Genomic DNA, 58,296 nt, shown 5'->3' on the forward strand with positions numbered 1-58,296 from the left:
ATATCCTGGATTACCTGAGTGGGCCCAATTTTAATTACAAGGGTCTTTATAAAAGGGATGCAGCAGGTTCAGAGTTCATAGAAGAGAAACGATATTATGATGCAGGTTTGAAAATGGAGAAGTGGGGCTGTTAGCCAAGGAATTTGGGTGGGTTATAGAAGCCGTAAAAGGTATGGAACAGAATCCCTAGAGCTTCCAGAAGGAACACAACCCTGTGGACTCATTTTGGACTTCTGACCTCCAGAACTTCATCCTTGATCCTTAGATTATTTTCCATACTGAGGATTTTATTGTTTCCTTATGAGTTTTATTTTTTTTTCCTGTATTAAGGACATTGACTATTCTTTAATCACATGTGTTTCCAATATCTTCTTCAAATTGTCTATCTTATAATTTGGTTTTAATTTTTTATTATGTGGCATTTTTTTGCATAAAATATAGTAGTGAATATTATGGAATGTATGTCAGAAATTCCTGGACTTGAGTTTCTACTATATAATTTTGGACAAGTTGCTTCACCTCTGTGAGCATTAATTTTCCTACCTGTAATTTGGAGAATAAAAATATCTATATTAAAACAATCCTTGTAATGATCAAACAAAGTAAACATGTAAAGAATTGTCACCATATTTCATATCTAGTATGTATACAACACATATGAAAAGTTTTTCTGCTTCTTTTCTTTTGTGGTATCTTTCTTTACTATTTTGTGAGAAAGGCCCAGATGTAGGAGACTGGGCATTTTATCTTGAATCCATTCAAGGTCTTATGTTGTCATGAACTTGCTTTTTAAAGTTTATATCAAATTATTCCCACCACTAAATATAGCCATTTTCTCATGCCTCAGATGTTAGAGTGGAACTCTAGAATGGCCACTCTCATTTGTTCCTATCTAAGGTGACTTTGATGACTTGATTCAGTCAGCTGAAAGACTGATGACTGAGGGATTCTCTCTCTTTTACTCCTAAAGTGGTGGATGGGGGAAGAGAACAGAAGGCATTTCTCATCATTCTCTCAATAGAGTCTGCAGAAGATCATCTCCATTTTGATCTGAGTAATGGCAGGTGATGAAATCACAATAAATTCCAGGCTCATCTAACAACTGGCTTAAAGGTGAGTTGTCTATAAAAGTGAACCCTAATCCAAGCTTTTTGCAAAATAGAACTTTGTAGAAGTCAAACATCTGTTAAAAGAACATAGAATTCTAGGCAATATGTATCCAGGAACAATTTGTATAACCTGCCAGTGCTTTTTGTTCTTATGATTTTTCCAATCCAATCATAAGATTCTGCGATAGAATAGCAGTTTGCTTTTGGAGGTGGCAGGGCTGGGTAGAAATAAGCAGAAATGTCTTTTTAAAATACTCCACCTGTGTTGGATTTTCTTCTTCTTTTTGATTTTGTATCAGCATCTGTTTGGCAGGGTTTGGAAAGAGATTTCTTTTTAAGTGGTAAAGAACTTCAGTCCAAAAATGTTTTGCTCTCTTTATCAGCAGAATTCTGAAGTCATCATTCCAGAAAATGGCTAGTTGGTTTGTAAGGTAGCAAGGCATTTTGTTCAAAGATCTAAATATCAGCCTCATTTGACCAATGACTTTAGGGATGCTGCTTATCCTCTATTGGTGTCAATCTTCTCATAAAAAGAGGTTTATAAATGGGTTCCTTTATTTCTGTTGTCCCTTTGACTTCAACTCTATACCAAGTCATCCATTTAGGATCATCATTGAATATGTAAATCCAAAGGTTGTGGTATAGGAGAGAATGGAAAGCATGATTATTCTTCAATAACACAGTGCAAGGTATGCTGTAAGTGTACATGAGAGCCACTCTAGGTATTTGTACATTCTTATTTCACCTGGAACATCTTGTCAATCATTTACTTAGAATGTATCTGTTAATCTACCCTCCTGAAATCTGTGTCATTGCATTTGACTGACTGTCATTAACTGAGAACCCCAAGTCACCTACCATTTTCTCCCTTTCCCTGTACCCTGACGAGAACTGCAAAAGCTGCTTTTCCTTCTTATGTCACCTTCCCCTCCCCCACCACCTGCAGAAGTGCTACTTTCAACAGGACCATCTCTGGTCTTGCACAGTTTTAAACTCTCCTTCTTTTGAAGTTTTGAGGTCAGAATTCTTGTGCCTCAAGTGTCAGGCATATTTTCTGTACCCTTTTCCACCCAGAATGGATCCTTCTCTGCAGATGATGTTATCTGATTTCTCCCACCACTTGAATACCATCGTGTTCTTCTTTTTGTCACACAGTCTTCATCTATTTGTTCTGGCCTGGTCTCTAGATCTTGCACTGCTGGATTCAATGAGTATTTACTAGCATTTATAAAAATAGGAGTCAGTAGTATTTCTGTTTCCTTATTATGCTAACAGTATGGTTAATGATAGATCTTACTTGTGCTTTGTGTTGATATGCATGGTTGGGTGGATGTGTGGGAAATTTGGATTTTGGTATCTGCTGTTAGTATGGTTTTACTGATGAAAATAAAACTCAACCATGCTTTTGTTGCTTTTAAACTAGAATGTTTCACCGTGCCATTTTTACAAATCTTACAGTGATCCTTATCTGAACTGTATTACTACAACCTGATGGATAGATCAGAGATGTATTTCCTGTAAATTCACATATTTATAACTAGAAAAATAAATCAATCTTTAAGATGAAGGCATTCCCTTCTCCCTTAGCCCCTATAAGCATCTTCAGTGGAATAACTTATAGCTCTCTCAAAGTTTCCTGAAAATATTTATGGTTCTAAGATCCTCTAACCAATAAATACCCTGAGATCAAGGCAAGAGGGCTCTTTAGGCCCTGCATTTTAGAGGGTCTCACAGAACCACTTCTACCCCGACTAAACCTATTAAAGAACACACAGGCATCTTTGTCAGTTGGGATCTAGCACTTAGTGCTGGCCCAGTAAGACAAGTAGTAGCTCTAAACGTGTGATAAACATTGTTTAGGCCTCTGAGAAGAGCTTCTCCTTGTTTCTTGCTGTGTCCTTAAAGCCAAAGAACTGTTGCCAGATAACATGAAGCTTTGTGGATTGTACTCTTGCTGACCTCTGAAATGGACACTGCTTCATAGTGCGGGATGATATGGGCAGCCAAAGGGCTTAATTTAAACAAAAGGCAAATTCAATAACTTTTCAGTCTTTCAATCAGTGAATATGAGTGCAATAGATCTTTATGAAGCAAAGTAAGTTTTCCCAGTGCTGCCAACGTCCATTTTCTTGCCTCTCATTGTTTTCTAATTTTTAGTTCCAGAGTACTCACAAATTGGTGCAGGAATTTAAAGCTAGCTACAGTTTACAATTTTAAACAATCCTTATGAAGGTCTATTTGTCAACTTCAGGGATTAGAATATAACAACCAAGTTCCTTTTATTCTTTTGATTAGATCTTATAAATGGTAGGAGTAGGTCTGATTATAACCTCTCTTCAGAACTTATTCTAGAGGTTTTTCATTCTGTTACCCCCAAAAAAATTTGCATCAAAAACTTTTCTGCTCTATCATAAGCTGTTTCTTCTTATATTTAAGAATATAAGTGCATATTCTTATATAAACATAGATATGTGTGTGTGTGTGTGTGTGTGTGTGTGTAGTGAGCATTATTAGATATTCGTACCTTGTAAGTCTTTCTTGCAAAGGTAAGTTTGGGAATTGTGTTGGCATTCCCACATTTTTGTGATTAAATTTCTCAAGTCTTATCTTCCTGCCACATGCAAAGGTATTTCCCTGTTTCTGAGAGAGAAATGTGAATTTCCCGATGCTCTTATTAGAATATAATTGAACAGTAATATATCTGGGAAGCTGACTTAAAAGAAATACATTTGAAATACATTTTCAAAGGTTGATTAAGTACTCATTTCCCTGTGTTTGATCTAAAGTATAATTGTATTTGGCTTGTGCATTTTTAAGCAACTGTGTGAAGGGCAAGTCAACATAACACTTGGAAGTTTCTAGTTCAGTCCCCTAAGGACTCTCTCATGCACGCTGGAGGCTTAGTTGCTCATGTATAAAATATAAAGCTACTGATTCCAACCTACTACCTACCTCATAGACGTGCTGTAATGTTTTAATGAAAATCACTTTGAGCGCTTTAGGGGGATGGGAAAGAGATGCTCTCTATAAACAGAGAATTATTACCAAAATGTTCTTTTGATTAGGTCTTTGGAGCTCCTCTTGAAAGTCTCAGGCTACCTAATGGATGGGGATTTATAGATAGCCATTTATAAAAGCACATCCAAGCACACTCAAATATTAAACAAACACAGATGCGCAAATGAGATTATGAAATTTCCCAACAACAGTACAGCCTGTACCTGTGAATTGATGGGAGGGTCTGATTTTCCATAATTCTAACTATTCTCACCCTCTACCATACATTTGAGACATAAACTGCCTGAGCTGGCCAGCACTGAAATGGCAATCCTTCAATAAAACTCTGAAAAGTTCTCCAAGTGCAAAGCAAAATTAGGAACAGATTGCCTAAAACTGGATCTACACTGACCTTTAGAGTTTTTAGAGGTTTTAAAATCTCATACTACTTGCAGCTGCGAGGTCGGGAGGTCCCTGCTGGTTTGCTGACGTTGGGCTTCATTGTCCCTACTCCTTCTTTTACCCACTAGAATTCCCTCAATAAAATGGTTTGACCTTAAAAAAACAAAAACAAAACTCATACTAGATTGCAACAGATACCGAGTAATATTCTGAAGGACACACAAATAATCATTCATATGCCAAATATATATTTTTTATGATTTTCCATAGATTTTTGGCTCTCTTATAGCAAAATTTGAGTTTTGGGGGCATCTGAGAGTTGCCTAGGGTTTTCTTTAGATATGGGCAGAAAGTCCTTGACCGATAACTCCACAAGAGAGAACCACAGGGCACTGACCAAAGGCCTTAGCTTTTAGACTCTCATTACTTCCTCGTTCATTGATGGACACAAATGAGAAGAAACTCTAATGATGACAATGAAACATTTTTATTTGGATTATCCACACTGGTGTTCTCCTCTTCAGATTCACTAAATCGTTGCTCAACTCTTTGCTTGATTCCTACTCATACAGGCCATCTTCTGTTACCATTTGGCAAAGCTTTCCTGCCCTAAATGTTCGCATCTTGCACAATGGAAATGGTACCCATAAGGTCTCAATCAAATTGTCATGTGAATTATTTTACATTTCATGAGGAAGATAAAAATAAACTAGATTGGGATTGGAAAATCCATTTCATATTATCAACCTTAAGCAGTCTTCATCTGTAGTCATTCCAGCATGGTTTCATCTACTTTCTAACTTATCGTTGAATCCTCTCCTTGATGGTGACTCAGGCCACTCTTCTCTTGCCCAATTCTTGTTACAACTTGGGAGGTTGTTGTGGTTGGTTTGTTTCTAATATCTTGCCCAATCTTTCCACTTTTAGTTCCAGACTATTGCTTTTAACCACTTTCAACTGTTCTGTTCTTTACAGAATGAAACAATGTACTATATACAATCTAGCCCAAGTATATTTTCAGTCTAATTCCAGGATGGCCGCATCATGCCCATGCACTACAAACATTGCAAATGGGAGATTAGGAGCTCCTATAGCCACATCTTAATTATTTTACAATTTCTGTCCTACTAGGGATCAGTTCTAAGGAACTCATGATTATGATTGCATTAATTTCTAATAATTGTCCTGTGATGTAGGTAACATTAAAGTCTTATTTTATAGATGAAGAAACTGAGACCAAGAGAGTTTATACTAACTGCCCAAGGTCATCCAATTAGTAATTAAAGGTGCTAGTAACAACCCAGGTCTAACTGACTCCAAAACCAAATCTCCCTTTTATACAGCTGGCCTTCACAATAATCTGCCTTAAATGCAGCTTTACACATGTTTTCCTTTACCCATCTCTCAAATATTCACACTTCCACTATCAATTCCCATTTTACATTCAAAACATTGTGTTAAATGTTCTCATTGCATTCTTCCATAGTCACGTTCCATTTTGTTTCAGAGAAGTGATCACCTGGGCTCTATGTACACCATGTCTGCCTCCATTCTTTTGCTGGGAAAGTGCACACATTGGACTTTCCCAGCAAAGGTGCTGGGAAAGGTGCTATGGCCACATGTAGCCTCTTCCTTAGGTGCAGAGCAACGAAAATAGAACTCAAAAATTCAACATCTGCAGAAGCCTTCAGAAGTTCATTAAAACAAACATGTTTTTTTCTGGGTTCTAAGAAAAATGTTTTAATTGTCTGGTTCAAATAAAGAATGCTTTTCAGTATAGCCAGAGTGCCTCTTACATGGAACACTGTTATTTTCTAAAGCATTTTTAGAAGTTATATGATTACCCTTTATTCCTAGCTTGATGGTTCTTTATTAAAATGCATTTTGTGTATTTGATTTAGTTGTGAGCCGTTGCTCACTTGGTCAGAACTATCCTGTGTGTGGCAAATATGGGCTGGAAAGAGCTGTATAAAGTATTTCATCTTGCTCAAATTGTACTGTAATTCTTCATTTGGTATCCTGCTCCCTATGCAGATATAATGATAGAAACAAATATAGCAATGATTATAATTTTTCCAAGTAAAATTTCATGTTGGTTTCAATCATGCAGTGTAGCTGAGTGTGAGGCAAAGGTGTATTTCTTAGATTTATTTGTATTCTGAAAATCATTTACTTTAATGAAAATCAGTGTATCCTTTGAATAGTTCAGTCATCCATATGAGCCTGGTTTTCATTCAGATAGCCTCTTATTTAACTTTGAATCAGCTGGTACCAAACTAAGACCAACACAAGATAAAGCTGAGAAAGTGATCAAGATCTCCAAAATAACGTTCCTAACACCGTATTTCAGATTTCTCTTTTTCTTAATTCTTGACATTTTCTTTCTCAGATGTACTGCTCTCTTTAGTGAGCAGCTTCATAACTCTTTGGGAAATACCTAAGAATTCACAAATTTCCCAAATATCCTTCTTTATTGTCTTAATTTAAAAAAATCTAACAGAGGTGTGTGCCCAATGTGTTTCATTGTTGTAGTTCTACGCTCTAATTAATTAATTTCTTCCAAATAATTGAGCATCACTGAGCTTTAAAACCCAGCAGATGAAGCTGTAGATCTCCAATCTTTCTAAGTGTATAATCTGATTTCTTTTCATTAGAAGATGTGACTTTTCTAATATTGCTAGTTTTATATTTTTGCTTTGGGTAAGAGACCCAGATTTCAGGTAAAACTTGTAGTAGATTACCCAAATTGACTTAGAGACAGAGGGATGCAGCAAAAGATAGAGACTACCAACGCAAATTAAAATCCAACTTATATAAGCTTATAATTAAATAGATTACATTAAAAGCAAGGTAAGAAATATTTAAAAATTATCACTTCCTAATTATTTTACTATTATCTATTCTCTGCAAATTATTTATACCTATTGTGTCTGTGTGGGGGAAATGAGATATAATGGACTTGTACTACCTATCTCTTCCCACCTCTGTGTTCAGTGAAGTTGCTTTGGTAGTCAAACTTTTCCATGGTGGGAGTATTTACAATAATGAAATTTGTCTACGCTCTATAGCCACCTGTTAAGTGTTTACCAGCACAACTTTGGGTAGGACCATGAATATCAAAGGATAGACAAAAGGAAGAACCAAACCTTCTAGGTGTTAGTGGAAAATGTTTGACTAGATCCTGGAATTGGACTGAGGAGTAGGGACAAAGAAGGTTGGAGAGGTTCTTCACAGACCCAGAGCTTTCTAGAAAAGAGAATATCTCATCCAACCACCCGATTTCACAGGAGAGAAAATACTGAAGTCCAATATTATGATAATTTTTCCAAGACCATGCAGGAAATAAATGGCTGCCAGGGCTTGAATTACCAGAGACTCTTTCAACTATACCACACAGCAATTTTCTTGTTTTACCCATTTCCGAAAAACAGCCTCATTCTGCACTTTGTCCGTGGCATGTATGGAGTAAATGTCTCTTAAGTGACCCACAAGGAATGCCTTTATTGCTAATATAAAAAAAAGAGCATGCTTATTTAAGAAAATTGCTGCATTGTGGGCTAAATAACATTTCTCTCTATATAAACATGCTACTGCCTTCTCTCCAAATGGATGACAAATATTTTCAGTTTTAGGTAGGCAGACTTGCATGAAAAAATAGACAAATCTTCATTGTGTAATGAATTATTCCAAATGCATTTCAGCAATGCCAAGGGACCATTGGTGGCACCTCTGGGGATTCTTGTATATGGATGAAGGGGATGTGGGGAAGAGGGCTGGTGGGTGGGGTATCTCCCTCTCATTTATCCCTGCTCCAAAGAATCAGCTCCTGTGCTCCATATTGGAGTTCTGCATAGCATTTCATTAAAAAAAGAAAAGGATTCCTATTAAACTAATGGAGATTTAGAAAGTGTTAGATTAGTGGGAACATGGTTATCTTTAAAATCAGGCAGTCCTGGAGTTAAATTATTAGCATGACATTGACAAGCTGATTAACCTCTTTTCATCTCAATTTTCTCATCCTGAGCCATATATGTAATAATACACACATAGCAGATTTTTTGTAAGGGTTAAATGAAACTAATAGGTTGGATTTTTGCACTCTAACACATGAGAGATCCATGAATACCATAGAAGCCTTAAGGTTTTAACCTAGTTTTCAAAGTTAACTTACAAACCAGCTCAACTTCCTTGTCCTTTTCAGTTTTAGAAGATAGTGTTTAGGAGTATGTTAATTTTTAGAATAAACTAATAGAAAGGCTCAAACCCAAACAGAGAAAATAATGGTAAAATAGCAAGAATGACAATTTGTCTTTCAAAATCTATTATCATCCTTCTCATTCATGCTTCATTATAATCCAGCTGAACAAAAAAAACAAACACTGCTCTCTCCATTTTATCTCATTTTCCCTTTAGCTAATTTCCTCACTTACAAAGCTGGGCCAACTAATAATCCTATATCCAGGGCTACTCTATTTCCCTGACTAATCTTGACTGAAGAAGTTTTAAAACAAAGGTCAGTGCAAATTGCATCCACCCCAACATAAACTATGAGGTTTAGTTTTTCACATTTTCTGTTTTAGAATTTCCTCCAAGTTATACTTCTCTATACAATTAAAAGGGCTTCTGTGCCTGATATATCACCAGGATTTCCTATGCACTGGACTATCCTCCTTCATCTTAAAACCCTGGTATAGATCTTTTGCCACAAATGGTACTTGAAATTATGATTTTGGATTTCATCATTTTCCCACCAAGTTGCTTTCATTCTGTCCTGGTGCATCTCTATCCATCATCTTCCTTCCCTCAGCCCCACATATCTATCCAGCTTTAAGATTCCCTCCCTATCCTCTTCTAGGCCATTACTCAGCTGTGCCTCACTGTAACATACCAAATGTGTTAATCGTGTATTCAACTTGGCAGCAGGGACAGAACAGAACACACAATCCATTTTCCCTATCCTTGACCTAAGGAAAGGTAATTGTTAATAAAATTGGCAGCAGTAAGGACAACATGATTTGTTCCCATATTAATTTAAGAATTGTGAGATGCCAGTATATAACAGGTATCCTTCTTTAATGATGAACGATGTGGAAAAATTTAATAACTGAGGGTTAAGGCGTGACTCTAAGAATGATTCTAGATGAAATTCAGGAGCTTATTTGTAGACCTTGAGATTCACTACTGAGGGAGAGGGAATGAAGCTTATTAGAAAAATATTGTTTTAGGCAAGATGAGATAAAAAACGTACAGGTTAGCTGAGGCAGTAGCATGCAAGGGATGTAATAGTGAATATGATATGAGCAGAGAATGAGGCAGGCTTATGAAGAATTTTTAAAGGGTGGAAACTTGAACTTTTCAAGATGGGAAGGGATTTGTAGAGACATGTGGTTAGAACTGAAGCTTGGAATCAACACTGGCAAAGAATCTCCTCATGGCATGTTGGGAATGATGGATGAAAGAGTGAGTGAGATGAAAGGAAGGGAAATTGAGTCATAGTCCTCCTTTCCAAATATTCACTCCTGAGCGGAACTGAGCAAACAGCAAAGTTTGAAAAGAACTCATGACTGGATATACTCAATGAGAGTGAAACCCTTTCTTCCAGTTCCTCTTTGAATATATAAACAACATGCAAATTCAAATAAAAAAATTCTTCCTGGGTCATATTGAGAAACTCTCTGTTTTCTCTGTTGACATGACTCACTGTAGGACTATTCTTAGAAGAATGCAATTTGTAGGGATGGGCAGACCTGTTGGGGGAAAAGCAGAAACCCCTCTGGAATGTTTACCCATTGCTGGGACCATAGATTTTTTTTTCCTACAAAGGTATCTGTTTCTTTTAAAAGACTCCCTAATAGGTTTGAAAGGAAAAAGGTCAGATGTCATAGCATTACTGAGGCAAGGCATATAGGATAGCTTATGTTGTAATAGTCATTAAAGAAGTAATCAACTATGCTTAATGAGTCAAAAACCACTTTTCTTAACTCAAGTCTTAGCCAAGAGAGAGCAGAGAGACAGGCAAACTTGGGGAGGAGTTGGATAACAGATGGTCTTACTTGAGAAGTGTTACTACTGGAGAAAGGAAAGATTGAGCAGTTTATAATTTGTTTTAGCTAGATGGTAGAGAAGAAAGAGATGGGAAAGTAGGGGGTGGTCATAGCTCAAACCAAATCTTAGAATCAAAGTTCTATGCTTAGAATAAAGTATTTTCCCTGGTACAAAGTGTCTGTTTGGGTGGCTTAAATGTACAAATTTGGGGATACTGCCTCAAAAAATGAGCTTTCTCTCCAAAACCTAAAATCCACAAAGGAAATTTTGGATGAAATATATGAGAAAAACATAAAGTTAATTCTCTATAAATTTATAGACACTATTAAGGAATTGGTGCCCTTTTCTTTGTCCTTTCCTTCCTTTGTTTTATTGTCTTTTTATATATTTTTTGCTTTTTGTTAAATGGTCTAGGCTTTGAACCATTTCATCCTGAGATTTTTCTTTTATTTTGCATGGGCAGGCACTGGGAATCAAACCCAGGTCTCTGGCATGGCAGGCGAGAATTCTGCCTGCTGAGCCACTATGGCCCGCCCCATCCTGAGATATTTTATGAATAGTTGTGTTAATAAGAGAGAAAAATATTCAGCAAAGCCCTTTGGCAACCCAACTTGTCTATATTCTTTCCTTGGTAGAAGAATCTGAAGTAATAGCAGCTATATGAATAGACAAAAAAATTAATGCAATGAAAGTAATGGCATGTATGTGTGTGTGTGTGTGTGTGTGTGTGTGTGTAAGATAGATAGATAGATAGATAGATAGATAGATAGATAGATAGAGAGAGAGAGAGAGAGAGAGAGAGAGAGAGAGATTGAGAAAGAGATACTGAGAGAGAATGAGAAAGAATATGTAAAAGATCCCAGCATTCTAGGGAATATACTGGGAGTTTATGTGGGATCCCTGAGCCAAGACATTGCAGTTAAATTAGATGGTATTTTAGAGGGCACCAAGCAATACCACTTTATCTGTTTTATTTTGACCTTCTTCTTAAGATTTTAATTTTCTAAATCACTCACATTTAAAAAAATTTAAAAAAGGAAAACATTGGTTGAGGCAATAAGAATTGACTTTCTTAATTATTTTTGGAAGCCAGCAGTATTCAAATATGCCTAGCACTTCCTGATTGCTTTATATATCTTAATTAGTAAAATTAAATTTGTTTTTGTCTATGCTTTATATGAGGATGGCTGTGAAGTGTTTTACCAAATCTGCATAGCATATTTCAAATGGTCTAAGTTTAAATGCAACTATGTGGCATACGGATAAATCTTGTAGCACATAAATTAACTTTGGAGATTCCCTGGAAAACAGGTCAAAGAGATACTGTCATGCTCTGGAATTGATGAACCCAAGATAGACAAGAGACTCTAATGACCGTTCAGAACGGACATGGAATCTACACTGAGGACCATGGACAGAGAACATGGTGGGGCTACACAAGACTGAAATCAAAATTCCTAGGAATAGAAAGTACAAAATATAGGGATTTATGTGATGGCTGCTTCCCACAAGGGCAACTCTTTCATCCTGGGTAACAATAGTTAAGGAATTTTGCAAATATTTAAGGAATCTTCTAATCTTAGCAGAGAAGACCGGCTAGTATCCAAACAGAACACTGGTAAAACCCTAATGGTATTCAGTGGATTGGAAGATTTCCATTCACATATATGATTTTCTCTTCCTGAAAATATAGGGAAATTATGTTCCTGGAAGAAATCAGATATATTATCATTTTGTATTTGTTTGTGTTTATAAGTTTTATTATCCCAAGTAGATTTAAACTCCTTGTGCATGGGCAATGCCATATAATTATTTCATATTATTCTATAATACTAGAATAGGGATAGGCACATAGCAGTTGCTCAGTGAATTTAGAGGGTTAATTAGATTAGATTGAAAAGCTGGAGAATTGGAATCAAAGATTCAGTTAATTCACAATTCTAGAAGGCTAGACTTGTAAATTTGTAAAATTCTTTCAAATTGTTTTGATCATGCAATTAAAGTGAATTGGCTTTTTCCTCAGCAGAGTTTGTTTTGCAATCTGAATTTTTTGGACTTTCTTTTCAAAAAGGTTGAAATGAAAGGCATGGCAGTGAATCAGCAAGTTAAGAAGGTTAACAATTAGTCATGACTTTAATAGATGAGACAATTACGCCATCTCTACCTTTTAAAAATAACCACATTTTTAATTAGATTTTAATCATAAAGGTCAGAGGTAGTTTAAGTTTAGAAAACCAGAAACATAGCCTGTGTTGGCAAAACTGCTTCATCTCATATGTGTTAAGTTGGCCAAATTAACTAAAACAGATGGTGAGAGTTTTTGTTCCTTAAATGATCAATTGCTGATTGCATGATTTAAATTGTTTTTAGTGTTTCAAGACTAGATCTCAGAACTCAGGTTAATGGGTATTGCTTCCATTATTTTGTTCCTTAGACTGTTCTATGAAATATTAATTTCTTGCTCTCTTGTTTCACAAAGCACAATATGGCAATTAAGAAAATCTTGGTACCTCAGCTTTGACTTTGCTTCTGTGAAATATCCTGCTTCCAGATGCAGATTTTAGATCATAGTGAGCTATCCATTTTGAAAGTATTTAATCCAGACAAAAAATATTGACCACAGATGATAGTTGCTATACTGACTGTACGTTACTGCTTAACAAATTATTTTAAGACTTAGCAATGTAAAACAATCATCATTTTATCATGCTCATGATTTTTTTAGGCCAGGAACTGGTACGAGGCAAAGCAGAAATCGCTGATCCTTGCATTAGGATGATTGGGGCCTCAGATGGGGTGGTTCCAATGGCTGGAGGTGGATGAAATGGCTAACTGGGGTCTTCATTTGTGTTGTTGGCTGGCTTCTTTAGTTCTTTTTTATGGTGCATCCACTGAGATGAAATATCCAAAATATCTCCTTTGCTTATTTGAAATGAGATTCCTGGAACACTTAGGGGTGGCAAACCATCTCTCTTGCCAAGTCATTTCTCCACATGAGTAGCTTGGGTTTCCTTATAGTATGGTGGTCATAGGGTATTCAGATTTCTTACATGGCACCTGGTTTCCCCCAGAGAGAACTTTTCAATGAAGAGAGTACTGAAAGACTCAGATGACAACTACAAGACTTTTTATGACTTTGTCTGAGTTGTCCCTGGATTTCACTTCAAATATGTCACTACAGCCAGACAAGACTCAAGGGGATGAAAAGAATAAACTTGATGGGCTATGGCCTATGTGTTTATGGAGGGAAGGATTGCATGGTGGCCATCTTGGACAAAGCCTTGCATACTATCTTTGTTTTCTTAAACTGTTTTCAGTAATGGAACACTTGCTCCTGATTCCAAGACTTTTTTTTTTTAACATCCTATGTTCTGTGTGTATTATCTTTTCAAATCACAAGCATCATGGGGTCAGTAATTTATTGTTAATTTTATTTTTCTATTTTGACACCAACATGCTACTTCAAATTGCTTACCTTAGTTTCAAACCTTATGTGTAGAACAAAATATTTGATTTTTCAGAGAATCTAATCTCTCAACTTCTTAAATTTTGCCTTTTTTTCTTTCTGATCATCTTCAGCAATTAAAACGGTTTGTGCTAGAGTATTTCAAAGGTGCATAAACCAAATTATGCTATACTTGGGGCTTTTAAATGTTTTTAGTTCAGTTAAAGTAAGGAGTTGATCCAATTATATTATGCATTTGGGCTTTAACCCAATAGACCAGTCATGATCATATCTTATAATGCCATATAACCCCAGTTTGATATTAAGAATGTAAGTCTTTTATGATGATATCCCTTGGCCATTTGAATTAAATTATCACACTGAGTTGACCCAGGGAAATCCGTGAATAAGAAAAAATTGGTCTTCGATGTCTTTTTTTTTCCCTTTGAGGCCTCCTACTTTTTCAGTTCCCAGAGTCTCTAAAAACAGCTCCCCATTCCAGGCCTCTGTATTCCCACGTGTGCTGGTTTGAAATGATGTATGTTCCCTAGAAAAGCCATGTTTTAATCAAAATCCCATTTCATAAAGGTATAATAATCCCTATTCAATAATGTATGTTTGAAACTGCAATCAGATCATCTCCCTGGATGATGTGATTTAGTCAAGAGTGGTTGTTAAACTGGATTAGGTGACGACATGTCTCCACCCATTTGGGTGGGTCTTGACTGGTTTATTCAAGTCTTATAAAAGAGGAAACATTTTAGAGAATGGCAGATTCAGAGAGAGCAGAGAATGCTGCAGCACCACGAAGCAGAGAGTCCACGAGCCAGCGACCTTTGGAGATGAAGAAGGAAAACACCTCCCAGGGAGCTTCATGAAACAGGAAGCCAGGAGAGAAAGCTAGCAGATGATGCAGTGTTCACCATGTGCCCTTCCAGCCGAGAGAGAAGCCCTGACTGTGTTCTGTACGTGCCTTCTCATTTGAGAGAGAAACCCTGAACTTCATCAGCCTTCTTGAACCAAGGTATCTCTCCCTGGATGCCATAGATTGGACATTTCTATAGACTTGCTTTAATTGGGACATTTTCTCAGCCTTAGAACTGTAAACTAGCAACTTATTAAATTCCCCTTTTTAAAAAGTCATTCTGTTTCTGGTATATTGCATTCTGGCAGCTAGCAAACTAGAACACCATGGCTGTGGAGACATGTGGCCATTCCTGGGGGCAGTGATACTGAATACTTAAATCGATCACCTTAAGAATTCTGGGAATGATTTCTTTGCTTTACAAGGATAGAGAACTCAATCCAAGGATTGAGTTCCACAAACTGGCTTGAACCAAAACTGACTATTTGTCCGGGAGTATGACTGGCTTATTGCAATACTTGAATCATGCTGAAAGGAGATCAACAGGACCTATTTCTTGGTTCTGCTTTCCATAGGCTGTCTTCACAAGCTATCATGGCCACTTACTCAGCATGATACTCAGTTTATCATAAAGGGAAGTCTTCTTCCTCTATAACTCAAATAACCCCAAAATTGAGACTCCATGGCTTAGGGTGGTTGAACTCAGGACAGGTGTTCACATCCAATTTGGTGGCTGATTGCTTAGCCTGGCCAGTATTCCACTCTTGGCACTGAGGGTCTTAGCTGTACCAGAAGCAAAAGGGCTGAGAGTGGAAGGTATATTGCTCTCAAAGCAAACATGGGTGCTCCTTCCTCAAAAGTGAAGGTAAATGGTGGCAGCAGCATCCACAACCACAGCATAGTCATATCGTAAACTCTCTTCCTCTGTTTTGCCTTTTCTCCAGACAAGACCAACCCTGCTCCTTTGCCATTCCCTCAGCATCTCAGTTTTAGTTAACTGACAGAAGAAATGAGGCTATTTTGTGGGTGGTCTCTCCTTCAAATCTTCATCTCTCAGTTTCCTATAAGGGCCCAAAAGAACACTTTTTGTGCCTCATGGCTCAAACATCGTTTTTTTTTTTTTTTACAAAAATAGCTCTATTTTCCTCCTGTGCCATATGCATTTCTTCTTAGTATAGCCAAATACAAAAGCTCTCACATATGTTCATTTTTAAGAATAGACTCCTGATATTACTCATGTTATTATACACTAATTTACTCATGTTACTAGACACTAATTTCCATGTATTCTCCTTGACCTGAAATGTAGGATTAGAGGAAAGAGGGAAGGAAAAGAATAACAAAAACCTGCAGAGGTAGGGAGTAGAAAACCATTACTTCTATAGGCCAGAGATTACATACCCCTGTTCCATGGAAATAATACATGGTCAATTGCAAGCCTGTTATTTTTCTAATTAGTAAATAATAATTTATTTGGCTGGGCCAAAAAAATCACTTTTTTTCCTTGTTTGACATAATAACTGGAAAACAAGTTTTTGCAGGAATTATATCCCTGTGTAAACATGTACTCCTGCTTTGCGTTCTTAGATCTGCTATAATAAAAAAGAAGCTTTGACTAGAAAACTAAAAGACAACAAAGGCTTTATACTGCAATAGTGGCATTACAGGGAACTGATTGCTAGGTTCCATAAGTTCTGTGATCCAAAGTCTTTGGCAATGTTGGTAGCTGGAAGGAAAGAATGTCCCAATTAGAGTCAACAAGGTGAGCACCATTCTTTTTCTTGGCCTTCTGTCCCAGAATCCCTGAAATGATGACATTTTGGCTCTGTGGGCATGCATTTCTCTCTCGTCATTTGGTGTAAACAGTTGGAATTTTGGAGGTATGTATGTGTGGAGGTTGGTGAAGATAGGAGTGGGAGGGAGAGAGATACTATCTCTTATTTATTGAACATGTAGAATGTCCTAGGTACTCTGCCAGTGAGATCTATAAATCTTCCCACATACTCATCACAGCAATCTCAAGAAATAGCAGTAATTATTATGATCATTTTGCAATTGAGAAATCCATGACTCGAATAAGTTAGAAACCACGCCCAAGGCAAATTAGTGGCAGAGCTATAATTTCAACTATGGCCTCTAATTCTAAAACCCATGTCCTTTATATTCACCTTTCTAGTTGTATGGCCAATATACTTCTAAGCCCTGAAACCATTTTTTTTTTTTAATTTTAAAATCACCAAGGGATGGCTTTGACTCAGGCTGACTTACTGTCTTCTCTTTCCAGGATTCAAAGTATGTCTGACTAACTTCTTCTAGCAGCATGCACAGCTCTTAATCACTTCTTCAAATTGCATCTTTCTCTTCTTTACGTTAGGGGGAGCATAGTTACATCTGCTTTATCTTCTTCCCTATATTTGATAGCCACCATGCTAATGATTGTATACCCATGAAAATTATCTGCAAACTCATTTTATGGGACACAGGTTTTATCTATATCTATATCTATATCTATATCTATATCTATATCTATATCTATATCTATATGTAAATATAGATATAGATACAGATATTACTGTTACTGCTTTCTATTTCAACTACCATAACTACCATATCCCAATAGCTAATGGAAACTTATCTATGCTTGTCCTTTCTTTCTCTTTAAAGTGTTTTCTATTCTCCTCTCACTCCTGCCAGTGAAGATTCACATGAGCTCTCTAAGCTTCAATTTGCTCACACATATTACAAGGATTATGAGTGTTCTTACAAATAGCCTCTACCTCATGGAATTATTGGAAAGATTAAATTAATCACTCCACATGGAGAACATAGTGCAGTGTCTGGCACACAGTAAGTGTAATGGCTGTTAGTGGTCCTGTTGACCTTATCTCCATTTGATAAGTGAAGAAATTAAGTGCTGAAATTTCAGAGCTGGTATTTATTTCACTTCAGGATGCAGGCCTTTTGGAGCTCTTTATCATTCAAGGTAGTTCATACATTCCTAGGCTACCAGTGCTCACTTTGAGATTCTCATTTTTGCTGGTAGGATGAGAAACACTTCCATGCCAGATGCAAATCCTATTCAACTTGTAAAGAATATCGAGAGCACATGTGTAAAAAGTACAAAATACACCACAATAACTAATGGACTACCTTCAATAATGAAAATAAAGATGATCTAATAGAGGCAATTATTCCTACAAGTGAAAATGTATAAATATTCCTATGTTATCCTTATATAAACCAAGATTCTTTCCTTTATCCAGGTCATGATATTCCCACCTCTCAACCCCCATGCCCTGGCAGGATTTTCTGGTTATCATATTTGTGACTCTAATGGCCTGGAGATAGCTGAGTCTATCAGGAAGAATATTCTATGTGGTAGGAAAAATTTTATTGATAAATGGATCAAGGAATGGGTGAGACTCTCAACAAGCATGTTCAAGTGACAGCATCTACCACAAAACTGTCCTCCAAGGAGGCTGGTATGTTAATTACAGGATGTTTGTGTCTCTGAGTGGGGTAAGTACATTAGCACCAGAGACGATTTTCTTAGCAAGTTGAGGAGTAGAAAAATACCTTATAGGGAAAAGGGAGAAGAAAACATATATTTCATCTTCCCACCAGAATATAAGTTTTGTAAGGATAGGGAATTTGTCTGGTTTATCACTTCTTCCTCAGTTATTATAAAATTTCCCAGTAGATAGGAGGTGCTAAATATCTTTCAAACAAAGGAATGAATAAATATCTCCAAAGACAGGGCGAATTTTCTTCTATGTAGTTTTATTACATTGCTTTGGAAAGGAGCAAATGCCCGTGGAAGAGTTGGAAAGAGACTGATGTTAGGAAGGATAATTCTTCGACCTTCGTTAGGAGCTAATTAATTACCTCTCCACTATAATTGAATGCTCTTGTTTCCATCAAATAACTGGTAGTAAAGGATGAGGATGCATTGGTCAATTCTGGATTCCAGGATTCCATGGGTCACTGGCCAGAGAAAATGCTATATGTATCATCAACCACTATGTAAGCATTTGCTAATAAAACTGGAGAAATTGCCAATACAATGGAGGAAAAACTGCTTCTTGAGAATTCAGTGTTGTGTACCTGTCTTTGTCTGCTTCTGTGGTCACTTGTATAGACAAAGGTAGGTACACAGCACTGGATGTCTGTATAGAACAATACAAAATTATGATCTCCGTACCTGTTATCAGCTTTTCAGAAAATGGAGTAGAGAAAAGTCCTCTGAAATTTGATCATGAATTCCAGCATATGGAATGTTTTTCTTTTATTTGCTTTCCTATTTTCTGTAGGGAAAAAGGAAAACATTCTCTATATAAGTGATACCATTACATGTCGTTTACTTTTGGAAAGTCAACCCTGGTTGGCAAAAAAAAAAAAAAAAGTATTGGCCTTCATACAGAAAGACAGACAGAAGCAAAACAAGTAATGTCTCTCTGTAAAGAAGATACACCAAAGTTATGATGGATAAGTTCACTTTTCTTCATAGAAAAACATGAATCACTTCATAAAATGATTATTTTAAATCATATCACATTTAAGATTTTTTCTTTTGGGTTAGAAGAAAAATTTTAGACATTTCCTATGGGAAAAAGATTTATTTGTTTAACTGTTCTGTTAGTTTGTTCAGCTGGGCTTTTGTTACATAAAGGTTACCCAAAGGTAAAAGTGTGAAGCAATGGATACTATTTACTGTTTACACATATGTTGATTAACAATTGGAAAAGGAGATTAAACATTATAAAAGAACTCTGTAAATGTTTTCTTTTCAACATCACTTAATTGATCATTTTTGCCTTATCTAGAGAATGTATACTAGTTCCTGTAAATTATAGAACTCTTAAATTTTATCCCCTCCAACAAACTCCTCAGTCTTTCTCATTTCCCCATGCTTCTAATAGGACCTGTGAGTGGGGTTGTAGGAGGGGTGTGGTGGAGGAAGGATCTATACAAATTATTTGGTCCAGTGGACTGAAAAGGGCCCAGGTCAGATCACATGAAATATTTATAGACTGATTGTCCTTGTTAAGGGTCTCCCAATATTTTTTATAGCAGGAAGAGTACACTCAACACCTTTCTCTCCAGATGGGATGGCCCTAATTGTTGGAGTCAGTCTCGACTCCTCTTCTCACACACCTTGCACCTACTCCTGCCTAGTTGTCCTATACCGAGAATCTGACTTCTCCCACCACCATCCCTACCTGCTCTGGGCCTGTGCATCTCAGATTTACTTGCTGAGGGAATTGTCCAGGGTATTTCCTAACTAAATGAGTGGCCAAGCCTCTTGAATCAGAATTTTCAGTGGAGGAAGATCAGGAATCTGTGCGTTCAGAAAGGACGTAAGGTTACTCTTACTAGACAAAGTATGGGAGTTGCAGGAAACTACCACCATCTTTATTGCCTGGACTGTCTCAAAAGTCTTCAACTGGTCTAACTTTAGCTCATGCCAGTTCTCTAAACAGCAGCCTCCAATTTACTAAATTTTCTTGAGGTACAGCTTTAAGCTTGCAAACATTTATGACTGCTCATTTTACTATTTTATTTTCTTTTTCATCATAATTTCTTGTCAAAATATTGAGCAAAAGGAAAAGAAAAGAAAACTGAAAGCCTTGAGGTGTTTAATTTCCCAAATTAATCATTCCTTAGAACTACTGCTTGATAACTTCACATGAGGTGCACAAGGATATGAATAAAGAAGAAGAAAATATGGGAGATGTGCTTGTTTGAAAGAATGTATATACCCTAGAAAAGCCATATTTTAATCTTAATCCCCATTTTGTAAAGGCAGCCCTTTTTCTAATCCCCTATTCTGTACTGTATGTTTGAAGCTTTAATTAGATTATCTCCCTCGAGATGTGACTCAATCAAGAGTGGTTGTTAAACTGGACTAGGTGGAGATGTGTCTCCACCCATTCCAGGTAGGTTTTGATTAGTTCACTGGAATCCTATAAAAGAGGAAACATTTTGGAGAAAACGAGAGATTCAGAGAGAGCAGAGAAAGATGACAGAATACCGTGGAACCATGAAGCAGAGGGTCCACTGGCCAGCAACTTTTGGAGATGAAGAAGGAAAACACCTCCCAGGGGGCTGGAGAAGAAGCTAGCAGATGACACTGTGTTTGCCATGTGCCCTTCCAGCCAAGAGAGAAACCCTAACCATGTTTTCCATGTGCCTTTTCACTTGAGAGAGAAACACAGAACTTCATCGGCCTTCTTGAATCAAGGTATCTTTCCTTGGATGCCTTAGATTGAACATTTCTGTAGACTCTCTTTAATTGTGACATTTCTATGGCCTAAAAACTGTTAACTTGCAACTTACTAAATTCCCCTTTTTAAAAGCCATTGAGTTTCTGGTATATTGCATTTCAGCAGCTAGCAAATTAGAACAGGAGGTAAAAGAACTGCATTAGAGACAAAGGAAAATTAAAACCACAGCAACTTTATTACTTTGACTTAACTAATATTTTTATTGGGCATTTGCTCTATGCTGCATGCTATGCTAAGGTCTCTGAGGGAAATGCAATTGAATAGTACATGGTTCCTGCCCCTTAGGGGGTTATGAACTTTCATGTGGATGTGGAATGGAGGTCAGGTATTATAATTCTGTGTAATTAATGTGACAATCATGTATGCCATGACATTACAGCCTACAAGATAATTGCTGGAGAAGGCTTCAGGAAGGCTTCAGAGAGGAGACAGGATTTGAGCTGTATAGCAAATAATGTGTCCAGTTTGGATAGACATGCTAAATAAATGGAAGAAGTGAGAAGAATAGGCCAGAGGAGATAAAAATGTAAGATGTATTCTGGAAACATTGAATATCTTATTAAGTCGAAATGGGAAAATGGCAAGGAATAAAATTGGACAGGTAGATTATAACTAGATCTTGTAAGGTTTTGAATGCCAAACAAAGAAAATTACCTTTTTTCATTTTCTGTATGTTCTGGGATGTCATTTGTGATTTGGGGGAAGCTGCATTACATGATCAGATCTTGATTTAAAAAAAATGCGTCTGACAGTTGTGTGAATGGTGCTTTGGACTTGATAACACAGAGTTAAGTTTTCTATGATCAGAGGTATAATCTCATTTATGCAAGTATTTCTGGAATTCCAAGAAGATTTTCCTGTACTTACCTTTTAAGGGCCAAACAGTAAATATTGTAAGCTTTGTGTGACATAAAAGACCTTGTTGTAATGGCTGAACTCCAACTTTATAGTGAGAAAACAGCCAGAAATAATGGGTAAGCGAATGAGTGTTCTGTGTTATAATAAAACTTTATTTACAAATACACATGGTGGGCTGGGTTTAGCCAGTTGGCCATACTTTACCGGTCTCTGGTGTCAACAAAAAATAATAGGATTTTGACTGTGAAAATAGCACCTGGAATAGAAAGGTGGCAATAAATTCCTGAAATGTATCTGAGGTGGAATTTTACAGGTCTTGGAGACAGCCTGTGAAGTTGCAGGAAAGAGCAGAGTTGGTTTTGAATTTTAAGTTTCAATTTTAGACATCAAGGCTCTAGGATATTGAGTGCTGGATAAGATTTGTGGGGAAGATGATGAAATGAATTTGTGACATGGAGATAGCATGCTGAGTTTGCAGAAAGACATCCACCCATGTTGGCCTGGCATTCAGGGATGAAGTCAAGAATGGAGTGGAGGATTTAGGGGCCTCAGGGCATCAGTGGTCATGAAAGCCATGGGAATTGATGAGATACTGGCATTTAAAAAGCATCAGTGACTCACAGTGGTTTTAGGAAACTGCATTCTGTCTCTGAAGATACACACTTATAAGGTGACAACATATATAGGATGATTTGGATCATTTAGCTTTGTCTGCCCACCCCAGCCTCCTGACTCCAGTTGTGTAAACGATAGTTCTGGGAACAGATATGGCATCCCCAAAAGTTCACGGTCAGCTTCCTCTTGAAATCCATAAGCAGAGAATGCAAAGGACTCCCTGGGAAATTGGAATTCTAACTGTTAGGCCACAGAAGCAAATGAGTACATCCAGATTAAACATAAAAAGAGGCTTAATTTTAGGATTTTGTTCCAGGAATCTATCTTAGTTTCTTCAGGCTGTCATAATGTAGTACCACAAACTGAGTGGTTTAAAGCAACAGTAACTTATTGTCTTACAGTTCTAGAGGTTTGTAGAGGAGAATCCTACCTCGCCTCTTCCTACATTGGCGGTTTGCTGGCAATCCGTGGCCTTCATTGCTTGCCTCAGTTGTCACACAGCATCTGTCCATGTGTCTCTCCCTCTATGTTCACTTTTCCCCTTCTTATGAAGACACTAATCATATTGGATTAGGGCCTACCCTAACCCAGTTTAATCTTAACTAAAAACATTTTCAAAGACTCTATTTCAAATAAGGCCACATTTTGACGTACTGGGGATTAGGACTTCAACATGTCTTTTTGGGGGATCCGTAATAGAAAGCAACCTACTGCTCAATGATAGGAGCAGCAGAAGCTATTTCCATTTTAAGAAAGTCATTATAATATATCTTGCCCAGTTAAGAAATCAATTAAAGGTGGTGTTTCTTTTTTTTTCCATAAAAAATGTATTTGAAAAAATCTGGAACTGCACAGTACAACCAGTGAACCCTAAGTTAAACCATGCACTATAGTTAATAGTATGACTATATGATTATAAAAATATGCTTTCATAGATTGTAACAAATGTACCACACCAATGGACGGTATTAATGATAAGATGGTATATGGGACCCTGTACTTTACGCATGATTTTTCTGTAAACCCCCAACTTCTCTAATTAGGAAAAAAAAAATGCAATTTAGACATCTTGTTGACCCTTATTCAAACACTTAAAAAATGGGATTCTATTTGGCAATACAATAGGAAAAAACATACAAACTAAAATCAAAACAAAAAACAAAAGAAAATCCTGTGTGGAATTTAGGCATCTCTTCTCTCTGGAGTACCCTCCTCAATAATACCAAGTTATTATTACTGTTATTGAGAAATGCTGTTATTAAAGTAAATGTTTTTAATGCTGAGTTTAAATGTTTCCATAGGAAAATTAGCCTGGCATTTTGGCCTTTTCAATGAAAGAAATAGGAAGTGGGGAAGAGATCTATGACAGAGTTTTGATATGGATTTTTCCCCCTTTTGCATGGTGCAAAAGTTTCAGTGGTTGCCAGTGGCACTTGACCAGCCAGGCCACTTTCAGAAATTCAGTCACCTCTTAAACACTTAGAGGGTGAATTGAGTGAAAACCTGTTTTCAGAAGAGTTTCCAAGGAAGTAGAAAGTTTCCACACCCTACATCTTGTACTAAAAGAAATGGAAACTAGGCCCTGTTTGCCAAAAAGTCTGAATTGTGTCACAGGCCATTGAACATTGTAATCAGTAATAAAAAAGTGACCATGCTTTGTGCTATATTAAAATACACTTTGAAAAGCTTAGCCTAGTAATATTTTTGGATTTATTTTATTTCATTTTTTTGCAGTGCTAACAGTATTTCCACATTCCAAATAACAATAAGAAAAACAAGAGAAGGGGAAAGAATAAATTGAAATAGAAACCTTCAGAAGTCAGTGTATTGAAAGCTGCTTTTTCTCAAAAATACTAGGATTGACTATCTGATGAACCAAAATTAGTAGTAGAAATTTAATCTTTATTTTTCTAATTATGACCATAATATATAGTTATATAAAAATGCAAATGGTTCAGAAATATATAAGGAAGAAATTAAAATAACTTCCTGGTTTTTCAGAGATCATCACTGTTATTGTTTTCAGACATAAGTCCAGACATTTGTCTGAATGTGAATGTGTATAAGTACTTAGTTTATATACACAATATTGTCTATATACCTTTACAAAAATAGGAGCACAGTTTGGGTTCTGTTTGGTTATCCAACTTTTCATTTGACAATATCTAGTTAATATTTTTCCTTTACAAGTCAATATATGGATATATAACTTAATTAAAAAAAATTGTTTATTTATTATTCTGTCACATGAATATTAAACAGTTTGTTTAGTGAATCTTCTGGTCATTTAGATTGTTTCCAATTCTTTGATATTTTGAAGAGTACTAAAATGAGCATCACTGTACATGTAGTTCGGTTGTCTTGTTAGGATAAATTCCTAGAAGTGGAACTCCTTCATTCCTTCATTATTCATTTGTTTATGCATTCAGCAAGCATTTATAGAGTTCCTATGTTATGGCAGATATTGGTGTAAACATAGGGGATTTACAGGAGTGGGAAGATAAGAATTTTTTCTTGTAGAGCTTACGTATTAGGGAATAAGAAACAGACTATCAATAAGCAAATGAATGAATAAGCAATCAATTTAGATTGTGAGAGATATGTCAAAGATAATATAGAGTGATGATCTGAGGAGTTAAGATGTCTTACATAACAAAACCCAAGTTATGAGGCAATATTTAACCTGAAATCTAAATATCAAAATGTGTCGTAGTGTATAAAAATCTAGGGCAGGGATTATAGGCAGAAGGAAAAAGAACTGCAAAGCCCTTGAAGCAGGAAAGATCTTGGCATTTTCAAGGGACAGAAAGAAAGCCAGAATGTCTGGAACTCTTTGGGGTCACAGAGAGAGTGGCAGGTGATTAAGACAGAGATGCAAGTCAGAGTCAAGTCATGTGAGGTGTTGTAGGTCCTGTAGGATGCCAGAAATAAAATATTAATGCATTGGGAAGCCATTGGAGAGTTGTATGCAGAGAGTAGTAGGGTAGGATTGTGAGTTTTAAAAGATTACCCTGGCTACTCTGTGGGCCATGGGGAGATGTGGGGGTGAGAGTGAGAGTAGGCAGATCAATCTAGAGTATACTAACCTACAGGGAAGTCTGAGGAAGGGGTCTGTGGGTAGGACTTATAGATAAAAATCCTGTTTAAATCATATCTTAGACAGAACTGTAGATACGTATTAAGCAGTTGGATATATGAATTGGAATTTAAGGAAACCATAAGCACTAGAGAAATGAGTTTGGAAGTTATCAGCCTATAAGTGATATGAAAGGCTCTGGACTGGAGATAAAACTTAGGAGAAAGTATAGAAAGAGAAGAGTAGAGGGGTTAGGACTAGCTCTCGGATACTCAAAGGTATAAAGTTTAAGCAGAGGAGGGGATGGCAACAGAGGAGGCCAAACAAGGGCGATGGTGAAGTAGGAGGGATACCAGAAGTGTAAGGGGCAGAGAAGCCAAGAGTAGATGGTTTTTTAAGAACTGGAGAGCCACAAAATATGTTAAATCCTGCTGCAGTCTGTGTAAATGAAGTTTGACAACACAGATGTCGCTGGTGACCTTAAGAAGGACAGTTTCAGTGGAGAGGTGGAAATAGGAGCCTGGTCAAAGTGAGTTACAAAAAAATTACAGCAAATGAACAGTTAGAGAAATCCAGAATGACAAAAGTTCAATCAGAAATAAATACCAAATGCAATAGAGGCACAATTTGTTTTAAGGAGATGGCAAGAGAAACGGCTGGAGAGGCAAACACTAACTGTGTCATAAAGAAAAAGATTGTCTTCTGAACTTTAAATTGCCAAGTAACACACATTAGGTCAGAAAAAGATGTTAAAAATTGTAATAAAGAGAATTATTCGCAGATCCAAGTGACTGTGTGGTCGCTTGATTGAATATAACAACACTTCTGAAAAATGGGTAGGCTTAGAGGTTCAGAAAAAAGGAGATTCATAAGAACAAATCATAACAGAACCTGGATGAAAATGTGCCAGGGACAGCGAGTCTTGATTAGAGGACTTTGAGTGGCTCCAAATTCTATTGGTACAGTATTCGTACTATAAGAGTCATAGTTATAAAAATCTATTCATTTGACTTGACTTGCCCTGGTGTGTTGCTCATTAGACAAACTTTGGATTATGATCTGACTTCTCATGGAGGGCTTCCTGGTGGGGGTGGGGGAGGTGGGCTGTTCATAAAAAGCTGTTCTTTCAATCCCTGCATGATGGTTTTCCATTATAAATAAATATATCTGTCCTCAGAAATTGGTTCATCTGCAAGGATGCAGATATTTCCATTCCTGGAACAATTACTTTTTTAATGGAAAATTAATGCGTAGGCATTCTGCCTGTATGCATTAGTTTGGGAATTTGGTTAAGGTGAGATCATCCATGAGAGCTTGAATTGTTCTCATTGGACAGAAAAAAAGGTTCATATTTCTAAGCTCAAAATGCCAGTACCCACTCTGTACAGCTGCTGGAAATCAGCCTATCACCTTTCCTGTGGGAAACATCTGTGTGAATCAATTCTGAGGGCTGAGTTTTCCTATTTTCTATAGAAGTCATTGCCAGTTTTATCCAGAACTGTGTCAGGGAGCAGTTGTGCAGCGAAATCCTACTAAGTTGATGTAAGACTTGGAGGTGAGGAATTGAGTCTAGCAAGCATCAAACACACTTAAAAAAAAGTTTACTTTTTAGAACAGTTTTATATTTACAGAGAAATTGAGTACAAAGAGTTCCAGTTTACCTTGCATCCCATCTCCTCTATTATTGACATCTTTTAGTAATGTGTTACATTTATCTCAATTACTGAACCAATACTGATACGTTATTATTACCTAAAGTACATAGTTTAATCAGATTTCACTTTTTTTCCCCTAATGCCTTTTTGTGTTCCAGGATACCACTTTACATTTAGTTTTCAGATCTCCTTGGTCTCTTCTTGGCTGTGTAAGCTTCCCAGACTTTCTTTGTTTTTGATAGCCTTCACGGTTTTGAGAAGGATTGGTTCAGGCATTTTGTAGAATGCTGTTCTGTTGGAATTTGTCTGATGTTTTTCTCATGATTAGAATGGATTTTGCTTTTGGAAGGAAGATCACAGAAGTAAAGTGCCCCCTTTTAAGAAGCTTGGAAGGGATGATGAAGAAGAAACAACAATTAGAGGAGGCAGTAGGAAGGAGGTATTTACTTTAAAAGGTGAGAGAATGCTGAGGAGAATATACACAAAGAAAGGAAAGGAAAGGAATAATTTATACAGCAAGATGGTAGAGAAGATAAGCAGGAATGCGATTCATCATATATGTGGAACATCCTATCCACAGTCAGCATACCAGTCAGGATAGATCAGCTTAGGCTTTGATTAAAAAAAACCTCAATGGCTTAACATAATAGACATTTATTTCTCTTTCTCTCTACATGTCCAACACATGCCAGCAAGGATGGTCTGGCCATTGTAGACTCTTAGGGACCTGCTGAATGGGGCTTCATCTCATCCTGTGCTTGTGCACAGCAGTGGGAGGTGGAGAGGATAGTGAATCATGCCTCAGCTCTTAAATCTTCCACCCATACATGACAAAAATCACTTCTGCTTTCATTCTGTTGGCTAAAGCTAGTCACATCATCAAACCCAAGTTCAAAAGAGATAGGGAAGTAAATCCCATTATATGCCCATCAGACAGAGTCAGAAAAGTTTGGGGAGATAGCATTAATGGCTACCGCTGACAGGTAGGAGACACAGGATTTCCTGTGTAACAGAAGGGAAGACAGAAATTTGAACATGTAGAGGCAGAAATTGAGAGAACTTACGCAATGAGGTAGAAAGAACTTCTGTTAAGAGGGAAGGAGGATAAGGCAGGATATAAGTAGAGTGGTGAGGTTTTCATCTTACTGCTGTGGAGAGAGGGGGATAAAGGTATCCTGCAGACACAAAAGTTTGGCTGGAAAAATTTGACTGAGGATCCAGTTTAGTTTGGAGATTGTTACACACTCTGATTTCCAAAGATGGCCACAGCAAAGTCTTCCATCCTAAACGTTCTTCTTAAATGTGACCTTGTCATTTCCCTATGAAAAGGTGGTATTTTACTCTCTTTCTCTTGAACCTAGGCTGGCTTTACAACTCACTTCTGAGGTTGATGTACTAAAAGCCCAATCAGCCTCTACTTGCTTCTCCTAAGAAACTCCCTTTGTGGGGGAACCAGCTGCCCTTAAAATATTTGGCCATCCTAAGACTACAATGATGGATATAGGCACTCTGGTTTAAGTCACAACCCACAGCTATCCTTGTCAGGGTGCCAGACATGTGAGTGAAGCAGTTTTAGATCCTGAAGCCAGCTTCCTGCTGAGTACCATTGAATCTTACTTGACACCATGAAGAGAGGAATCACTAGATAGAATCCTACTTGACTTCTTAGTCTACAGAATCCATTATATAATAAAATAGTTGCTGTTTTATGCCACTAGTTTTGAGGGCAGTTTGTTATGCAGTAATAGTCACTGGCATAGAGACTATAGATAGAAATGGGTATGTAATTTTTTCCCAGATGGATACCTTGATGTAGAAGCAGAGAGAGGCAATGGTAGCAGATTGATAGTTTATATGGTGTGGAAGGAAGCTCTATTGGTACCAGGCTAGAAAAGGAGCGATATGGAGCCAGAAAGGGATATGGATTGAATGGACAATGAGATATTAAAGTTCTTGGGGTGAGAGGTATCTCAATTAATTTGAAGGCTGCATGCTGTGGGAATAAGGAAGTGAGAAAGCTGGAGAATCTGAAGAGGCAGGAAGTTGTAGTCAGAGAGGAGTGAAATACTGGAAGATTTCAGAAGTAGAGAAATTGTGGTAAATGATTACGTCTAGAATATGGTTTTGGAGAGTAGAGGTTATTGTCATAAATGGAGGATATATCAAAATGATTTGCAAGTACAGTGTTGATGGGTTGGGGTATTAGTCAACTTTTGCTGTTTAGCAAACAACCTCAAGAGTTGAGTGGTTTATGAAAACATAGACCTCTTTTGCTCATGTCATGATGGGGTTGTTTGCACCCTGGCTCTGCTTTGCTCAGCTCCATGTGTCTTTTTACTCTCAGTACCAGGCTGGCCAAACAGCCCCTATTTGATGATATGATGCCCTCACGGTGGAGGACAAAAGTAAAAGAGGCAGAATCAAATCTATATGTGGTACGTCTCCTGCTGACCTATTAATTCCGTTGACCAAAGCAAGTCATATGGCCTGGCCCAAAATCAATGGGAAAGAAGTATGCTTTGCCAATAAAGAAACTTGGTAAGAGTTAGAGAGAAGGAATAATTGTGAACAAATAATACAATGTAGTGTGTTTGACAAAATGGATACTGAGGTTGACTTCATTGGTAAGGGCTCTTAAAGGAAGGTTGTAAACCACTTGCCAAAGCTTAAAAAAGATCATCTCAATAGCTGGAAATGTATAATGCATGGCTAACATCATCATAAAATTGTCAAAAGCATCATGTTAGTATTAAAACTGAGCTGATCGATGACCATTCTTTGGAATTTGTATCTTTTATATCCTTATATGAAACAAGACAATTCAACTACAAATCAACTGAGTGATTTAGCAAAGCAAAGAAAATGTAGTGAATTAGATACAGATCTATAAAAGCTCACAAGTTTACAGTTTTCCTTTTTCAGCAATTTCATTTAAAAAAAATCACCATAATTTTACTACTTGTCCTGTTGATAAATGTGCAGAAGTGAAATGCCATTGAGTGGAGCTGGAAATATTTCATATTTACAATCAAAGCTTTGGCTAACTTCTTGCATTTCTTTTTGTATTTAATTAGACACTAAAGATATAGAGTCATTATTTTTTTGGAAACACCGACTAGTTGCATGACTAAGCCTTAATTAAAACAAGGATTTCATTCTAGAGAAGGATAGCACGAAGGGCCTGGAGTGTGCTGGGAGGAAGGCACCCATGGGAATCCCTCAGACTCTTTTCAGAATTTTATAAACCCAGATTGTTACAAGTGAGGAGAGGGGACAACCCACTCCTACATCTACCTTTTTTCTAGGAAATCTCTGTGCTCTCTGGATCTGTCGTAATCATGAGATAGTCTATTGTGCATTCCGCTACATAGTAACGTAAATAGCTAACATTTACTTTGCTATGCACGTTCTTAGTTTGTGTATTATTTTAATTGAATCCTCATAACAATAACTCTATGAGGCAATTGTTTTTATAATCTCCATTTTGTAATTGAGTAAATTGAGCTATGGAAGAGTTAAGTTCGAGTTATACAAATTGTTGCACAGCTTTTATATGTATTTATCTCTATCTATCTATCTATCTATCTATCTATCTATCTATCTATCTATCTATCTATCTATCTATCTATCTATCTATCTATCTATCTTTCTATCTATCTATCATAAGTAATGTGGTAAGGATACAAATCCAGGTAGTGTGGCTCAAAAGCCTGAATTCTCAGTTGATACAATATACCCATGGTTCCCAAACTTCGTGCTGAGATACTCTGGATATTGTAGTGAACTCATGTTGGAACATTTAAATTTTTTGAGAAAAACACAGAAACATCTGTTATGTACCATGTGAATGGCTACATTTAAGTTCTTTTGCCCTAATTACTCAATACATGGAATTGTAAGGTATGTTTTTTGGCCTAAGGGTACTATGAGAAAATTTCTGAAACACAAAGGGTGCTGTGCCGGTTTGAAAAGGTTTATGTACCTTAGAAAAGCCATGTTATAATCCTAATCAACTTTGTGGGAGCAACGGTTTCTTCTAATTCCTATTCAGTGCTATATGTTAGAAACTTTAATTAGCTGATGTGACTCAATCAAGTGTGGGTATTAAACTTGATTGGGTGGAGACACTTCTCTACCCATTCTACCTGGGACTTGATTGGTTCATCAGACTCCTTTAAAAGAAGAAGCACTTTGGAAAAAGCTAGAAAACAAAAAGAGAGAAAGCCACGAGGTTCTGAGAGCCCTGAGAAGGGTGATATAATGCTGCAGAACCATGAAATAGAGATTTCCCTTTTTGAGAATGTTGGGAGAATGAGGAGATTCTGAGAGAGTAGAGAACACTGCAGAACCATGAAGCAGAGAGTCCACCAGCCAGCGACTTTTGGAGGTGAAAAAGGAAAAATACCTCCCAGGGAGCTTCATGAAAGAAGAAACCTGGAGAGAAAGTCAGCAGATGCTGCCATGTTTGCCATGTGCCTTTCCAGCTTAGAGAGAAATGCTGAGCATCATCGGCCTTCTTGAACCAAGGTATCTTTCCCTGGATGCCTTACATTGGACATTTCTATAGACTTGTTTTAATTGGGACATTTTCTCAGCCTTAGGACTGTAAATTAGCAACTTACTAAATTCCCCTTTGTAAAAGCCGTTCTGTTTCTGGTATATTGCATTCCTGCAGCTAGCAAACTAGGACAGGTGCTGTGAATTGCGAAAGTTTGAGATCTTTACAATATACTGTCTCTATATGGCAATTGAGGTACATAGTTGGATTCCAGACATATCAGTTATTGGCATCTTTTGCGGCTCCATCATCAACAGTGTGGTTTATATTTTTTCTATCAGAATTTTTAGCATTTTCATTTCAATCATTATTATTAACATTATTATGTTAATATTTAGAAATAAGCTTGGCTAAAAAATATTTTCAAATGGCAGTTTGCCTCCTTTGTTTTGCTCACTCTGGGTACCAGAATATTAATCTAGTAGGAAGGGTCCACCTGATTTTTGTATGTAAAAATACTTGAGTGGCATTTTAACTCAAGATTTTAGATCAAAGTGAAAAAGAATGTATTAAGATTAGTTAGGCACATAGTTTGTAAAGGGAACTATATATAGTTTAATATACAAGTTTGAGTTTGAGAAAATATGGTTCTGGTTTTCAAATTGGTTTCAGGTATGGGTCTTCAGTTCCTCTTATCTAACAATTTGGTGGTAATTCTTTACTGCAGTCACAGAAACAGGTCAGGCTAGGACTAAAATCTTCTTCCAGATCTTTGGAGTCCACTGGAGTGCTCCACTTTTTCTTATAGCATTCTGTCTGTGTGATTCCCATTTACTGCTTAAGGACATTTATTATTAGCCACTAAAGGATTCTTAACTTCGGCTTATGCACTTATTCAAGTTTTAGTTTTGAATTCCTGATATTTACAAGTCATGTTCTTTGGAAGCCCTTGCTTCCTTCCAAGATACTTGCTAATTGCTGTGTAGCAATATACCTGTCCTCTTGTTATAGAATATGACCTGCCAAACTTTTCTTTTCCTGCCTCTCAAACTTGATCACCCTGGAACTGTCTTCTCTCTGCAGAAATAATTATTAGCCAGCAAAGGCAATAACAGGCATGCTTAAAACCACTTAAGATATATCTCTCAGCTTGGCAGCTGTCTATCAAATGGATTATTCATTCCTTAGCAGTCAAACTTGAATTATCTAAAGCCCTTAACCATTAATCCCTCCATTACATCTCACTGAGTCAAAATAGCTGGTGTCTTCCTGCCTATAATTGGGTGACTTTGATATGCAGTAGGTACTCTCATTTTTTGGTTGATGGTCACTATCCTAATGCCTCATCAACTAATTTCTTTTAACTCAAAGTACCTTAGGCACTATAAATTGAATACAATCAGGTCATTAAAATCCTTCCAAAACATGAATCTGATTTTCTCTGAAAAGAGCAGGCAGATCCATTAACCTTCTTTTCACTGGATGAAAAACTTAGTCACAGACTGATGTCTTTAGAGCAAATCCACAAAAGAAACGTAAGCAGACAGCATGGATTTCTACTTCTCAGAAGACTGACTACCTTTACTGTCAAAGCACATAACTCAAGAATTAGTGAGACCTTAGCCAGTCTGTGACTGCCTAGGAAAGGTTCAGACATTTCTTTAAATATTAGAACATGTTTAATAGCAATAATGATCATAATAACAAAAATAGTAAATAAGTATAGTCATATTAAAAGCCTAAGTAGCAAAACTCAAAACTCACTGGTATGTCCAATGATTCATTGCATTTTATGCTGAAATGAGTATAATTTTAGTAATTTGGGAGAAGGGCTCTGTGTGTGAGTGAAGTTTCCACACTGTATTATTATATTTTTTTGCTTGCTGAAAACTTTTCTGAAAAAATGTTGTTTATAGTTGCTTTGGTGAATAGTAATTGAGAATTGAGAGCAAACCTTAGCATGCCAATAATCCTGTTTTGTATATTCTTGGCTTTTTGTGTGTGTGTAAAGTAGAAAAATATGCCCTATGTTTTATTCCATGCTCCATTGATTTTGTGAGTTGAGACAAATCTAGCACACAAATATTTGCATAACTTCCTACATGTTGTAGCAATGCATGCTATTGATAGTTTATCCCTGAGAATTTCCTTACTAAATTCATATAAACAAGATCTTACTCTATGAAGGCTTATGTTTTAGCCATGTGTAGTATGAACACATTAATTTTGCATTTTCTCTCTCACTGTTACCTTTTTGAAAGATCTTTCTGATTTTTACTCTTAATCCATTTTCTATTTTTCATATTTCATGATTCAGGGCATGCTTCAGTTGCATTTTAAAAATATGTCTCAAATAGAAGAGTGCTTTCCTGGCGCTGATCCACTGACTGATGCTAAGAAGGCTATATAAGAATATACCCTGCATAGCTTTTAAAAAATGTTGAGTTCTGTGTCTGTGTGTGAGAAACATTGAAATAAATTGGGGGTCTGGTCCAGGAGCACCCCTCCCTTTTTAAATAAAAAAACACTCATTTTGTCTTGATTTACAGCCACGTTTAGGAACCTCTGAGGGGAAGAATATTAGCTGATATCTTTCTTGTTTGTGATGACCTAGTTCACAGTTGATATTATAGAATGCTGTCCCTGTGAAGCAAAGTAGGATCCATCAGAATGCCTGTAATTTTTAATAAGTCACTTTCTTTCTTGGCCTTAGATTTTTAATTTGTAAAATAAAACACGTGAACTAGCTCTAAGAACTATGAACTTGTAGTGCAAACAGTTTCTTTTAGTTCTAAATTATTTAAATAGATTCTTCATTATGCTTTTATGGGCAGTTTTAGGTTTGCTATTTTCCAAGGTTACTTTGGTTATCATGGTAATACCATTTCTTTATCTCTGGTGAAATTATATCATGTAGTATCTAGTCTGGAATTTCTCTTTACATGGAACTGTGTGGGGCCCTTTGGAATCCTTAGGTTTGCTCTGATGCTGCATCTTTTCCTTAAGCCTGCTGATTGGAGATACAGGCAATATAAATGGCTCAGGCAAAATTTTCATGGTTATTGAAACAATGATACAAAATATATAGCCTGCTGATCCTGGGCTGATTATTAAAGATATAATGTATGACTATAAGACACAAATGAAATCATTTAATGCTGTAAGCATTTGATTCAAAATTAAGCAATTAATGAATTGAGTACCTCTTATGTACTAGGCAACCTGCTAGTCCCTGTTTTGGTTTGTTAAAGCTGAATATACCAGAAATGGACTAGCTTTTAACAATGGGGATTTTATTATCTTACAAGTTTATAATTCTAAGGGTGTGAAAATGGCCAACTTAGGGTATCAACAAGATGATACCTTCTCTAAAGATAGAGTCCCAGCAAGCTTGGACTCCTCTGTCAGATAGCAAGGCACATGGCGGTGTCTTCTGGTCTTTCTGTCCTGGATTTTGTTGCTTCCAGCTTCTGCTTGAGTGGCTCCCTCTTTCAGCTTTTGTGGGTGTGTCTTTGTCTCTCAACTTCTCTGGGGCTTTTCTCTGAGAGCTTCTCTGGGTTTTCTATGTGTCTTTATCCTTTTATAAAGGACTCTAAAGAGAGGATTAAGACCCACATTTAATGAGCTGGGCCAAATCTAAGTTGAAATACCTAATCAAAACCACCTACAATGGGTCTGCACCCATGGGAATGGATTAAAGGAACACGATCCTTCCTTGGGTATATACAGCCTTCAAGCTACCACAATCCCTAAGAAGGCAAAAAGAAAAAAATCTGTAATTGCCATAGGAGATCTCACAGCCTAGTAAGAAATATGTCTAGTAGGAATTTTAAATCATTTCATCATCTAAACTACAATAATGAAGAATTGGTAGTTTTTACAAGAGCAGAGAGGGAGTAGGGCAAAATCAATCTACAGGATTAGAGAAAGCTTTTGGGTGAAGATGACACATGGGCATCATCTTAAAGGGTGAGTGAGAATTAGCCTGGTATGGAAAAATGGAAGGATGTTCTAGGTAGAGGAGATGGCATGAACAAAGCTATGAAAGTTAAAAGTCATAGTTTGTTTCTTCAGATTGAAAACACTTTGGTTCACTTGAACATCAAATTGCAGTAGTGAGAAAAAAAGATTTTGGTTGCTTATACATTTAGATGTAAGTAGTAAAGTACAGTGAAAGAAGTACAAATGGCTTCTTCTAAAGGGTATACCAAGCCTAGATAGAAAAAAGATACAGAATCATAATTCAAAACAATGTATATCTGATTCTAAAATTGTTTTTTTTGCACTATATATATTATGGTGTATGGTATAAGGTATAGTAATTTGAGAGCATCTTCACCACTTTATGGTCAGATGGGACACAGGTGATTTGAGTATTAAAGTAAGTTATCCTTTGACTCTATCCACTTGTAGTAGTCACGGTTCTCTAGGGAAGCAGAATGAACAGGAGATATCTGCAAATAGTATGAGATTTTATTAAAGTTTCTCACATAACTGTGGGGATGCACAAGGCCAAATTCCATGGGGCAGGTTGCAAATTGGCAACCCAGGAGAGGCTAGTTGGCTGAAGTAAAAACAAAAATTCTCTCTTCTGACTGATGTTGTCATCACACCCTTAAAAGCCTTCAACAGATTGGATTAAATATCTCTCGCTGAGGAAAACAGTCTCCTTAGTTGAACATAGATACAATGAGCCATAGATGCAATCAACTGACTGATGATTTAAATCTATAAAATGTCCTTGCAGTATCGATTAGGCCAATACTTGCTTAGTCAGATAACTGGGCACCATTACCCTGTTCAAGTTGGCACATGAACCTAACCATCACATCACTCTTTTATAATAAACCATTATGTGTCTGATTGTATATATATATATATATATATATATATATGTACACACACACATACACACAAGAATGTATACAGGTGGCAAGAATTCTACCACTGAGCCACTATTGCCCTGCCCTGTGTTTGATTATATTTTAAGAAATATGTTGAAGCTGATGGAAGTAAGCTAATTACATTTTCTAAAGTTTTCTTTTGGGAGTTGCAGAACATCTATTGTAAGCTGGAGGTCACTGATGTGTTATTTATATTTCTTTCAGATCAAATTCATTGGTCACTGAAATATGGTATTTTATTTACTTTTCTCCTTCTGAAACTCACTTATCTGTTCCCATTCTTTATTTCTATTGGATTCTTTTGAGGGAATGTATTAAATGAGATACTTGAAAGCAAGACAGCAATTAATAATATAAACTGGCTGAAATAATGATACAGTATCATTTGTGCTGGTGTGGAGAGCACCAAAATATAAAATTCCAGCAATCTTATGTGATTGGGCTGGAAAATTAAAACCAACCCTGGATATTTGGCAACAGTTTGATTAGAGACAGGTGAAAGTATTTGTTCATTAGAATGCTCTATAGCAGGGGCCTAGTCTATGCTTGATCTCACAGAGATGTGGCTTCAGACTTTGAAAGTGAAGAAGTGTAAGGTCATACAATATGCTCTCTAAATGCAAAGATGCTAAATTGACTATGACTTCCCAACAATTGCTTTGATTCACTTTATTCTGCCCAGCCATGACACAGGGACATTAAGACGATTGGTTATGTTTGGGTCATCTCTCTCCCTTAAAGCTATCTTACAAGGAATGTTCTCCGTTTAGATTCTCATACGAGTTTGATCCTTGTTTTCCTTAGTTTTAAAAAGGAGTTTCAAACATTTTAGGGTATCAAATGTAAATCTTTAGAAAGCAAATCAAATTTGTTGCTATGGCTATGTTAGAGAAAAAAGCTATGGGGTCAAATTTGTTTTCTCTGAAAGAGAAGCAAAATTTCAATGCAGATAGGCAGATGGCAAACGGAGTTTGCAAATGATGTGCAATGATTTTTCAAAACTTTCCCAAACTTTCCTGCAAAGTGTTTGGTAACTACTTTTCTTGGCTACTACTTGTTCTTTTATAATAATTCACGTTTCTTTGGCTAACTACATGAAAATAAAAATAGGTAATCTCTCCCACTTTAGCAAAAGATCATCTTGATAGAAGAAACTATGTCCACATCTTATTTTAATGTTAACCAAGAACCAGTTTTCTTTGAAATAAAATCATTTATTAAATGATAAAAAAAATTGTTGATCATGTTAACATTTCAGAGAAGAAAGCTGGTTAGAGGTTTTTTGAAAATGAAATTTAGTGTTAAGATTTATTTTTCTTGGGTACAGCCTTTCCCACTCTGAATCTATCAGTATGTGACCTTAGGCAGTTTTTGAAATCTTAGAAATCTCTAGCCTTTTACCTTTAATAATTAGACAGTCCACTGATTTTCAATGTTCAAAGAACATGTGGACCCCCTGAAGATAAGTATCCACAGTGTCTTTTTCATTTTCTATCTGACTTTCTTGATTTGTTTACATTCTCATGATTACTGTCATTTGATTGTCCAACAACTTCCCACTGATAACTATTCATGTTTCAATGAGTATGAAGATGTTGGGGACCAGAGGCTAACCTAAGATGGCGATTAAGCCAACATGGCCACCCTGGCTGATGCAATAGCACCTACATATTACAACAAGGTTCTTCACGGAAATAGGTTCCAGCCAAGAGTCTGTTCTGCCCCTTTTTCCCCTGACAATAAGCGCCACCAATCATCTAACTAACCCTTCCCGCCGGCGCGAACTCCCTCCTATCCTAATGCTCCACATACCCTACTTCCCTCCCCAAGTCGGTATATATACACCCGGCTTGCTTAATAAAATTTGCAGCTTGATCAGAATCCTGTCTTGCTGTCCTTCTTGCGTCTCTCTGTCCCATAGCCATTCTTCCCTCAGCAGGTGGCGGACCCCGTTGACTGTCCTGCGGGTCGGGACATGAAGAGAACAGGAAAGTGAAACAAGTGAATACCCAATTCTGTCTACAGATCAGAAGTATAATCTTGAGGCTGCCTTTGGAGAATATATAGAAAAATAAGAAGCAATTTATTCTAAGTTTGGCAGAAGGCTAATGTTTGTATGGGAAAATACATTCAGATTTAACTGCGATCCACATTTCAAATACTTTTGCTTTTATAAGGTATCTGTATTATAAGTTAGAGAATGGGCAGTTGACAAGTACATTGAGAAGAAACACTTCATATTCAATTGCCAGTTGACAGATTTAATCAGGCCCAGTTACTATAATAATTTAAAAATATTAAGGATATGTGAGAATGATCTGTTGCTGTGCTGGAAGTTTGGAAATATACTTGATGAGTCAGTAGAAGGTGAATGAGGTGTGTTGAATATTTAAGCAGAATTTTTATAATAATTTCTAGATTTGGTGACTAAAAAAATAAGGTGAATTAAGGTGTTCATTTTATTTTTGAAGGAAGATTGATTTCATAGCTAAAGAATTCTTAATCTGTAGTTTTGATGTGGTATTTCCGAGACACAGCCTATAATCCTGTATTTTGATACCATTTCTCCTTTTCCTTCTGAGTCTTAGTTGAGCACTTCCCACTCTCCCTGTCTGCACTGAAATTTTGCTTCTCTTTCAATGTAAACAAGTTCAACCCCATGGCTTTCCTCTATGGCATAGCCATAGCAACAAATTTGATATACTGTCTAAAGACTTCAAATTTACATTTGCTTTTATGGTAATGGAACATTGGAGAGTTGGTTGCATGTACTTAAAAATCCATGCAATTGAAGAAAATGTTTAATGTATCATACCCTAAAATGTTTGAAACCCCTTATAAAAATTAAAAAATGGTACAGAATCAAACTGAGATGAAACTTCAGAAGGAGAGTATTCCTTTTTTTTTTTTTTTTTTAAACATTTTCTTGTTTTATTATATTTTGTTTGTTTGTTTGTTTTTTTACATGGGCTGGGGCCGGGAATCGAACCGGGGTCCTCCGGCACGGCAGGCAAGCACTCTTGCCCGCTGAGCCACCGCGGCCCGCCCGAGAGTATTCCTTTTAAAGACAACAGTAAGGAAGAGATAGATGACCCAAACAATCAAAGATTGATTATTTTAACTGTCAACATGCAGCAAGAAAGGATGGATGCTGTGTGTCCCACTAGGAAAACTGACATTGGACATATTCTGAGCCCTTTCTATGCCTTGAACTGGCCTGAAAGTCTTTGTTTAAGGAAGCTTTTACAATATTTCAGACATGTCTACTACTCAGGATAAGATACCCTTTTTTAGAAACATCGGAAGTCTCAGAGTCTTGATTCAATTAAGGCAGATTGACATTAGGCTTCTGAAGTGAAAGACTGTCATGTCTGTGACATTTCCTTCACATACGGTTTATGAAGTCAGTGTTTCCAAGAAGTACCTCCTGTGATCCTCAGCCTGCTTTCTCATCTGGTTCCCGTAGATAAACATTATATAATATTCATGGACAGTGACTATCCCATATGCCCATGGTGCCCAGACCATCTCATAGGCACAAGTTCAAAGGAGAGATACCTCAACTCAGAGACACCCAGATTAGAAACAAGTTCATGGAATGTTTTCAATCATTTCCAAATGGACCCATTCAGAGTGGGATAAAGAAATGGAAAGGAGACAAGCATGAGAATTTATCTCTTTGGAATAATAGTGCCTGAAAATGTTTCCACAAAGATATCAGGCATTCTTCCAGGGATTTGTGGGATAGTTTGTGCGTTCTGTACTCTTGGAGTGAGAAAGCGAAAAATAGTGGTCTGACCTTTGTATATTCTGCTGGGGACCTCACAAGGAAATGAACCTGGTTGACTTTGGTGAATCCCACAGTTTGAGAGGTGGGGATGTTGGGGTGGATTTCTTTAAATCTGTTTAATCTATGTCAAAACAACTTCTGAATTAAATATACTTAGTTTGATATAGTCAGCACTTTTGTTTTCTAGTACATTTGAAACATTATAAAAGTCTTTCTTTTCATCATCTACTTATAGTATAGAATGGTTTAAATCCAGTGGTTTTTATAATATTTGTCTTCTGCAAGGACCGTCTTCCAGGTTCTTCCAGGTGAGTGAACTTGATCCAGATACATCCCATTGTTTAAGTACTTGGAGTTAGCAAATAGTTAAAGCAGCAAAACATTTGCATGTCTTCCTATATGTATTATATCGACACTCTTCAGAAGTCCGTAAATTCAATTTAAGATCCAATGGATTTTGGAGGGAAAAAGTCAATTTCTTCATAAAGTGGTGATTTTCTTGATTACACTGAAAGTATACTATATTGTAAGTCTTTGGATCTCACAGGCAATCAAGGTCCCTGGGCACTTTAACAAAAAATAACTAATGCTATTAAAAGCACATTAAGCCTTCACAAGAGTTTTTTCTACATGGGAAAACTTAAGGAATTCTGAAATGATGTCAACAGGTTTGGGTGAATTGGTAAAGACATTTTCTATTATTTAATTTATTTTAAAGTGGTTCAAGAACTGTATTGCTTTATGTCCCTGATGTGTCCCTCAGCCACGAACACCAAAATAGACACATAGCTCCTTTTTAACTGCTACCACTTAAAACCAAACTCTGAATCATTTATGGGAATCTGAACTTCCCCTGGGAGTCTACCAGCATCTTATTTTTGTATATGGATAAATTAAAATGGGTAATAATATTCAGTTCTTATTTCCTCTCATTTCCTTATTTTCCATATTTCCTAAACTTCAGCAATCAAAATACCATACTTCTGAATCTGTTTATGTTTTGTTTCCATCTTCTTCAGTGGCTGTATTTTCCCTTCAAGAGACTTTCGCAACATTTTTTCCATGCCCAGCAATTGCTGACTTTTTATGATGGCAGCCTGCCCGCTCTGTGCCATGGTCCCTGTTTGATACAGCAAACACTGAATGGTCTGGCTCACCATCAGAGGCCTGTCATTCCAGTTTTATTTTCTCCTATTAACCTTGGAACCAATGTGGAAAGGAAAAGTAATACATGACTTTCTCTCTGCCTCGTTTATTAATTAACTTCCCGTTCCTCATGTCTCGTAGGCAACCGAGGTCACCGAAAAATCTCACTCCTACCAAATTACCAGTTGTTTTATCAAAATGTAATTTTTATCCACTAAGTCTATAATCCTGTTTTCTGCCCCTGTAACATATTATATGAGAGCACTTAGAACTTAAATTTAGATGTAAACAACATTGATGAATGTCTATGGTGTTCTTGGGGGAGTTTTCACTGAATAATTTGAAGTGTTTGTTGGGGGAACTATATTATTATTTTCCGTTTATGTGATCACTAAGTCCTGACTCCTTGACTTATTCACTCCCACCTTTTTGGTTCTCTACTGCTGATACCTGTGGTGAGTTACTTCTATTCAGTCAGTGTTGCAATTATTTATATATATGTTTTTCTTCCTTAATGAATTGCTAGGATTCACTTTTATCTTTATATCCTCTGTCTCTCCCCAGTAATACTGGTAGCATTCAGTGGTATGTTTGGGGCAAATATTGTGCCTTTACTCTTTATTCTGAACATCCCATTTAATTCTTACCCTAGCTCTCTGGAGACAGTATTATTGTCTTTATTTCCCTGATGAGAAAGTGGAAATTTAGCTTAAGGAAATTGTCTGAAGTCATATATAATTTTCCAGTTGTAGAGTGTGGACTGGATTCCAGGAAATTTTATTGCTCTCCCTTTACCATTAACCTCTACACCAATAGTCCACGATAGAATCCTTGGTACACATTGTATGAGCATAATTTCATGTCCCTTAATTGCTTACCACTTCATATTGCTCATTCAGAAGCAGATTTGGCAAAGAGAAAAATCTGGCTGCAGAGCATGGTTGGGTTGCTTCATTGTCCTTTGTCAGAACTGTATAAGCTGAAGGACTTCTAGCTTTCTGACCAGGGAACTCCTTGCAAATGCCATTACATAAAACTCTAATATGGACTTAGTCTTTTGACTTGATATTGATACTTTTAGTTGTTTCTATATTCTTTTTAGTGTGTCCATTTAGAACATTTTTTCATTAAAAAATATTTTTATCCCTCTTTAAACTCTTCCCTTAGATGAGAAGCAAGAAATAGACATGAGGGTGCTAGTTAAACAAACGGTGAGTTCATGCCTCATTTCTCTCTCTCCTCCCCCAGGCTACCCACTAGGCATACGATGCGTGTATGGCTTTATTTCCTCTGTAAGCTTCTGGAGGGCATGGGTCATGATTGTCTAAGAATTATCTTTTTTGAACCACCCACAACAGGTCTCCAAATCTAGTCTTAATAAACCAGCAAATAAGGCAAGACAGGTTTGATTAAAAAAAAATTATATAGGGAGGGGGAACTGAGCTGGTGGTTCAGCTAGCCAAAGTTTTTTTTTTTTCCTGTCCAGAGAATCTAACTCTAGGAACAATTCAATCAGTCTCTTAGAAAGATGCTGCCTTGTTATCCTTACCAATCTACTATCTTTTGGGGAAATACATGACCTAAAATTCTTGACGTTTAGCTCACATTTCAGGTTATCTTTCATTCCCTTCTGCCACAGAGGAGGAGAAAAGTGGGCAGACATCTCTAACATGGTTTATTCCCTCATTTTCCAATTGTAATCCTCCGACAAATTCTGATAGCTTTCCTTTCCAAACCTATCTTGAATCTCTTCTTATTTCCTAACCTTACTTCCATTACTATAGTTCATCATCTCTAATGTGAACTAATGTTAAGACCTCCTAAATCCCATCTACTTCTGCCCTTCTCTAATCTTCCACACTTAATGACTTGAGGTGAGCTGCTGTAAATGTAGTCCTATTCATAATACTTTTTTTACTTTAAACTCTTTAACAGTTTCTCAAAACCATTTATAAAATCCAAAACTCCCTCCAGTGGTTTATGAGGTTCCACATGACCTTGACCTCCCTACCCCATTATTCTTATTCTATCCCCACTGATCTCTATGTTCAAATATTCCTAGATTTCAAATTGTCACACTTTTCCTACCTCAGGACCTTCACATATACTATACTCCTAACATTCCTACTACTCAGTACTGACTCTTACTCTAGACCTCAGTTTAAATGCCTCTATTTCTCAAAGGTCTTTCCAAATCCCAAAGATAGTAAGACTTTCTGTTACAATTTCTTATACCAGCTAAACTTTTGATTTTGTGGTCCCATGCCTGTCCCTCCTTCATGACTGGGCATTCATTTTCCCCGGCTGCTGGAGTTATTGCCAAGAATAGCTCACAGTGAGTTGCTCCTCAGGCACTATCTTCAGTCAAAGGAATTTGCATCAATGAATGCCCGCTCCCCCCGGGGTGTGGCACATATCCAATGAGTAGTTGAGGTGGAAATACCAAGAACTGGCTTCCTTGCTTAATGGGGACCACTTTACAGACCCATCCAAGCTCTGTAGATTCTGATTAGCTTGGTTGAGTCCTCTCTTACATTGCATCACAATTCAACAACTCCCTCTGTCCAATCTTGCTTTCCTCACTCCCAAGAGCACTCTGCAATGAACTGCTGCATATGAAACTCAGAATCTCAGTGTCTATTTCCCAGGAAACCTAACTCATCACAGTTGGTACTGGAAATTGTACTGGAAGTGGTCCTATGAAGCAGACTCTAAAATAAAATTTTGGAGCTGGATCACCCATTGACAGGTAATTGTTAAAATGTCCATCAGTGGGGTGGGAAATTGGTGTAAGGGAATGGATTGAAAGAAGCATTTACTCAGACATTTGAGATATTGGGAGGAATTAATAATTATAAGGATGATGGAATTGGATGACTATTTCTGGGAGCCATCAATTTATTGGAGAAAGACAAAAAGCTGCAGATGATTAATCACCAATATGAGACGAAGTGTAAAAGCCAGACAGCCTTGATGAAAGCAAATAAAGATTCACATCTCCTGCAGCCAGAGGACAGAGAAAGCTGAGTATCAGGCTAGAACTTAATTTTAAGAGTAATTGAGCTCCAGAGAAGGCTAAATGCTCAACTCCAACATCAACCTCAGTTCTTTTATGCCAAAATTTGGGCTCTGATCGGGAAAGAACGGGACCCCGAAACTTGTGTTAGTGTTATCTGGGTTGATGGCACTTGAAAGTCTTGTATTCCAGGTTTTCTTGCATCCTCTGAGCCTGCAGAAGTAACCTGCTCTTCCCTAATTAAGTCCATCTGTGCATAAATACAGTGCAACACAAAATGTACCTCTCCTGGGATTTACCCTCCTCTCCCCTTCTGGCCAATAGACCAGTAGATTCAAATTACAATATAGTACAGCTGAGGAAGTGCTGGGTCAGTTAAGGAGGAAAGAGACTGTAGAAAAAGTTGTAGGACCTATCCAGGATAGTATATGGATCCTGAGGGTGAGGCATCACGGGTGATGTTATATAAATTTGAATAAAGCAAAATGTATTGATAAGGAAGCACCCTCCCAAGATACAGATTTTAATATCTTGGCAGATATACTGGAAGATGGTTCTAATATGCTCTTAGGATAACTTAAAAACTTGAAAAAGTTATGGCTCACACTAAGTGTATAGAATGCAGAACTATAAGATAAATTGTGGAACAAGTATTCAAGAGGCATATGTGCTGGTCTGAATCTTTTATGTACCTCAGGAAAGACCAGGTTTTTTTAATCCATTCTTGTGGGGACAGACCTACTGTAGGTGGAACATTTTGGTTAGGCTATTTCAATTGCAATGTGACCCATCCCATTCAAGGTGGACCTTAAGCCTTTACTGGAGTCTTTTGTAATCTGGATAAAAGGCAGTAAAAGCCAAGAGAGCTTAGAGAGAAACAATCCAGAGATTCAAAGAAAGGTCTCAAAGGTCCTGAGAAAGAACACCCCAGGAGAAATTAGCGAAGACTCACAGAAGCTGAGGGAGACGGCCATTGAAACCAGAACCAGGAGAGAAGGAACCACAAATGTCACCATGTGCCTTCCCATGTGACAGAGGTTCGAACTCTGGATGCCAGCAGCCTTTCCTCAGAGAAGGTATCATCTTGATGTCTTAATTTGGACATTTTCGTGGGCTAATAAATCCCCATTGAAAAAGCCAACCTATTTCTGATATATTGCATTCTGGCAACTTTAGCAAACTGAAACAGCTTGCTAGAGAAGTGGCATGCTAGATGGATGGTCAATGAAAGAACAGAAAACCCACCCACTGTCTATGTTGCAAGGGTTCAGAGGAAAGGACACTGTTTATCATAGTGATAATGAATGCATTGGTGAGAGTGGTGTCAATATCATTAAGCAGTTTACTATTTTCTGTAGGCTTTGACAGATTGCAAGAGATGCTGCTGCAGACCTTTCTCCCTGATAGCAATAGAGATAATAGCTCCTCAAAATTAGAGTCCAGGTGGTGGTACTTCATGGTTAGAAGCAAGGTGAGTGCTTTTATCATAATGAATAGTAAGGTCAGGGTGGCAGCCTGGAGGGCCTAGCCCTCTAAAGGTGTTGAAGATGGTCAATAGAAAACAGAATTCATAGGTGCTAGACAGACACTTGGCCTATAAGAGGCTTCTCAATTTATACAACCAGAAGCAATCATGGATAAGACAATCATAAAGCTAAGGCAGCTCTCCTATCCTCCCCTAAAAAGGCTCTATACCTTTCTCAGCTTCTGACCAAAGCCGGTCTTCTCTCTCAACCTGCTGACTCATGTCTTCATGTGAAAGAACCTCCCCATACCATGTCAAGCATGATGGGTAATGAATTCTTCAGTCCTTTACCAAAGGGATCTGTGGCTTTTTTTCAAAGAAAGCTCTAAACTCAAAGCTGTAAACTGGGTAATAGACACATTCAGTACTTGGTGCAATCTTACTTGGTTCCTTAGCTTATGAGGTAAGCTGCATCTAGTGGAAGTCAACTGGAAGCCATGGCAAATGCTTCTTCTTCTCCTCTCCAGCAACAATCTCCCAGATTAAGACAGTCATCAAAATGGACAATAAGCCAGCCTAAAAGTACAGTGTAAAACTGTAGGACTTTTAGAAGAAGACGAAGAAAATATTTGTGACTTTGTATTAGGCAAAGATCATGATCCATAAAAGAAAAAAATGGATAAATTGAACTTTATCACAATTAAAAAATCATTTGGTCTTTGAAAGAGAATAAAAAGGTATAGGCTTCCAAGTCATAGACAGGGGGAAAATATTTATAAATTACATAACAAACAAGGGAATTATATGCAGAATATATAAAGAACTCTCAATATTCAACAATAATAAAGCAAAAAACCTGATATGAAAAAATGAATGAACAAAGGATTTGAATACCTAACTATAAAAGATACATAGATGGCAAATTCACTCGTGAAAAGATGCCCAATGTCACTAGCAATTAGAAAAATGCTAATTAAAATGAGATACCATTAAAATGAGCAACATAAAAAATACTGACAATACTAACTGTGAAGATGCTGAGCAACTGGAACTCTCATCCATTGCTGGAAGGGATGCAAAATTCCGGAAAACAGTTTTTCTATTTCTGATAAAGTTCACTTACCATAGGACCCAATAGTCCCACTCTTGGTTATTTATTTATGATAGGCAAAGTTCTAAGATGGCCCTTCTTGTATTCACATCCTTGTAAAATCCTCTTCTCCACAGCATTGGTTGGACCTAAAGATTTGATTCTAATTAATAGAATATAGCAAAGATCTTGAGATGCCATTTCTGTGATTAAGTTACAGAAGTTTGTGACTTACATCTTACTAGAATAATCTCTCAGTTGCTTACTTGGCTTACATGAAGCAAGCTCCTTCACCTGTGGGTCACCTGAACATTCTACAGAACATCACACTGGCCCCTATATGGGCAACATTTTATTATTGTACTGGATAAGAAAGAAGTGGGAAATCTACTGGCAGTCTTGACAAGATACATACACTCCTGAGGATGGTAGATAAACCCTGTGAAGACTCAGGAGCCCATCATGTCATAAAAGTTTATAGGAGCCCAGGGGTTGGGGGCATACCAAAACAACAGGGGCACTGAGAAGATAGCACAACACTAGGCAGGCTTATATGGGCTTTGGAGACATCAAATTTGTAAATACTTAGCCTCTGCTTATCCTCCTGTGCATTTCAAAACTAGAAGTTGACTTTTTTTTTTTTTTTTTTTACTTTTCCACTCACTGATCAAAAAATCACTCTGGGATTCATCGGGGCATCACTGTGGACAAACCAACAAAATCTTATGTCCTACCTGAGATTTCAAATACTTATGACGTTCAATCAAACTATCTACATAAGTTATATTAGGAAATGCTCCTAGATGGTAATTAATATTTTAAAATGTCACCTTATGTGTGAGACTAAAGCAAAAAAAGTTTATTTGTTACAAAATTTATATTTTGACTAGAGCATTTCCTAGAAGTTGACTTTTAATGTCTAAAAAAGTAAAAAAATAAAAGCAATAATGATAAAAAGAAGAGAATTTCATGCCAGGGCTTCCAATGTATCCTGCCTTTGTTGGTGGCCAGCATAGGGAGTAAACCCCTATTTTCCTCAGCCCAGTCATCCTCAGAGGATATTGATAGTGGGCCACACTGGTTCCAGGGAAAATAAGACTATGTCATCAAGTTAAATGACAAAGTTAAAAGCTAAAAATATTATTCATTTCCTGTCAGCTTTCTGTATGCAGTGTTTTTCATCTAGGGCTACCTTTCACGTAATCACTGAGTCACATGGATTACTCTGGAATAATTGGTGTCACAAATGTCAAGGGGTTTCCCAAAACACGTATATTGTAATTATAATTATAATGATTAAATATTTAATTACAGTATATGCTATGCAATTATAAAATTTTATAATTATTAACATTATATTCTAGTTTTAAAACAAAATTCATCATGTTTGAGAACTTTTACTACATACTTTCTCCCACTATTTGGAAAACTATTGAGCTACTAGTAAGTTTACCTTGCAAGTCTTAGATATTATGTTGTCTTTGCTGGGTTCATGGATTCTTCTGAAGATCTGATTTGTAAATACTTCCTCAATAAACTCTCTTAAGCACACTTTTCAATAATTTTGCATAGAGTTTTTCAGAAATTTACAGAACTCCTCAAGACCCGAGGGGTACACAGATCTCTCATCAAGAAACATAGCTTTAGATAATTATTTTCTAGGCCATTTATCTAACTGAAGTCCAATTCAAACGACATTAATACAAGGATCTGAAAAAGAGATTGGGGTGATTTGCAACTTTTGATCCTGTAGAAATGCTGGTTGCCAGTAGAGACACCCTCTGCTTGAGATTGGGAGTATCTATGTATTATTATGAGGAGCTCTATGCATTATTATGCTGAGCTGCTGAACAATTCTTACATGTACAAAAATCAAGAGCTGTGTTCATCCTGCATTGATTGCAATTTCATGAGACAAAAAAGTGATGTTTACACTGTAAACTATTGCTTAGGCTTCAAGTTATTTTCATCATGAATTCAAATCAGTATTTTTTGCATTACTTGGACTTGATACTTATATTTGATGTATATACTCATTTATTACATGAGTTCCTCCCCAAATTATACTATTGTGAAATTGCTAGTAATGATATTAAGGTAATAACGAGTGCTTGTTAAATGTCAACAGGTACTCAATGCTTCGCAGGTACTCAATGCTTTGCAGCATTATGTCAATGCAATTTTAGAACAGTTCTATGAGGAGGTAAGAGTATCTGTATTTTACAGATGAAAAAATGGAGGCTTGGGAAGATGAAGTAACTTGATATTTAGTATTTTTACTCTGTCTGATAAGAAATAAACTGGGGTTTCACCTCAAGTTTTTAACTCCTAAAGCCTTATATGTAATCACTATAGTATAATGCCTCCAAGTAGGAAAAAAAAAGGTAGAATTTAAAAAACCTTATTATTTTATGTTATTTCTTTATTCACACAAAGAATGTTTTCATTAAGGGCTATTTTTAAAATTATAAAACTATAATTGTGATAATAATAATATACATTTGAACTATAACATGATATACATACAATCAAATGTACCCATTTACATAATGTCAATTTAAGTGTATGCACTTGTGTAACTGTTCAAGTAGAAATCCCAGGGGTTTCTGTCACACCAAATAGTTTCCCCATGCCTTTTTGCAAGCAGTCCCCTACACCCCAATTTTATTTATATCATTATAGATTAGTTTGGCCTGTTCTAAAACATCATATAATAGAATTATATAGTATTTATCCTTTTGTATCTGGCTTCTTTTGCTCAGTGTGATGTTTTTAAGATTCATTTAGGTACATGATATACTTGTGTACCAGCAGCTGGTTCCTAGGTAATGTTGCCCTAGTGTTCCATAGAATGAATATTTACAATTCACTGTCTGTTCACCTGTGGGAGGACATTTGGGCTGTTTCCAGATTTTTGACTATTGTGTTTAAAGCTGCTATACATATTAATTTACAAGTCTTTTTGTAGACATGTTTTCATTTCTCCAGGAGTGAAATCGCCTTTTCACGTGATAAATGTGTAGACATATATCTTTATAAGAATTTCACAAACTTTTCCAAAGTGGTTTTACAATTTTGAAGTTCTACCAGTGATATATGGGAGTTTGGATTGCTTCATACCCTTGCCAGTAGCTAGTATTCTAATTTTAGCAATTTTAATGTTTATGGAATATTATTGTGGTTTTAATTTGTCTTTTCATTGTCTAATGATACTGAACATGTGCTTATTGGCTGTTCCTATGTTATCTTTTGTGAAATATCTGTTCAAACTGTTTACCTGTTTTTTATTGGGCCATTTGTCCTTTTATTATAGAATACTAAGAGCCCTGTATATCCTCTGTATACAAATCCTTTGAAGATTATTTCTTTATCAATTTTCCATCTATCATTTGTCTATTTATCCATCCATCCATCTATCCATTAGTGATCAATATATTGAATATTTTCCAGTTTCTAACTTGCCATTTCATTTTCTTTAGTGTCTTTTGAAACGGAGAATTTTAAAAAAATTTTGAAGAAATCCTATTGAGACATAAATAGACATTATTTTATGGTTTATGCATTTGTATCCTGGCTTGCAAATCTTTTCTACCCCCCCAGGACGCAAAGGCTTTTCTGCCTTTTTTTCCTCCAATTGTATCTGTTACATTTCAAATGAATTGTTGTATATGATGTCAGGCAGAAGTAGAGCTTTTTAATTTATAATTTATTTAAATATGTATGTTTGTTTCTCAAGCAACATTTGAAAAAAGAATTTCTTTCCTTTTTGAGTTACTTTGGCATCCTTTTTGAAAATCAATGAAAGTTTTATTTGTGGACTATCTATTCTGTTCCATCCTGTAGCCAATAACACACTGTATTAATTATTGAAACCTTATAATAAATGTTGAAATCATGTAGTATAATTCCTTCAGCTTTGGTCTCTTCTTTTTTCTTGTTCTTTTTCAAAAATGTTTTGGAGATTTTAGTTCAGTTGCATTTCTGTATATATCTTAGAATCAGTTTGTCAAATTTTACAGAAAAGCATTGATTGGGTTTGTGCTAATTTTATAGATTAGTTTTTCAAGAACTGATATTTTACCAGTATTGAATATTTCAATAAATAAAGAATAATACATTAATAAATATAGTAATATATTTTCTTTTATTTAGTTCTTTAATTTCTCTCATCAATGTTTTCTTGTACACCTGTACTTCTTGTACTTTTTGTACAGGTGTCATAGATATTTTATTAAATTTATCCCTCAGTATTTTTTTAATATTCTAAAATATTAAAACTCAGTTTTCCAATTGTTTATTTCTGGCATAATGGAATACATTAAAAATACTTGGGTATAGGTGGGAATAGTGTTCCTTAATCATTGATCGTGAATGTTGTTCAGATCTTCCATATCCTTCCAATTTTCTATTTACTTTTGTATCAATTACTGGGAAGGACACTGAAATTTACTTCTAAATTCAGTATCACTTTTCAATTTTGTAAGTTTATGTTTTATTTGTTTTGAAATAGAGTAATTAGTTACATACACTTTTAGGGTAGTTATGTCTTCTTGGTGAACTTACCCTTTTATTGAAATAAAATTTAAAAAAAGGAAATTTCCCTCTTTATTTCTGGTAATATTCAATGCTCTGAATTCTTCTTTGGTGGATATTAATATAGCCCATCCATCTTTCTTATGATTAATGTCTCCATGGTACATTTCCCCTATGTTTTTAACTTTTTTTGCACCTTTTATATTTAATGTGTATTTGTTGTGGAGCATGCTGTTCATTTGGTATTGGGTCTTTATCTAGTTTGACAATCTCTGACTTTCAATTATTATTTAAAATCATTTCTTTTCGACATTATTATGAATATATTTTGTATACTCTATCATCTCAGTAATTTATTTTCTGTTTTTCCGTCTGTTCTTTGTTTTCTCCTCTTTTCCTATCTTCTTTTGGATTAATTGACAAAATTTTACTATTTTATTTCATCTCTTCTTCAAATTTATAAAGCAAAAATATCAAGGATACTTATAATGTTAAATACAACTTAAAGAAATTAAAAAATGGAAATTCTTTTCATTTTTGCCCACATACTTACCATTTCTGATGTAATTAATTTCTTTGTGCAATTCTGAGTTTTCACTTAGAATCATTTTCTTCAGCCAGAGGAATATGTTAACATTTCTTGTAGTGAAGGTCTGATGGCAATGCAATCTCTCAATTCTTGTTTTTCTGAAATTGTGTTTATTTGCCTTCATTTTCAAATGATTTTTTGATAGATATAGAAATGTGAATGTACAGATATTTTTCTCTCAGAACTTTAAAAGATGCTAGTCTATTGTCTTCTGTCTTGCGTTATTTTTGATTAGAATTCTATAGTCACTTGCTGTATGTACTATATCTTTTCCCCTTTGGATTCTTTTAAGATTTTTTTCTTCTTCAGTATTTTTCAGCCATTTGAGCTTGTTGTGCCTTGGTATACTTTTCCTTGTGTTTATTCTGTTTGGGAATCATTGAACTTCTTTGTCTGTAGGTTTGTAGTTCTCATCACACTTGAAATATTTTCATCCATTATTTCCTCAAATATTTTTCTGTCTCAATCTCTCTCTCTCCTTCCTTTCAGAGACTTCAGTTTTAAGAGCTGGGTATTGTTCCACAGCTCATTGAGGCTCTGTTCATTTTCTTATGGAAATTTTCTATTTCTATGTCTTCATACTCATTGACCTTTTCTTGAAGTATCTACTCTACTGTAAGCTCATCTAGTGAGTTTTTCTTTGCAGATATTGCATCTTTTAGTCTTTGGAAATTGGATTAATTCTTTTTTTAATGTTTTGTGATTGTATAATATAAAATATACAAAGCAAAGAGGGAAAAAAGAAATGATTTTCAAAGCACACTTCAACAAGTAAATACAGAACAGATCCCTAAAGTTTGTCATGGGCTACCATTCCATCATCTCAGAATTTTACTTCGAGGTGCTCCAAAATACCAGAGGCTAGGAGTATTAATATAGTGATTCAGCAGCCATGCTCGTTTGTCAAATCTGTTTTTCTGTTGTACCTCCTCCTATACTTTTAATCCTTTTCCCAATCTATAGGGATCTTTGGGGAATACCTGTTCTGACTTTTTCATGTTGAGAAGGGGTGTCCACACTAAAGGATAGAGGGATGCAATTAACTGATTATCCTGGAGACGTTGCTTCCTCTGGGTTTCAGGATTTATCTGACCTAGGAATCCTCTGGCAATTATATGTCCCAGGAAGTGCCTGAAACCTTTACAGAGCCTCAGTTTGAGCTCTAGATATTCTTAAGAGTCAACAGGAGTGATGTTGATTGGGGTTTAGCAAACTATGGCAATTAGCACCATGTAACTGAAACTTGCATAAGATAGCCTCCAGAACAGCCTCTTGACTTCATTTGATCTCTCTTGACCACTGATGGTTTATTTTATTATACTTCTTTCCCCCCTTTTGTTCAGGAAGTCATTGTTGATCCTATGGTGCCAGGGCCAGACTCATCCCCAGGAATCATGCCCTACATTGTCAGGGAGAGTTTCACCACGTGGGGGGTGGGCCCAATTTTCCTTGCAGAGTGGGGCTTAGAAAGAAAGAGGCCACAACTGAGCAACAAAGAGACCCCCTGGAAGCAACTATTAGACCTCATTATGGGTAGTCTTAGCTTCTTCCCTACAGAAATAAGTTTCATAAGAGTAAGCCTCAAAATCCAGGGCTTGGCCTAGTTCCTTGGGAGTCCTGAATGGTTGGGAGGGTACCCAGGGTTTCCTAGACCAGAGAGTTTAGTAGTTCCATCTACATATGGAACTATTAAATATATATATATTTTATTAAATACATATATTAAATATACACACACACACATTTCCCTTTCAGCTCCTCAAGAGACTCTACCAATACTTTTGTTCATTTTTAAAGAATTTTAATCAAATGGCATACAATCTAACCTAAGTAAATAGTCATGTGTTCACCACCATAACTCTGTATGAAGACATTTCCTTTTCTTCCCCAAAGAATCCATACTCCTCCCCCATATCTCCTGCTTGTTGACATTTAGTTTTTGCATAATGCTTTTGTTACATTCAGAGGAAGGATATTACAATGATATTGTTAAACTAGTTTGCTTTGATTGTATTTTTTCCTGTATACCATCCCATTTTCAACACCTTACAATGTTGACATTCATTTGTTCTCACCTATGCAAAAACAGTTTTCTATTTCTACATTTAATTACCATCATTGTCCACTCTAGGCATTCCTAAGTTATACTGACTCATTCTTTATCCTTTATCTTTTGTTCTGGTGTCATACATGCCCCTGGCCTTACCTACCTCAACCATACTCACGTTCGGCTTCATTCAGTGTACTTATATTATTGTGCTACCATCAGATAATATTGTGCTATCCATTTCTGAATTTTTATAATCAGTTTTGTTGCACATTCTGTATTCCTTCATCACCAAATACCCTCTTTCTATCTCCTGATAATTTTGAGAGTTAAAGTGAACTTTAACTCTCAAAGTTCACTCATTAATATTAGTTCATATTAGTGAGACCATACACTATTTGTCCTTTATATTCTGGCTAATTTGCACTCAACATAATGTCCTCAAGTTTCTTCCACATTGTTACATGCTTCATGACTTCATTCTGTCTTGCAGCCACATAATATTCCATCATATGTATAAACCATAGCTTGTTTAGCCACTCGTCTGTTGATGGGCATTTGGGCAGTTTCCATCTCTTGGCATTTATAAATAGTGTTGCTATAAACATTAGTGTGTAAATGTCCATTTGTGTTGTTGCCTTCACTTCCTCTGAATATATATCTACTGAAGGGATCGCTGACTCATATGGTGATTCTATACTTATCTTCCTGAGGAACCACCACACTGCCTTCCAGAGTGGTTGGACCATCTTACATTCCCACCAGCAGTTGGTAAATGTACCTCTTTCCCCACGTTCTCTCCAGCACTTAAATTTTCTCTTTTTTTCTTTTATAATGCCCATTCTAGTGAGTATGAGATGATATCTCATTGTGGTTTTGATTTTTATTTCCCTAATAGCCAGTGATTGAGCATCTATTATGTGTCTGTAAGCCATTTGTATTTCTTCTTCTGAAAAGTCTCTGTTCGTGTCTTTTGCCCATTTTTAAAATTGGGTTGTTTGTCTTTTTGTTGTTGAGTTGTAGAATCTCTTTATATGTTCTGGATATTAAACTCTTATCTGATTTGTGGTTTCCAAATATTGTCTCCCATTGTGTAGGCTGCCTTTTTATTTTCCTGACAAAATTATTTGATGCACAAAAGTATATGATTTTGAGGAGCACCTATTTATATATTTCTTTTTTCATTGTTCGTGCTTTGTGTGTAAGGTCTAGGAAACCACCTCCTATCATGAGACTTATAAGGTATTTCCCAATATTTTCATCTAAACGTTTTATGGTCTTCGCTCTAATGTTTAGGCCTTTGATAGTTTTTGAGTGAATTTTTGTGTAGTGTCTGAGATATGAATCCTTTTTCATTCTTTTGCATATGGATATCCAGTTCTCTAAACACCATGTGTTGAAGAGGATGCTCTGTCCCAACTGAGTTGGCTTAACTGCCTTCCTAAACATCAATTGTCTATAGATGAAAGGGTCTGTTTCTGAAAACTCAATTTGATTCCGTTGGTCAGTATATCTCTCTTTATGCCAGCACCATGCTGTTTTGACCACTGTAACTTTGCCATATGCTTAAAGCCAGGTGCTGTGAGATAGCTCACTTCATTTTTGTTTTGTAAGATATTTTTAGCCATTCAGGTCACATTGCCCTTTCAAATAAATTTGATTTTTTTAAAAATTTCTGCAAAGTAAATTGTTGGGATTTTAATCATTACTGCATTGAATCTATAAATCAATTTGGGTAGATTTGACATCTTAACTATATTTATTCTTCCAACCCATGAACATGGTATGCCCTTTCATTTATTTAGGTCTTCCATGATTTCTTTTTTGTAATTTCTTATTGTTTTCTGAATATAGGTCTTTTGTATCCTTAATTAATTGATTTCCAATATTTGATTCTTTTGGTTGCTATTGTAAAGGGATTTTTTTTCTTGATTTCTTCCTCAGATTGTTCATGACTAGTGTATAGAAATGCTATTGATTTTGAGGAGTTGATCTTGTACCCTGCCACTTTGCTTACACATTTATTAGCTCTTGTAGCTTTGCTAAGATTTTTTTCGGATTTTTTACATATAGTATCAGATAATCTGCAAACAGTGAATTTTACTTCTTCCTTTCCAATTTGGATACCTTTTATTTGTTTTCCTTGTCTAATTTCTCTGGCTAGAACTTCCAGTACAATGTTGACTACCAATGGTGACCATGGACATCCTTGTCATGCTCCTGATCTCAGGGGAAAAGCTTCCAGTCTTTTCCCATTGAGGATGATGTTAGTTGTGGGTTTTTCATATATTCTCTTTATCCTATTGAGGAAGTTTCCATCTATTCCTAAACTTTGAAGTGTTTTTATCAACAAAAGATGTTGAATTTTGTCAAATGCATTTTCTGAATCAATTGAGATGATCATGTGGTTTATCCACTTTGACTTATTGATATGATGTATTACATTAATTAATTTTCTTGTGTTGAACCAGCCTTGCATACCTGGAATAAATCCCCCTTGGTCATGGTGCTTTTAATATGCTGCTGGATTCAGTTTGTAGGTATTTTGTTGAGAATTTTTGCATTTATATTCATTAAAGAGATTGGCCTATAATTTTCTTTTCTTTTAATATCTTTGTCTGGCTTTGGTATTAGAGTGATGGTGACTTCATAGAATGAGTTAGGTAGATATCCTTCCTTTTCAGTTTTTTTGAAGAGTTTGAGCAGGATTGGCACTAATTCTTTCTTGAATGCTTGGTAGAATTCACATGTGAAGCCATCTGGTCCTGGGTTTTTCTTTTGGAGGAGCATCTTGATGTCTGATTCTATCTCTTTGCTTGTGATTGATTTGTTGAGGTAATCTATTTCTTCTCAAGTCAATGTTGGCTATTCATGCCTTTCTAGGAAGTTGTCCATTTCATCTACATTGTTTAGTTTATTAGCATATGGTTGCTCACTGTATCTATCATAACCTCCTTTATTTCTGTGGGGTAAGTGGTTATGATCTCTCTTCCATTTCTAATTTTATGTATTTGCATCCTCTCTCTTTTTCTGGCTAGGCTTGCTAAGGGTCCATAAATTTTACTGATTTTCTCAAAGAACCAATGTGCCAGTTTGAAAGGATGTATGTGCCCTTCTAGGGTTTTAATCCTGATCCCATTTTGTAAAAGACAACCATTTCTTCTAATCCCTATTCAGAACTGTATGTTTGAAACTGTAATTAGACCATCTCCCTGGAGATGTGACTCAATCAAAAGTGTTGTTAAGCTGGATTAGGTGGAGACATGTCTCCACCCATTCAGGTGGGTCTTGATTAGTTTACTGGAATCCTATAAAAGAGGAAACATTTTGAAGAATGTGGGAGACTCTGAGAGAGCAGAACAACATAGCCATGAGAAGCAGAGTGTACCAGCCAGCAATCTTTGGAGATGAAGAAGGAAAATGCCTCCCAGGGAGCTTCATGAAACAGGAAGCCAGAAGAGGAAGCTAGCAGACGTTGCTGTGTTCACCATGTGCCTTTCCATATGAGAGAAACCCTGAACTTTGTTGGCCTTCTTGAACCAAGGTATCTTTCCCTGGATGCCTAAGATTGGACATATCTATAATCTTGTTTTAATTGGGATATTTTCTCGGCCTTAGAACTGTAAATTAGCAACTTATTGAATTCCCCTTTTAAAAAATTATTCTATTTCTTGTATATTGCATTCCAGCAGCTAGCAAACTAAAACAACCAACTTTTGGTTTTGTGGATTTTCTCTATTGTTTTCATATTCTCAATTTCATTTATTTATGCTCTAATCTTCATTATTTCTTTCCTTTTGTTTCCTTTGGGGTTATTTTGCTCTTCTTTCTCTAGTTCTTCCATGTAAATGGTTAATTCCTTATTTT

At 36.4% G+C, this 58,296-nt stretch overlaps 1 long non-coding RNA gene across 1 annotated transcript; it reads left to right on the forward strand.

Moving 5' to 3' along the window:
• Positions 1–985: 985 nt before the first annotated feature.
• Positions 986–44,439, forward strand: LOC143685795 (uncharacterized). The gene is made up of 3 exons (XR_013176734.1): positions 986–1,113; positions 42,857–42,900; positions 44,338–44,439. It is a non-coding gene; the product is annotated as an uncharacterized LOC143685795 (long non-coding RNA).
• The last annotated feature ends 13,857 nt before the right edge of the window (positions 44,440–58,296 follow it).

Source organism: Tamandua tetradactyla, chromosome 6, assembly GCF_023851605.1.
Source record: "Tamandua tetradactyla isolate mTamTet1 chromosome 6, mTamTet1.pri, whole genome shotgun sequence".
Taxonomy (NCBI): Eukaryota; Metazoa; Chordata; class Mammalia; order Pilosa; family Myrmecophagidae; genus Tamandua; species Tamandua tetradactyla.